Source organism: Phodopus roborovskii, unplaced genomic scaffold (assembly GCF_943737965.1).
Source record: "Phodopus roborovskii unplaced genomic scaffold, PHOROB, whole genome shotgun sequence".
NCBI classification, from domain to species: Eukaryota; Metazoa; Chordata; class Mammalia; order Rodentia; family Cricetidae; genus Phodopus; species Phodopus roborovskii.
Window position 1 is genome coordinate 28,468,749 of NW_026126470.1, and position 63,052 is coordinate 28,531,800.

At 49.0% G+C, this 63,052-nt stretch overlaps 2 protein-coding genes and 1 long non-coding RNA gene across 3 annotated transcripts; 2 read left to right on the plus strand and 1 right to left on the minus strand.

Moving 5' to 3' along the window:
• The first annotated feature begins 37,977 nt into the window (after positions 1 to 37,977).
• Positions 37,978 to 38,499, plus strand: Kcne2 (potassium voltage-gated channel subfamily E regulatory subunit 2). The gene has a single exon (XM_051191909.1). The coding sequence runs from the start codon at positions 37,987 to 37,989 to the stop codon at positions 38,356 to 38,358; it is 372 nt and encodes a 123-aa protein (XP_051047866.1). The 5' UTR covers positions 37,978 to 37,986; the 3' UTR covers positions 38,359 to 38,499.
• A 3,817-nt stretch (positions 38,500 to 42,316) lies between these two features.
• LOC127227532 (uncharacterized) lies at positions 42,317 to 49,585 on the plus strand. Its single transcript, XR_007834992.1, has 3 exons — positions 42,317 to 42,432; positions 45,824 to 45,934; positions 49,457 to 49,585. It is a non-coding gene; the product is annotated as an uncharacterized LOC127227532 (long non-coding RNA).
• Positions 49,586 to 59,505: 9,920 nt separating this feature from the next.
• On the minus strand, positions 59,506 to 60,326 carry CUNH21orf140 (chromosome unknown C21orf140 homolog). Its single transcript, XM_051191904.1, has one exon. The coding sequence runs from the start codon at positions 60,324 to 60,326 to the stop codon at positions 59,571 to 59,573; it is 756 nt and encodes a 251-aa protein (XP_051047861.1). The 3' UTR covers positions 59,506 to 59,570.
• Between the last annotated feature and the right edge of the window lie 2,726 nt (positions 60,327 to 63,052).

Consider the following 63,052-nt stretch of genomic DNA (forward strand, 5'->3'; position numbering starts at 1 on the left):
TTACTTTGAATCTTATTTATGTTACATGTGTGTTTACATGAGTACATGCCATCTATGTGGAGGTGCTCGGGGATCCAGAGAGGTGTCTGATCCCCTGGAGCTGGAATTCCAGGCAGTTGAGAGCTTCCCCACGTGGATGCCAGGAACTGAACTCACAGTCCCTGGAAGAGCAGGAAGTGCTCTTAACTGTTGAGCCATCTCTCCAGGGGCCCCAAAGATTTCTTTCTTCTGAGGTCAGCTCAGCTGCTCTTGAAAGGGGTTGCTGGGGGGGGGATTGTTTGTTTGCTTGTTTTTAATTAAATAACATTGCAATCCATTTTAGTGCTACTTGGGGATGGTCTCCTCCTAACAAAGGGTTAGGCTACTTCCTTGTCTGAATAGAGAAGTTCTCAGAATTAAGATCCAGTTCATTTTCTTTTAAACAAATGGGTCCATGATTTTTCCGTTGTTCTGTCGTTATGCTCCTGTTCAGTGTGGTCCCGTGGAGAACCAGCTGACGACTTGTCCCGGGACTAGCCTGGGTCAACAATAAAGATCTGTGCTTGGGTTGCTTTAGAAAGCTACTGTGCAGAGCTATTCAAAGTCTGAGTGTCCTCATGAGGTCCAGGGGGCCCTCGGTTCACACTCATCGCTGATAGTATCAAGGGAACACAGCATCTGAGTTCCAGTGTGCCTGGCCCGCCACCCACCCATGCCTGGCCTGTCACCAGCCTCTTCATCTCAGTGTGAAGTGTTGATTTCTCTCTCTGTCATAAGGTGGCTCCTTTGAAATTATACGGCAAATGCTTTCCAAATGAGTGAAGAAGAGCTATGAATCAAAAGCACCAGCTTTTGTGAAAGCTGAAAGTGTGGTTAGACTGGTGTGTCAGGAAGACTCGGGAACTGGTAAAAAAAACTTTCCTAGTCTTGAGTTGGGGAATTCTGGAAGAACCAAACGTGTCAACCCAGGAGGACTTCAAGTGTCCACTGTGCATTTCTGCGTATTAATGACAGTGCTGAGGAAATAAAGCCAGGCAGATTCTAAATAATGAGGCTGAACAGTTGGCAGTTTCTTGTGGAACTAAATATATCTTACCTTACAACCTAGTGATTGTGCTCCTAAGCACTTACCGAACCAAGCTGAAAGCTTATGTCCACAAGGAATCCCAGAAAAGAGACTTTATTCATAATTTCAAAATCTCAGAAGCAACCGAGTAGGAAAATACAGTGGTCCATTCAGACCCTGGCATGCACATCATTCACAGGTGAAGGAATGCACCATGATGACATGAAATGTCACACAGGCTTCCTACACGCGCATCACTAAGGGACAGATGCCAATCTGTAAGTCTGCACACTGTGGAACTCTTAAGTGTTGCCTCTTGTGAAGACAGAAGTATGGAAACAGGACAGGAGGAAGATCAGCAGATGACAGTGGTTAGAGACAGGGAGAAAGAACGAGGGTGTGTGTGTGAGTGTGTGTGAGCGTGTGAGTGTGAGTGAGTGTGTGGGTGTGAGTGTGAGTGTGTGTGTGAGAGCGTGTGTGAGCGTTGTGAGCGTGTGAGCATGTGTGAGTGTGTGAGCGCGTGTGAGTGTGTGTGAGCATGTGAGTGTGTGTGAGCGTGTGTGTGTGAGTGTGTGTGAGAGTGTGAGTGTGTATATGAGTGTGAGTGTGTGTGAGTGTGTGTTTGTGTGTTGTGTGTGTGTGTGTGTGTGTGTGTGTGTGTGTGTTCTTCTGCCTCTGCCTGCAGGTGGCTTTCCCACCCACACATGGCCACTGCCTAAGGCAGATTGTAATTCACTCCTGCTGGCCCGTGACACTCACTTCTGTGACAATGAACTTGCCTGCGGCTGCCTGAGAGAGTCAACAACAGAAGCCACCAAATGGTGCGGGACCCTAAAAATGCTGGTGTCCCTTTGTCCGCGCTAGCTTGGCCTTTCAGGCTTGGAACCTGTTTCCCGCTGTTGCAGACACTGCTGAGAAATGGGGATGGGAAGGCCATTTCAGTCATTTGGGACACTTCTGCCTCAAGGCTGCACAGTGGGGGGGGGGGGTCTAAGTGGAAACAGGCCCATTTGCACACTGGGAATTAAATTCAACTGGATGTGGGGAAAAAACTCAACACAGGGCTCAAACCAAGCCAAAAGAATGAACCACAACAACACCTTTAAAGTTTAATAGGGATTTAAAAGGCTACTTTGTAAAAAACTTCTGGTCCTAATAGATGGTGTTTAAGACATTAATTTAGAAGCTCTTTTGTCGAATTAAAAGGCAAGATGTCTTTCAATGCCTCAGCTCTTTCCGAATTCTCTGCCTTTGAACATAACGCAATTAATTTCCTTGAAAATTGTTTTACTGAGTTGTTTTGGCAGCTGCGGGAGGGAGAGCGAGCGAGTCACATCCCTGGAACCGGCAAAGACCTGAGTGACCTCACATGGCCACAGGTACCTTGCAGCACCTGTTCTGCCCAGATCTTTCCTGGATCACCCAGGAAGGCCCCGGGACTCAGCAGAGCCCATGGGATGGGAGAGGAGGAGACCATGGAGGTAGAGGCTGGAGCAACACACTCGGAAGACGGGAAGGCTCACAAGCCAGGCTGTCCTCCAGATGCCAAAGGCATGAAACTGGTTCTCTTCCGGAGTCTCCATAGGGAATAGTGACTGCTCATCACCCTGGCTTTAGAATTTTTCAGGCCCATACCTGCATGAGGGATGTATGATGGCTGAAGCAATTAAGTCTCTGGAGATTTGTTCCTGCAGCCATAGGAGATGGATGCAAGCTGGAGTCCTTGCTCCTGATGGCAGAGCCGTCTCAGAATGATCTGACAGGCTTGGGTGGTGGGAGAGGAGGGGCAAGAGAAATATCAGTGAAACTGGGTCTCTACTTCAATCCACACTCCCTACACCTCGCCTGTCAGCCTGAACAGAAGTAATGCACTTCCAGAACGTTAAACGCGGCAAGGATGGCTCCACCGTGATCCTACAGTGGGGGCGGGGGTGGGGGGGTGGGGGGGTGGGGGACCATTTAAAAGTGCCATGAACTTTAGACAATAAAAGGGAGGATACACTCCGGATGTTTTAAATTGTAACAGCCTTCACAGAAAACATAAATCTTCTTCTAGTTAAAAACAACATTAAAAAATTACAGAATGGGAGACATATTCAATTGACTGGGAATTAGTGTTCTGACACATAAGAAAAATGAAAGGAGAAAAAAGGGAATTAAGTATCAGAGGAGACAATATGAATGACCAATGACAAACAAAAGATGCTTGGAGAGAGAGGAGAGAGAGAGTCCCACATCCTGTGCCATGTTAGTGAAGTTAGGCAGCCATGTTGCCCAAATGCAGAGGGGCCCTGGGGATAGTTTAACTGTTCTGGGAGGTGAATTTGCTTATGACATCTTGGAGAGAAACCTGGGGGAAACTAGGAATCTGAAAACCTCTTTATGTGCTAGGGACTGACCCTTAGACCCAGCCACAGGGTGTGTGGCCAAAGCACAGGGCTGAGAAGCCAGAAGAAAAGACAGTGACAGGGATATCTCCTGATTTAAAAATAATGTACGCACCATTCCCCTGATGGTGAAATACTAAAATGTAAATAAACTTGACATCAGCACTTTTTTTTTTTTTTTTTTTTTTTTTTTTTTTTTTGAGGCAATGCCTTTCCATGCAGCCCAGGGTAGCCTTGAACTCAGTAGCTAGTTCAGGCCTCAAATTCATAATTTCCCTGCATCAGTTGTCATGTTCTGGGATTATAGAGGGTGATGACAGGCTGGCCTGAACACAAATGCATCTCAGAAACACAGGTCAGCTAGATGGTGCAGCAGAAAAAGGTCGGTTGGAATGGCTGCTCACGTCATCTGAGATGTGATATGTCATCGTGGGCAAACAGAAGGGAGAAGGAGAGAAGCCATCCCTTGCGTTCCCAAAGCTATTAGATTAGGGTGTCCGAGCAGGTTTCCTACTCCACCATTCCCTGAAAGACCGCCATGACATCAAAACTACACTAAGGCTGGTGTCAACCACGGTAGGCTTGTGTCTTAACATCCTTTCTCTGCCTGTTGCTATTCTAGCCCCAAACTGAAGGGACAGCGGCCAGCTCAAGCGTGGCAGGCATGGCTCTATCAGCCCTTGCCCTTTCTGCTTTTCCTCCTGCCTTGTTAAACACGGTTAGGTCACATTCCTAAAGCTGGCCACCAAGGTCTATTCCCTTATTTGGACACTTCCTCCCACCTGAGGCTGACGACCAATGTCCCACAATCAAAGTGTTGAAGTCCAGCAATCAGAAGGCCCCTTTGGCTCACCTAACTAACATGCCCAATTAAAATGAAACACCTCATCCTAACATGGGTTTTGACTCGTACCTTTACCACCATTTCCCCAAGGGCCATGTCTGTCTCCTCTCTATCCAGAGGCAGCCCGTTGTCCCCTGGGACAAATACCCCTGCCGCCTTCCCCTCGCCCCGTCTCTTTCTCCCTCATCCTGTGTCCCCTGGCCGCCTCTCATTCCTGCCCTCTGTCCCTCTGGGGTAAATAAACCTCCTTTGTGCTGAGAACGTGGTCTTGGGGATGCTGAGACGATGCTGATCTCTTAGAGAAATCCATTCTAATATGACTCCCACTCTGAAGTTTTCCTTTCCTCTTCATCTACCCCCAGACATGAATCCACCTCCTAAGCCTGCATCTCCCGCGTGGGAAGACGCATCTTCAGACAGCCCTTCCCACATGGCACCAGCAGACTTGAGGGTTTCTCCCCATGGATGATGAAAAACAGTTATTTCAAAACCTTCCTTCCCATTTGCCCGACCCCCAAGGGCCATGTGTTTGTCTAATTTCATTTTTTTTCCACTTTAATGAATTAAAATAAATTTTGTCTGCAGGATTTCACAACACCCCCTGGACATTTGGGGGCATCTGGTGGAAAAAAGATTGAAGGCAGAGCAAAACCCCAGGGCACAGAGAGGTACCCTAGGGCTTCTCCTATCGGTTGTACGAAGTCAACCCAGCGTGTGGCAGGCAGGAGGCTGTGATGCAAAGAAGCATTTTCTCTGTTTGCTAGAGACTAGGAGTGCATGGTTTGAAAAGATCAATTTCTGTACTCGGCACTGTGAAAACTTAGGATGGAAAAGTCTGCTTCCAGCTTGGGTCTCGTCACTTGGGCCCCCTGTAGCCACAGAGCAAACACCCCAGCACGGTCACCGCCACACGATGGGTTAACTCCCTATGAAGGGTTTCCCGTGTCTTGATGCTGTCTGATGATTTAACTAACGGGGGCCCACAGTGTGTCTCTTTTGACCTTGATGGCCGTGCCTTGACCTTGCTTTGTTCTGACTGGGGTAAGTGGGAAAACTCAGGGATGGATTGACGACGACATCATCTCACCCGTTGGCTTCCACTCTGCCCGCAACATTTCAGATACTCTAGGTTGGAGCTCCTCTTTCCAGAACCTCCCTAGCCTGATGCCCACGTGAGAAATTTGTCCTCCAAAACCCAAACCTCGGTAATTATTAAAAATGCATTGGAAGAGTTTTCAATGTTTTTGAAGCTGAAAATATGCCCATATATTTTTAACAACCCCAGAGGGATCAAGAATGAGGAATGGCCAGGCTGTGTAAGAGACAGCCCAGGGCTGAAGGCCCAGCAAGGGAGATTGTGCCAATGTCAAATTACTGGATGGGATTTCTGAGCAAGAATCAAATATTTTAGGCCTCCACATTTGGGGAAATTATTTTTGCAGGGAGGGCTGAGGACGAGGGTAGCCATTTGTTTTCTCAGAACCCAAATTAAGAAATTCTGTGGCTTGATGTTTACTTTCCAATTAAGAATTTAACATTTTTCTAAAAAAACAATTTACATTGGTTATGGGGGGGGAGGTCCATGAGGCAGAGATCTCTATGTTTAAGGTGTGGAAAATCAAGGACCCAAGGAAAGGCCAGTCATCGCTCAGTGGTCCTCAGCTTCAGGTGACTCCCACATCTATGAATTGTAGGCCAGAAGGAGACGTTAAGGGGAAGAAAGCAGGGCTCACTTAGAAAGTTCCGCAAATAATTACAAGTTAGGGGAACAGAGACAAGAATATGATGAGATGATGAGAAACATCGGAGCAAGCTGGAATGGAGTTTTCTCGTACAATAGAGAACTTGTTTTGAATTTGATCCCAACAGATGCATAGCATGGTGAGTGGGGGGGTTGGATGTGGTTACAGGTTCATATTTAAGTTTGGAGATGAAGTTTGGGAAGGTATGCCTCGTTTCACAGAAACTAGACAAGGTCCCGAGTGGTGTTCTTGAGGCATCTCACGGGCACAGGCGGGAAGCCATCCTGTTTTGAGTTTTCATGTGTGCTGAGCTCGGCTTTGTGCATTTATAGATACTGTATAAATATTCTTTACCGTCTTGTAGTCTGGCTCTAACTGTCCATCTTTACAAAACAAACAAAACCGTATTTTCAAGAAAGCCCTGGAAGCAGACCATTGCTTGCCTATGTCAACAGAATAAAGCATGCAGAGCCATTCTTCAAGTCCATCCTAATTAGATCAGATATAAAGGTCATATAAATAACCAATCGCTTCCTTTACGAGAAGAGTCCCTTTGAATCGCCAGTTTTCTACTACGTTCTCAAATCGTGATGTGTCAGCCTGCGATGCTGGGCTCAAGCCCATACTATCTCAGGACAAGATAGAGCCATCCTTTGGCCAGTCAGCGGGGGACGCACATGCTGCTCTGAACTAGCAGGTGGGCTAGTTCAGTCACTCTGCCTCCCTCGAGCATCTGTCTCCACGTGGATTCTACCGAGAGATAGCCATAGACTATATAGATAGACCCCGTAGATATATGATCTATCAGAATGGTTTACTGGCTGTGTGAGACCTAGCTTATCCAACAATGGCTGTCTGCCAACAGAAGATCTGAGGATCTAGTAGTTGTTTAGCCCAAGGGCCGGACGTCTCAGCTGGTCTTCAGTACACACTAGAATCCTAAAGAAGTGGGCTCTAATGCCACTGGAGGAGTGGACTTGCTAGGGAGGGCAAGAGCAGACAGAGAGTAAAGCCTTCCTTCGTCATATTTTATATAAACTGTCTGCAGATGGTGTGGCCAGATTAAAGGTGGATCGTCCCACCTCCGAGATCCAGATTAGGAGTGGGTCTTCCCACTTCAAATTAAGCAAAACTCCCTCACAGGTGTGGCCCTCCGTTTCTGGGCTTTAGTTAATTCCAGATGTAGTCAAGTTGACAGCCAAGAGCAGCCATCATACCCACCCACTGGCTTGCTCGGCTCTAATCACTGGTGTATTTTATTCTTGTATCTGGAGCTGGGGGATGAGACACAGTCACACACTAGAGAAGACTAAATGGTAAAAACACCCCAGACTAAGTGCAGACTCCCTGCTCGGAAGCCTCAGGAAGGCATGGTCAAAAAATTTCACTGCTCCCGGAATCACTCCCTCCCTTGGACAGCCCCCGCCACACGCAGCTAATCTTGTTTGTCAGTCTGAGAAGACTGGAAACCGCTGAGGAGACACACCTCTGTGAGGGTGCTTCCAGGGGCGCTGAGAGCTGGGATGGGTGTGGTATTTTGAATGTAATTGGCCCCATAATCTCATAGGCCATGGCATTATTAGGAGCTGTGGCTTTATTGGAGTGCTTATGGCCTTGTTGGAGGAAATGTGTCACTGTAGGAGCAGGCTCTGAGGTTTCCTATGCTTAGGATACTGCCCAGTGTCTCAGCTGGCTTCCTGTTGCCTGCAGGAAATAGGACTCCCAGATACTACCCCAGCACCACGCCTGCCGCCATGCCGCCATGCTCCCTGTCATGGTGATAATGAACTGGACCTCTGAAACTATAAACAAGCCACCCCAATGCAGTGTTTATAAGAGTTGCCCTGGTCATGGCGTCTCTTCGCAGCAACCGAAACCCTAACTGAGACAATGGCCACAGCCATCGAGGGCCACTAGTTCTCTGGAAGTGCTTCTTTCTGAACTGCCTTACAAAATTTCCTCCCGGGTCTCAAGCATCACACTGAGAAGCCTAAGTTGAACAGAGAGGCCTTGAGTAGGTGTTCTGTTGAGAGTTGAGGCCTCGACTCTGAGCCTGTCTAATACAGGTGTGAAGATGTCCCCCGAGAATTCCAGGCCCCATTTTGAGCCACAGAATCCAGAGCTCAGTGAAATCATCGCTGCTGATGGCTGTGCTTGGGAGATTCCTGTCACTTATCTAAGGCGAACTGGAACACTGTGGCCTCATACTATTCTTAACATTCAGTACAGATCAACGGCAGAGTAGTTACTCGTTATTTTTAATTGCTTGGGTCTTCGAGGATGGGAAGCGCTTCGAGGGTTCGCTGCGTTTAGTTTTCCATAGCGGTCCTGTTTTAGCATCCTGGGATGCACAAGGCTGATTGTCCGCAAGAAGTGAGAGGCGTTTCCATGGCCAGCATGTAGAAATAGCACCCTTACATTCTTGAACTGTCCTTTGAAGGTTTGTTTACAAAGGTATCGCCTGCGACCCTCTTTGTGGCTGGACAGCCAGTTTCTTCTTGCCGAACTGGATGGACGCTCATTGCAACACTGGTAGAGACAGGGGAAGATGGACACATCCCTGCTCCTCTTTCTGCCAGTCAAGAGGAGCTGCCTCTAGTGGTGCTCACCTTTCCCTCCCGACAGCCTGCCAACCATCTAGACAAAAAGGAAGACACGGATCTAAAAAGTTCCCCCAACATCATTAAAATCATGCTCCCAGAGATTCTGAGCCAGGCAGATGAAAGACGCTTTGTTGGTGAAGTGTTTACCGAGTTATTTCTAGAGACTAATTGGCATCAGAATGTGAGGAGGGATTGTGTACCAAATACCCTGTCAAAATCTATATTTAAAATCCCGATGACAAACAGTTCATGTTCGTTATAGAAAACGCAAGAGGCACAAAGGAGGGAATGAAAATGGCCTTTGACCACGGTCCTCGGTGCATAGCATCGTTAAGATTTCGGCCACGTCCTTCCTTGATTCTGTTTGCATAAACGAAACGAAGGATAGCCCAGAGATGAGACCTTATCATCGGCCCTGCTGTTCACTATCCTATCCTGCGCATTTCCCACGCCATTAAATGTCCGCCTATGGTGTAATCCCATACACTGGGTTCTTTCGCGTGAGGATCTCATAATTTATGGGATTATATCCTATTGCTTGAGCCAGAAGATGTTTTCTACCTATGCCTTGGTGTCCATGTCATAGCAGTGAACATCCATCCATGGTGGTCTCTGGGGTGGACATATAGAAGCTGCACTGTTGGGTCAAGGTGTGACATGTTGGAGGCTTTTGGTGCTCACTGGAAAACTGTGCCCCCCCAACATGATCCTACCAGTGAGTGTTCCTTTCAGCAGACACACACCGACTAGAAAACATCCCCTGATGGTCTGACGGTTGGTGGTTGTGGCATCTTGAATCCAGGCTACTAGAAGAAAACTTTGAAGCCCTGAAGATGATGAATGGAGCATAACACATCTAAGATGCTTTATGCCTCACTGACCAGCGAGGTTACTCAGAAAAGCAACTCTTTTGCCCAGTTGTTTCACAGGTAGTGGCTCCTGGGATGGCATTGGTCTGGCCAACCCAGGGACCAATTATAGTCGTAGTATATGATCGGCCCGTTGGGGTCTGCTCTCACCCTACCTGACTTCATCTTGTACCTTCCACTTTAACACATGCATGTGGGCAGCTTCCCAAACTGGTCCTGATGCAGCATGATGACTTGAAGTCCTGTAGGATCATAAAACTCAGACACCTTTTCTTTGTGCTTGCTTAAAATACTTGTCCTGAGTCTGGTTAAGCTTGCTGAGAAGAGGTCTTGTATCCAGCTTAGGAAGAGTCAGTGATCTGTGATCAGTTGTGGCAGGCTTCTACAGGGGAGGCTTATATGCCCTGCGTCTCTTCAAGTTCACAGTACAGGTCATGCCCCAGTGGTTACATAAAAGTAGTGTTGGCTGTTCGTGTGTGTGGTCTCTGCCCCTTCAAAGGTCACACCTTTGTCCCATAGCATGCTCATCAATACTGGACCTTGTCCCTTGTTCTTCAGAGGTTTAGTGTCCCTGCCCAGGGTCTCTTTCCTCCTCTGACTTCTATGACAGGCCTCTCTCTCTCTCCCTCCCTCTCTCTCTCTCTCTCTCTCTCTCTCTGTACTCTGTTTTTTCACAAACATTCTTAGGTCTATTTTCCTTTTAATCTTAAACATGTGGCCCAAATATAATTCAGAAATGTTCACAATTTTAATTGTTAAAAAGTGAATTGTAATAACACATCTTGCATTCCATTCAAGACCTTAGCTTTCCAGATGGTAGATACTCGTGTGTCTGTAAATTCTGGGTCATGTCAGTCTTCCCCATGCCCTGTTCGATGCTTCCTGAGCTTTTGGGCCTTCTGGGGTGGGATGCATTTGATTGACTCGGGGTGATTGTCCGTGAACATTTTCATACTTCCTGTCCCGAAGCCGTTGTGATTCCTGTCCATAACACCCTCCTCAGCACACTGATCAGAGGGAAGCCGCGACAGTTCAGGGTTTTTGGGAACCAGTGAATATTTATGTGGGTTCCTAACAAGGATCTGGGTGAGGGGGGGGGTACCTACACCGAGCAAGCATGAAAAGCAGCGCCACAGAGAAGCCCTTGGTGATCCAGCAATGACTCGAGAGCCCAGGTCCTGATGCTCTCACTCAGCTAAAGGAAGCTCAGGGCATCAAATCTCTCTGCTGCTGCTCAGCCTCTGCTTCCCATCTCCCCGGGTCAGTTTCCTCCCCCAGCAATTGCTTTCCAGTTGCTCTCTGCTTCTGTAATCTTAGAGTGGGAGCCCTCATGACCCTTATACGTTTCCCAAACATTTGAGGTCTGTTTGCTTACATGCCGCCTACTTCCACCTGGAGAGAAAGTTGCTGTTCAGAGAAAACTGTTGTGCAATGCATGGGTCAGGGAGTCAGGATGCCTGCCTCGACCAGCTGCTTGGCTTCCACAGCATCAACGCTGGCATGCGTGCACCTCTCAAGCTCATCAACTTTTAAGAATGCTGTGAGCATCGACTCACCCCATCTGCGGGTTTTATGATATAGATTCAACAAGCGATGTGTGGAAAATGTTTGGTGAAAATCGCATCTGTGTTGAACATTTATAGGCTTTGTTACTGTATTATTATAACCACATAATAACATTATTACATATACTATTGTTATGACTATGTTATAATTAAGGTATTATCAACAGTGAAGATGATTATTTTATGCAGGAGGATATACATGTCACTACGATTACTGTACTATTTCACAGAAAGGATTTCAGCAACCATGAACTCTGGTGTCCACGGGGGTCTGGGAACCAATTCCTTCAGATAGTGAGGGAGAATTTATTCTTTCTAAAGATCTTCCTTTATGGGTTCCCCACATTCCCACATTCTGACAATCCTGTTTACACTCTACAGCTTTCCTCCTTAACTACATCTGACTTAAAAAGGCTTAATTTTGTAATGCCCCAACTATGTCCTAGCAGTAACTAAGGAGCAAAAAAGGCCATAAGGGACAAAGAACACTAATTAATATATTATATTCCTAGTTCCTCTTTGACAGCCAACACTGACTCCTGGACACCAGATGGGAGGTTGGTTGTCCCCTTTAGGGATCTGTCAGCAGTGAATCCCAGCGCGATAGTACCACAGACAGCATACAATACAACCCAAGAACTTACAAATTCCTCTCCCTTCTGTATAAGCAGTGATCGCAAACTTCTCAGAACTCATCTCCCTGATTGTTCAGTCACACTCACAGTCTCAAAATACTGGGTCCTTTCACAGGCTCCAAAGCATGTGAGGGTTGCCACGACAACAGACTTCGTCATAATTACAAAAGAAGCCAATATTAGCTACTTGTCTTGCTGCTGTCGCAAACTACCCGGACAAACGCCATTTAAGGAAGGGTTTATTTCGGCTCAAGGTTTGAGGGCACAGTGCATCCATGAGGGAAGTTATAGCCATGGTGGCAGGAGCTCAGGTGGCTGGTCACACTGTGTCTGCAGTCAGTCAGAGAGAGGTACATGCTTGTGTTCCCATCGTTTTCCTCCTCCTATTACCCTCTGGACTATAGTCTGCAATCTAGCATTGTCCACGGTTAAGGGGCGTCTTCCTACCTCAGATAACTTATTCTCAACCCTCCTCACAGGCTCCAGGCATGTGAGGGGAGTCTAGGTCCCGTTGCGTCAACGTGTTAACCATCAACAGTAAGCTGAAGCCCTCCTTAGGACAAGTTCTAGTGATGGGCACACTCTGTGCCTTTTCCAGTGTTCACGGCCCTGGGGATCTAAGAATTCTGTTTTCTAGGGGTTTGGCTTGGGAGATGCTTGTCCTAGATCAGAATTGGGCAAGGGTCTCTGGAATCAGGCCATCTGTGAGTCGGTGTTGGCTCCTGTGACCTTCCATCCTGAGTTCTGAGACCCTCCTGTCCCTCAGGCCCTGTGGATGGAGTGCTTATAGGCTTCCTGCCCCCTCTCTGTGGTTTATGCACCTCGTCTCATCTTGTGATGGTTTTTCCTGGGGTGTGAGTGTGACTTCCCTGGGCCTGAGGTGCGTGGCCACGGCTGTGAGATAAGGGACAGAAGTTGCTGTTTGGCTGGCACCCATGGCACTGTGGGTCAGCAGAGGGTATGGAGAGATTCTAATTTATCAGATTGGAAGCTGGATTTCAAAGGTGATCAGTGTCCAGTCTTTTCCAAGGCTAAATGTAGCTGAGGGTCCAGGGCTGTTGGGAACGGTGTAAACCAACCTCAACAGATGGCCACAGTGTCCACAGACACCCTGTTTCCTATGAGAGAGAGCTAAGTGTGTGGCCTTGCCCCTCTGATGTGCCTCAAAGAGAAGCTATAAGAGATCAGGGTCATGGACTCTCAAATACAAGTTATTTCTCTGCAGAAGGCAAACAAGGGTAAAGATCATCCCTGAGCACATTGTTAGAGCTCGGCATGGAGGTGGTAGCTCGTGGGCACAATTCACAGACAAAGAAAAGCTTTGTCTTGTCAGTGAGTACTAAGAAATGCTGCCTTCATGTGACAGTGGTCAACTGGTATCTTTATGCCAGTGTGACGAGATGATGGCCTGAATGACTTAAAACTCAGGCTTCTGGTTTCAGAGGGCTCTATGCATCCTGGAGGATAAGAGATAGTACAACAGCTTGGATGAGGGAGTGTGTGACACAGGCTGTTGATGTCACAGCGACCAGGAAGCCGAGAGCAGCAGCCAGGTAGGACTCGCAAGGCCTGGCTCTAGTGACCTCTTTCCACTAGCCAGACTTCTCCTCCCGAGCTGCAGTCCCTCCCCATCAGTACCAGCAGCGGGGAATGCATGCATGCAGGGCATGGGCTGGTGGGGAGCATCTCAGATCCAAACCATAATAGATGGTAAGCAGGTGGCTGCAGGTCCACGGCTGCAAACGGGGGGAGAACATTTGTTTAGGGATAACAAATCCTGTGAACATACTCTGAAAGTCTGGTCACTTAGTGTCCCTGGGGAAAGAAATCTCCAAGGTTGCCTCGAGCGCTAAATTCTTCGGTCCAAAGTCATTCAGTTCATGGATTGCCAGGTGCATACACAGCCTATAAACCAGCTATCGCTAAGAGCTCTGACAGTGATTCTGATCACCACAGTGGCTTAGCCAGCGGCATCTCTGTGTCCCTGTGCCCCATGCCCCATGCTTGGCACCAATGGCTCTTGCAAGAGCCCTGAAGGTAGATATAAATACTCCTTTTTGAGGCATGTTTATGTCCTCAGTGTTTATGCCCTCGCCATTTCTGTCCTCGAAGGTGGTGAAGAATGCCCGGTGGTCTCCCAGAAGAACAGAGCTTGTCTCCCAGTTCCCGTATTGGGCCCCTCACAACACGCCCTGCTAAGTCTAGTCCAAGGGATCTGACACCGTCTTCTGGTGTTGTGGGTTCTGCACTCAAGTGCACACAAGAAAACACACACAACTAAAAATAAATATTGTTTAAAATCCTCCTGTCTACAGGCAGGTCATGGGAAGCGGAAGAGGGGCCTAGAGTCCCGGACCTTCCGATGCTGCCGTCCTGTCCCTACCATATCACCTCCTGGACGGCTTCAGTCCTGAAGACTGAAGGTTCAAGAACAAGGCACGGCAGGGCTGGTTTCTTCTTGCCGTTCCCTTGTGGTTTTCTGTCTCTATGCTTCCATCCCTAGTGTCTCTCTATGTAGCTATCATGGTTAATCTTAGCTATGCTTGACTGAACCAATGACCAAATATATGCCTGGTCAGGGTCTGGGGTGTGGTGTGTGTGTGTGTGTGGTGTATGTGTTATGTGTGTGTATGTGTGTGTGTGTGTGTGTGTGTGTGTGTGGTGTGTGTGTGTATGTGTGTGTGTGTGGTGTGTGTGTGTGTGTGTGTGGTGTGTGTATGGTGTGTGTGGTGTGTGTGTGTGTGTGTGTGTGAGAGAGAGAGAGAGAGAGAGAGAGAGAGTAAAAGGCAAGGACATCTCAAATAAGTTGTAAGAAGAAAAAACCTACCCCTCATTTCCTATATTCCCTTCCTCCACCCCCACACTCCCAAATACTCAGGAACGAGTCTCCTCTGCTCTAAGATCTAAAACGGGAGCCCAAGTCACCATCCACCCCAGGAAAGGCCGAGTGCGGGCCGCCGGGGAACTACTCCAAGCACAACATCATTCCACACTGCATAGTTGAGGTGAGAATGTGGGGAGTGTGGGATGGTGCTGAGGTTACTGGAATTCTTTTTGAGGCTGAGATCGCTGAAACCCTAGGCCCCCCAGAGTCCTCGCTTCTGCATTCAATTTGTAGCAAAATAAATCATTTGCAGCAAGTAGGCAGGGTACCCATTGTGGCCATGTTCTACCGACCCAGCTTCAAAGACATCTTTTGTTAAGTGATATTTGAGGTCTTCATTTGCTATAAAAAGTGACTTAAAAAAAAGCTCACTCTCAGACACTCAAATTCTTCTCACATGAAAGAAAATCCGAATCCGCAAAACTAATGAATAACAAGGAATGGGCATTCGTGGCCTAGACTTCCAGTCTGTCCCACGAGGGCTCCGAAGCACCTTTTGGGTATGGAGTTCTGTGTGAGCTGTAGATGGCAGCTCTACTGTGACAACTAGGGGACCTCAGAGGGGTCAGGGCTTGGCCAGACACTCAAGGAGCTTGGGCAGGGTAATCTGTTTTCCCAGTGGCCTCCTAAAGGCACAAGTTGAGAAGCTCCAACCTGTGAACTACCAAGCTATCAATACAGCTCTACAGTGTTCCCAACAGCTTGAGAGCAGCGTGTTGGCCTTAGGAAGCAGCAGGTCCCTGTTCTTGGGCCCAAAGCATTCTCAAGGGCTTGTAGCCCATGGACTAGTCAAGACAGAAGGTATGACAGAACTATCTTAGCTTTGTCTCACCTTATACAAACAGGGAAGCCGAGACTGACAGACACATGGACGCTAAAACCGAAGCCCCAGGAAGAGGCAGCGGCAGAGCAGGGCCCACCTTCCACATCCTTCTTTTAAGTGTTTTGGGCATAGCACTATGATTCCTGCTTCCCTCTGCTAATTCTTCAGTTTCTGTAGTAAGAATTCTGCCTCTATCATAAACCATGTCCGTGTGTGTATGTGTGTGTGTGTGTGTGTGTGTGTATGTGCGTGTATGAGTGTGTGTGTGTGTGTGTTGGTGCACATGTACACACGGGTGCATGCATATGAGTAGGTGTGGGAGACATACAGACATCCTGGAGCATGGTTCCTCGGGAACTCAGCCCATGTCAGTTTTGAGACAGTCTCTCACTTGGATCTGGGGCTCAGCCTTTAGGCTGGGCTGGCTGACCTGAGGACCCTGGAGGCTGTCCATCACCCTAGCCCTGTGATGAAAAGCACTCACTCCCATGACCTGCTTTCCATATGAGACCTGGCCAAGCACTTGACCAGCCGAGCCATCTCTGCAGCCATGAATAAAGACTGTTAGATTGCAGCATATCTAGCAGAGGAAGATGGGCCCTAAGCAGCTCTTATTGGTGTCGAGTGGACGAGTAGACCGGCAAGAAGGCAGCAAGAGGCAGGAGAGCTGAAATGAGCCATCCACCCGTTTGCACACTGCATATCAAAGCCTCCATCTGGCCTGGCTTGGTTGGTCTGAATGACCTTGATTTATCCAGAGGATTTCAAATGTTGTCCCAAGTCTCCTCCAGATGCTCGAAGTTGTACGTCCAAGCATAATCCTCAGCTCTCTGAGAGCCACAAGTAATTGATGGCAAACACTACCCCCTGCCTTCTCCACATCTCGCTTCTTTCCAGCCCCTGGACAGACAGACTTGCTTGTTTGTAGATGTGTTCATTCCAGGCTCAGCAGAATCCTCAGACTCAACGAGCCCAACTAAGTCACATTCATCTGCCTTCACCTGCTCCTGATTAGGGCCCCTGGAGGGGGCTGGTGTCTGGCTTTTCAATGAGTGGTCCTCTGCCACATAGGCCTGAAGGCTCTGGGCATCCTTCTATTGTTTGTGTGAGGGTTTTAGGGGGATGCTGGCAGCTCAGCTCAGAGTTTTCCACACGACTGATGGCATTCAAAGCTTTTCGATCCCAATAGGCAAGTTTCTCCTCTGGGTTTGTTTCCTGTTGGCTCAGGTGGGATAATAAGGCTGTTTTTGCCAGGGATGTCAATGTGTGGCTGGCAAGTAGGCATTTTCCTAAGAGGAGAGAGATAAACAGATAGTTAGGTGCCCAGATACCCGTGTGCCTAGGTGCCTGGGTACCTGGCATCCTTAACTAGAAAGGATTAGTTTTTTTTCTGTATTTCCCTTTCTCAGTGAGACAGACATGGTGTGCCTCATAACCACAGTGCATTGACACAAGGAGCCTTTCGGGGAGGGGACATAGATGTCTTCTGTTCCCAAGCTGTTGCTGAGTCCTGATTCCTGCATCCTCCCAGGGGGTAAGGGGGTGGGCCAGGGTAGAGAGTGTTCTGGAACTCATCTTTCATTGCCACAGCTGTGAGGAAGGCTTTGTTTCTGCCAAAGCTTTTTGTCCTATTTTTTTCTCTTGCTTCATTGGGACATTTCAAGAACCAAATATATTCAACCAGTCCTCAGCGTCGGGAGGTGACTCAATGTCCAAATGCCACTTCTTTCTGAAGACCAGGACAAGCCAAAACACCAGTTTTGCAGACACCACAAAGCTCTGACCATCTCCTTCACCGATTCTTCCAATTATATCTAGTGTCTTTCCATCCCATCCTCATGGAGGTGCTTACGGCCCATTTGCCTCTGGAGAAATCTTAGACTAGATTCCATTCTTCCACTAGTCATCCCACAAAACTGCGTCCTCTTAGGATGCTTTGTTCTACTGTACTTTGACATGGATTCCAGCCTCCGTGTCTTACCAAAGAGCATTGTGGCCATTATTTTGAAATGGACACACATTGCTGAGCTCTTGAGATTGAGTGGAAAGACAAACACGGGCACTCAGGGGCCTCGAAATCCACACTCGGCCATTTGCCAGTCCTTGCGGGCCTGGAAGGCTGGTGCCAGGCTACACAGAAAGCTGGAGCTTTCCTCCCCAAGTGGGAGCTTCAGGGCTTTGTTAACTGGTCAGGAGTGCAAATCCTTGGGGACACTGTCCACAGGAAGCCTGTGTCTTCATGCCCTTTGGCTCGGATCTTGGCCAGTGCTGGCAAAGTGACCTGAGTCTCCCCAAGGGTGCTTTGACATTCCCTCATTTGGATCTCTGGGGCTCTGGCCCAGCTCCTCCGTATATCTCAGGGGACCAGGAAGGACGGGTGAACCATGCCCTTGTTTCTCAACCTCTGAAGTTAAAGAAAGCGTTAGCAGAGGGAGACGTTCAAACCCAAGGATAGACTGTGCAGACAGGTAGATGGGACTCAAGGAGGTCAGTTATGGAATAACGGGGCAGGAGAGACAGGGAGATGGCGGCCATGGGGGGTTGGTTACCTTGTGCTAAAGATGTGACCAGTGAAGGACCTGGGAAACTGTGGATGGATGTGCTCCTAGAAAGCACCCCCAGATAGGCAAATGCATTAGTTCTCAGCAGCACTGAGCACTAGAAACCTCACTACGTCCAATGAGATGGCCTTGCAGTGTCTGTGAAGAGGCAATAGTAATACTCCTAAGACATCCTGTTCCTTATAGGTTCTAGTACTGTAGGCCGTATCCCAAAGTAGCAGCCTTCCCCTTGTCTAGGGGGAGGCTAAAGCCTCCCTTAGCCACATAACTCCTCTCCTGTCAGAGAAGGGGGAGGAGCTTCCCAATCAGCTTCCCTCCCTCCTCCATCTCTAGCTCACTTTGGTGACACCTCTTGAAGGCGGTCTACCTTTTGGGTCTGCACTAAGCCAACTGGTCAACCCCCTTTCTATGGGGCTGAGCAGTTCCTGAGCAGGGCAGCATCTGTGCTTTGAGCTCATGGTTTAGATTGTGAGGGAGATGAGGGAGTAGGAACTCTGAACAAGAGAGGATAGCAATGCTGAAAGTGGCCCCTCCGCTTTCAAGGGGCCACAGAGCAAAGGCCTTAACACGGTGGCAGGTATCACTTGATGAGAGGCGCAGAGAGAGCTGAACATCAGCAGTGTACCTTCTTTTACTCCTGGAGGGTGGGTAGGGAGGGTCTGTAAGTGTAGGGTCTGTATGTTTATTGTATTGTGAGTAGTAAGTTGTAGAGGTTCACGGTCAGTGATAATGCTGGTGGTACCCTAACCCGTTTTGTGAAGTTATAACAATGCCGTAGACTAGGTAATTTATGATAGACAGAAACTCATTGGCTCACAGTTCTAAAAGGCCGAGAAGTTCAAGCCTGAGGGAAACACAGAGGTGAGGGTCTTCTCGCTGCGCCATGGTGTGGCAATAGGCATTGTAAGAGACGCCAAGAGAGATGACGTTCAGAGTCCCTGACCTTTGCTTAGTCATAGGAATCCATGTAGGGTCATGGGATCCTCATGGCCTACACACCCGCCACCAAGTCCAACTCCTACCACCTACGCCTGGGGAGGAACGTAGACAAACCGTAACAGGTGTCCCTTCGGCGGTTCCTTCTAATTTAAAAAGAAATAGCTACTCAGGCATGACTTCTCAACCCAAGGCACTGACGGTTGACTACTGCTTATCCCTCCTGTGGTGCCTGCTGCTGTAGACATGAAAAAGACTCAGTGTGGAGTCCTAGTTACCACTTCCTGGATCCCCCCACCAGCCTGCCCTTCTGCTTGCTGCCCTCTGGAAGTCTGGGAAGATGGTGCAGTTTCCTGACATGGGGAGGTAGCTCATCCAAGCAGACTGGCTCAGCAGGAAGGCCTTGATGCTTTGGCGTCCCTGAGATCCCCTGAGCTTGCCCGTGGTGAGACTGAGACTCAAGGGAGGGGTCGAAGCCTTAACTGAGCTCGGGTGCATTCTCCATGCGAAGGGTCCAGCGGAGGCCACAGCCTGACCTCTACTAAAAAGCCAGGACCATGGGAGGTGAACAGCCAGGAGAAATTTGGCCACAAAGCCACAGCTTTTGGTGACTATCCTCATGGCAAGGGTTAGCCAGCAGGTGGAGACACGGCCTGAGAGTCCAGATGAGGTAGAAATCACCACAAATTATCATGTCAAGGGTGCCAAGATGTCCCCTAGGCCTTGTGGTTGCAAAGCCGCGGCCGTCACCATGGCACACTTCCAGGGAAGTATGGAAGAGGTTGGGGAGAAGGAAGCTCAGGGATACTTAGACTTGGTGTTTGTTTTGGGTTTCCTAGAAAGACTAAGCATCACCTGGATTGATGTTTAGGTTTGGGGGGGTCTATGTTATAAAGTGTATCAGACAAAATTAACCTTTTCATCCCTAACCAGCAGTCAATACCCAGAAGGAAGGGCATTGCTTATTTCCTGCACATAATAATTTTACTGGACTCCAAATCTGCCACCACGCCTCCCCCCTCCCCACAGGCACATCAAGGCCCCCTGACTCATCCCTGACCCTGAAAGACTTGAGCTGATATTTCCTCAGAGAGATTGAAATGACTAGCAAACTCACATAAAGATCCTCAAAGCCATTAGCAGTTAGCAAATGCAAATCAGAGTCACAATGGTGGGCCAGTGAGGTGACCCAAGGTGGTTGCCACTAAGCCGGGGAAACTGAATTCAGACTTCAGGACCTACAAGGTGAAGGTGGGAATCAACCGTGGCAAGCTGTGCTCTGACCCCCTTACACAAACACACAAAGTAAGTAAATAAACAAATACATGTAATAATGATAATGATATAAAAAACGCAACACGACACTACTTTACATCCATTAAAATGGTCATGCCTAAAAAGAAAGAGGAATGAACATGTTCACATGGATGATTTGGAAACATTAAACCCTTGAGTATGGCCAGTGGGAATATAAAACGGTAAATCCACTGTAGAAAGTCATGGAGATTTCTGGATGCATTCAGCATAGAGTTATCATGTAGCCCTATGGTTCCACGTCTACATATGAATTCCATTCAAGAAAATGCCCCAACCCAGTCCTTCATATTTAGTTCCCTGTGAACTTAATCTGCTGAAAAGTGGTGGTGTTGCATCCTGAAGGCCCCCGTGGAAGGGCCGCTGTCTCTCAGAATTCACTTTTGTAGCAGAAACTGGGCAAAATCCAGCCAAGCCAAACCTGTGCTGGCCAGTGTTTCTGTCAGTCTGGCACATGCAAGAAAGAAGCTAGCCGAGAGAAGGCCTCCACCAGATTGGCCTGTCGGTGTATCCATGGGGATTTTCTTGATTAATGATTGACGTGGGAGGGGTCCAGCCCACTGGGCAGGTGGCCGTTAGTGTGTAAGAAAGGTAGCTGAGCAAGCCGTCGGGAGCAAGCCAGTGTGAGCAGGGTTCCTTCATGATCTCTGCTTCTGCCCCCCGCCTCCGGGTTCCTCCCTTGAATTCCCCGCCCCATCTTCCCTCCATGATGGACTGACTCTAGCATGTGAAATAAAATTAAGTCCTTCATCTGCAGGGCTGTATCACAGCGATAGGAAGCAAATTAGGACACAGACAGAAATCCAACTCGGTCCTCCCACGAGAGCGCAGGCTTCAAGTACAGATGGGCTGGACGGAAACATGTGCTCCTGTCACGGTCCATCCAGGTCCTGGCCACTATGGCTGGGTCTCTCAAGGAGTCCCAGGCAACGGTCCCCTCCCCAGAGGCTATCCTCAGGGGACCAGTCTTTGGAAAGGGACGGTGACCGCCCTGTCGGTGACTGGCCTCCACGCTACAGTCCTGAAGTAGGTCTGGGTTCATTTGTCTCTGCGTTAATTACTCTCAGATGACACTTTAGCTTCCTCCAAATTACTGAAGTGGTGAATCCTCAGCTCTCATATCAACCCCTACCTACTTGTTAGGGCTTCTTGGAGTTCTGTGCGGAGGATTCTTAGCCTCAGTACAAGAGATAACAACACACTGTTGATTAGCGATGCCTGGAATAGGCACAGCTGGGGAGCAGCTGGCATGTGGGCAGCTGAGGCTGTTTAGATTGTGTTTCACCTACAGTGAAGCTGAGCATCGCGGGTACCACGGGTATTCGGGAATGCTGACACAGGCCGCCTGTGGAATCTGGTAGAGCTCATTCTTTTAAACAGAAAGAAAGTATCTGGCAAGACTCCATATCTGCTCTCCCAGAAAGGGTAACAGGCTCAGGCTACTGCTCCTGTCTTCCCCAGAACAAGACCCCACTTCTACCCCCTCTTTCCCCAAGGAGCAAGCTGACCATGGGCCAAAGAGCCTCGAGCTTCTATGCTGGTCTGGGTATCTTGTTTGCCCAGGACAGCCGCCGCCCACAGTTTGTTTCTGGTCATGAGAGGCCAAAGCTTCTCCAAGTCTAAGCTAAATATGAGCTGCGGGGCATCCAAGGTCTTTTTTTTTTTTTTTTTTTTTTTTTTTTCATGAGCCTCTGGTGGGTTGAAAGCCAGAAGCCAGTGACCCACCTGCCAATTATTACAGTTAATTATGTGCAGGCTTGACTCAGGCCCCCCAGACAGAAGGTTCTGTCTTCTGCTGGGGGCACATGGGGTAGGTGGGTGGGTGGAAGGGATTGTGGCCACCGGGCTGAGAATAACTCTCTGTGTGCATGGGCTGATCCTGGCAGCCATAGTGGCCTCTTTTGCACCATGAGTTTGGCGTCTGACTGTGACTTCCACGGGGCCTGTTTGTCCTCGGGGGCTGCAACTGAGATCACAGGTTTTGAGTGTTAAGAACTTCCCCCTCCTTGTATCCACGCCCATGCCTGTGTTTGCTTCTCCAAAGCAAAGAGAAGATGGCACCTGGCTATAAATGGCCCTGTTTTATCTGTGGCCTCTCTCCCTCTTAAAGTCCCCAGAGGCAGTTAGCGATGGTTACTAGCTGTCACCTGGACGCTCCTGGTATGGTGGGTCCTGGTGGAGTTCAAGCTTGGTGTGCTAGCGAGGTGACATGTGCTCCAGCTGCTGCCCTGAGTTCTGCCAAGCCCCTGCTCGTGTGTTCACGAACCCACTCATTAGTATAGTGTGGTCGGACACTGGGAAGATGGTGGAGGCAGACATGCTTCTTTCCTCCAGGAGTCAGAGCAGTCACACTGTAGGAACTGCACAGGTGATGCGGGGCACACGGCACCTGGAATCAAACCCTTGAGTTGCCGTCAGCAGGGCATGTGAGCACCCACAAGGCGTCAGGGTGATGTTGCACCTACCCACGTGTAAGAAGCTCAGGGTGGCAGGAGCCACCTCGCGGAGACAGCGTCTAAGTGGAGACCCAGCTGTGAAGTAGGACCACGCAAAGTGTAGACACAGAGGGTCAGGTTGCAGGTTCAAGAGAAGAGAAGGTTACCTGGGTCCCCAAGGTGCATAGCTCTTAAAGACGAGAGGACCAGATGTGCACAGAGCTGCAGATGCGCCCAATTGGCCGGGAGGTATCTGAGGATGCAAGGAGCTAGGGGCATGATTTGGGCCATGTTGTGATGCGGGTCCCACGAGGGTTCCTATGGAAGAGGCTTGGTCCTCAGCCTGACCGAGTAGAGTAGGGGGGCCCAGTTGGAGGTCATTGCTGACTCCTCTCCATATCTCTCTGGATTTCTGCCTGGTGATACACTCTCTGTTTACCACTGTGAGGAGAGAGAGTTGCTTCTGGCACCATGCCCTTGAACTTCCAACTGCATAAACCTATTTGCTTTTTAAAGTTATCCAGCCTTAGGAGTTTCATCGTAGTGATAGGAAAGTGGATAATACAGGCATCCCCAATTGGGGACACAGAATCTCCCTTTACTTCTAGCCTTGTCTTTTGATCCGCCACCCCCCCCCCTTAATAACTTGGCTTCCTGTATTGGGCACAGTGTCTGGGCTAAAGCTTGTGCAAAGATGAAGCCCATCTCTGATTTCAAAGTCACAGGTGACCCTGGCTGGAGGGCACAGATCTAGAGACGGGTGATCACTGTGTCCAGAGAAAGGAGGGACTCTTTTTGGGTGGGGACAACTGGAAATTTCTTAAAGAGGGTAGGTACTTAATGTCTGTCTTGAGAGACGTCCCGACCAGGGCTCGCAGGGTATGTTTGATCAGCTGACACACCTCCTGATTCTAGAATACCCAGACCTCCTTACTGACCAGGCAATGGGTGGCCCATGAGGACCATGTGATGGGCTGAGCCTTCTCCAGGTGGAGCCCTGGGTAGAAGAAGCCTCATCCTGAACACTGGCTGACTTGGAGTCTTCGATGCATCCTGCTGGGAGGGGACAATGCTGTGACTTGCAGGTCGTGTTCCTTTTGGATGAAGAACCGACTCTATCCTTTGTGACTGAGGATAGTGAGAAGAGGCTAGGGCGGAGTTTCAACTCTCCCAGGCATCTTTAGCATGCCTGTCCTGTGAGAGACCTCGACCAGAAGCCTGGTCTGAAAACTCATCATACCTGCCCAGGAACGCCGGGGAATCTGTCCCCTGCTGTCCCCTCTGACCTCAGCTGCAGCAGATGTCTCCTCACGGGAGACCCAACTCCCAGTAACCACCTTAGTCACGCGACGCTGGGGTCTATTTCTGTCACATAAACACTGATGTCTACATCTGGATCCCAGGGCTGGCTGCAGGAATTTGTAAACAGTGCGGTGTCCGTGTTTCACGGAGAGTTGCCAACACCGGCTCCCTTCCTTTCCCACCGCCCGTTGTCCAGTTTTCCCTTTTATAGCGAGTCTGGCTGGGACAGAGAGACAGAACTTATTTGGGAATGGAGTACAAATTCTCTCTCCCCACCCCACTCACCACAACTTCATCTTCTCCAAGCCAGAGGGTCTGGTACAAGCATGGCACTGTCCCTGAGTGAAGGCTTCCTGTAAACAGAACTAGAAATCCCAGGAAAACAACTTAGGGGCGGATTTGATTCCCAGAAGGGTAGCAAGAAAGTTTGGAGGTTGAGGCAGCTTCCAAAAACTGTTGGACACTGACCTCCCTATCTGAGCCAAGACTGGGTGAATCGTGACATCTTTTCTACCCTCTCTATGGTGGTTTCTTGACCTTCAAGGCCGGGTCCGCAAGCTCTTGCACAATGATATTGGTGGCCTCGAGGGGGAATTCGTTTAATAGCCACGAGGAAATGGCTCTTCCAATGAGATGCTCTGCTCACATCTGCGGGCCCTGGAAGACACGAGACACATTGTGTTGGTGTCTGGACACTGTGGTGAGGCGTGGCTGTGTTCAGGGTCACTTGGATGGGTTGCAGAGGGGGTGAGCTTTACTGTAGCTTTGCAGAACCTGACTGGCAAGGCTGAAACTGAGACCCGTCTCAACTCTAAGCCTGCTGCAGTATTGGAGCTGCATCTTAACCTCTTAACCTTCAGTCCACATGGGTACTCTGCTCAGGCTTAAAGGTAAAATTACAAACTTTCCTGCTGGGACCAGGATCCTGCATCAAAAAGTTCCCAGGCAAACAGCCTGTATCCATCACACATCTGAAATCTAACGAACAAAGACTATGAACAAAGTTCCTGTATAGCAAGCCTCCAAATCGGGAAAAATAATCACGAGACATTGCCCACCAGGAACCCACAAACCATTGTTTTCTCCTCCTGGGTTATGATCCCGGAGAAGGAAGAGTAGATAATCTCTACCCACATGGAAGGAACTCAGGAGATCAGTGAACTGTGTGGAATTGTGCATGGACACTCAGAACAAAAGCCCTTTAAAGAGCATCCAACAAAGCTAGCATTAAATAAAGCTACTGCGTGCCTTAACGAATCTGCTCAAAGTGAGCACAACTTTGGGACACGATCTGTCTCTCTGCAGTCAGCAAGGCTGAGACGCTATTGTTAGTGTGCTAAATAGCTGGAAAAGATCCTGCTTTGTACCTAAATCTTGCCTGTATATTTTTGGTGCAAAATTTGTCCCTCTCAGAGAGATGTCAGACAGCATTGGTGATCCTTAGTAAAGCAAGGACTTCTGTTATTTTGATAAAGAGTTCTGTGTGTGTGTGTGTGTGTGTGTGTGTGTGTGTGTGTGTGTGTACCAGAAATGCTAGAATTTAACCCAGAACTTGGACGCAGAGCGCACCATCAGTGTCCCTGTGACTAAATCGCTTCTCTGGCACCCCCTGGTGGCAAATACTCAAATTTCAGGTACAAACCCAGTTAAGGGAATCAAGTCGCACATTTAAACTTAGAAATGAAAGGATGGCTATTTGAATCACAAAACTCGCATGTCACAGATTCTGTGCTCCGGGGGATGTATGAAGCCTAGACCAAATTACCCCCCAAGACTTTGATCAGAAATTCTGATTTTCATAGCTATTTCTTTCTCATCTGTGGGGTGGTGGTCTCTAACCCTAAGTGCAGAGACAGCACAGACCAGAGCCTTCTAAAATGCCTGGTATTCTGGACAGCCAGAGATTTGGAGGAGCTGAACAGCAGCAAGAAACTTTGGCATCACTGACAGGCAGGGCACGAGGTAATCCCGAGACAGTGGACTGCAGGCTGTAACCCTGATTGAATTCGAACCCCGGGCCATTATTAATTTCCCGAGAGGAGGCAATGTGTGGCTTTAAGGGCAGAGCCTGATGGGATCCAAATATGCAACTGCAGCCTGGCCCCTGTAATGGCTGCAAAGCACGAGGTCAGATTTCCTGGGCAAGACTCCTTTGGGCAGAGAGAAAGGGGAACGAGATAAGAGAAGATTGAAATGCCGGAAAATGATGGCCAGCCCCTTTTCGCATCTTGGTGACTTCCTCTGCTACCGCAGGGCTCGACTGGATGATCCCGGAGGCCCTGCAGAGTTCTAATATTCGAGTCCCAGCAGCTTGTACCTGAGAGCAAATCCAAGCTGGGGGGGGGGGAGGAGGGGACTGGGAGCAACTGGAATTTGTGTTCACAGCTAATTAGACAGTCAGATGGCATAGTAACGCTGGCTATTCCCTGATCTCTGGCCTCATAATGCCTTGTAAGCCTGAACATGCACCTACTGGCATCTTGTGAAGTTATTACACTCATAAACATTCAGCCCAGAGAAGTGAACATTTCTGTGCATACCCACACTCACAAGGGAGTCACGGGACCTATAATTGTGTGACATGTCCACACAGCAGAATGCAGGTGAAAGCTAATCTTAGAACACTAGATTGTGTGGGTAAAGCTGGCTCCAAAAGTGACCTACTGTGTGCTCTGCGTCCCATAATGCTCTCATAGTGACCAATTTGTAGAGGGTTTTCTGATTGGTGGTTGCCTGGGGCTAATGGGAGACAGGGCTCAAGTACAACAGAATGGTATCAAGTGGCTCCTTAGAGCTTGGGGGAGTTCTGTACTATTGTGTATGGTGGTGGCCGGCGAATCTGTCCCTCAAACACACATACACACATGTGCGTGTGCATGTGAGCGCGCACACGCACGCATACACACACTCACACACACAGGTAAGAACAGTGATATTTGACTGTTGCCTATGGTTTTTTTTTTTTTTTTTTTTTTTTTTTGCAATCACCACTTATCAAAACTACTCACCTGCTTCTCATACTCTGCATAGTTATGACAGACGTGAGTACCAAGGGAAGCTGGGTGAATGGGACTCAAGATTTTTATGACTCTAAAATTATCTCAGTGAGTTTTTATAGAACTACAAAGAAATTAAAGATTCCCCTTGAGAACTAGAGAGATGACTCATCAGGGACAAGCTCTCACTCGCTGCTCAGCCAGAGGATCCAGGTTCTGTTCCCAGCACCTACAGGAGGTGGCTCACACCCACCTGTAACTCCAGCTCCAAAGGATCTGACCCCCTCTTCTGGCCTCTGTGGGCAACAGCATTTGTGTGTGTGCTTACACACACACACACACACACACACACACACACACACACGTTTAATTGCCTTTTTTATTGCATATATGTACAGTATACAGAATGACATTTTGATATACCTACACAGTAAAAAATGACTATGGTTAATTCGTCGTATCCGTCACTTTTTAGGGGTGGCCCTCTAAGCTGTTGCTAGAGGCTGTCAGCAGTTAGATTGGACAGTATGAGGCCAGCGTGGTTCACTGGGGTGGGGGGTGGGGGGGGTGGCCGTTTCTACATAGAAACAGAAACCTGACTCCAACTGCTCTTACACGACACACACTTGGCGGTACTGTGGGGACACCGTGTGTCCATTTTGAATACTGCAGCCTGTGAGTTTAGAATTACCCCTTGCCTGACCTCACACAGGGCAACCTATTACAAACAGGCGGATTAACCAGACTAGAGAGACAGTATACTTGAATCCGACAGCTGGAAACTTCCTACTTGTGGACAGCAGGATCCCGAGGGCCCCTTGCTTGGAGAGGAGGGCTTCTTGTTTGTTTGTTTTTGGAAATCTTCAAATCAGAAGTGTGTGTGTGTGTGTGTGTGTGTGTGTGTGTGTGTACGTGTGATGTATAGATTTTTTTTTTGAGATGGGGCCACATTAAATAGCTCAGGTTGGCTTTGAACACTCCCCCACCTCTGCCTCCTAACTCCTGCATGTCCACTGATGTCTTCCACTCCCAGGCTTGGAGAGGAGTTCCCTGTAGGAAAAGGCAAGGACCAGTGTGCTTGCCCGAGAATTTCAAAGGATTTCTCCAGGTGGCACTGGTCATCTGTGGAGCTCGTGCTTCAGGAGATTGGAAGGGTGGGACCCATGGTGACCCCGGGGAGAGGCTGGGAAACTGTCCCTGCCCTGGAGCACCCCACCCTGAGCCTCTGTCGGCATCGGAGACAACAGCTTCAAAGCCCAGAAAATTCTGCCCAGAGAAAAGGCTGAGGATGAGGGTGGGTGTTGAGAGAGGTGTGTGCCCCAAACGGTCACCCGTTCAGGGAGCCCGGATGAAAACCAATAAATATGATTACTTCAAAACAAGGAAAATGTTTTAGCCTCATACAAAACTGTGTACTGAGTAAGTGTTCAAAGGGCATTTCAATCGTCTGTAAAATAAAGACATGCTGGTTTGTTTAATTAATTTTTTTCGTGTGTAGGTAGCTCAGTGGTAGGGCATTTGCAAGACTCTGTGTAACCTCTCCCCAACACACACATGCAACATACATATATTTGTAGGTTTTTGTTTGGTTGGTTTGTTTTATTTATTATTCTTTGGGGCCGGCCACCCAGCTCTCAAATAAATACACAGAGACTTATTCTTTCTTACGAATGTCCAGCCTTAGCTTGACTTGTTTCTAGCTAGATTTTCTAACTTAAATGATCCCATCTCTCTTTAACTATGTTTTACCCATAGGCTTTTTACCCTCCTTTATTTTATGTATCTCTCTTTCCTTATTCCATGGCTGTCTGTGTGTCTGTGTGTCTTTGTGTACATGCGTGTGTCTGTGACTATGTGTGTGAGTGTGCCTGACTGTGTGTCTTGTGTGTCTGTGTCTATGTGTCTGGATGACTGTGTGTGTGTATCTGTGTGTCTGCGTGAGTGTATCTGTGTGTCTGGGTGACTGTGTGTCTGTGTGTCTGGATGGCTGTGTGTGTGTGTGTGTGTGTCTAACTGTGTGTCTGTGTGTCTGACTGTGTGTCTGTGTGTCTGTGTGTCTGGATGGCTCTGTGTGTCTGTGTCTGTGTGACTGTGTGTCTGTGTGTCTGGATGGCTGTGTGTGTGTGTGTGTGTGTGTGTCTGTGTGTCTGTGTGTCTGACTGTGTGACTGTGTGTGTGTGTGTGTGTCTGGATGGCTGTGTGTGTGTGTCTGACTGTGTGTGTGTGTCTGTGTGTGTGTGTGTGTGTCTGTGTGACTGTGTCTGTGTGTCTGGATGGCTGTGTGTGTGTGTGTGTGTCTGCGTGAGTGTATCTGTGTGTCTGACTGTGTGTGTGTGTCTGTGTGTCTGTGTCTGTGTGTCTGTGTGTGTGTGTCTGTGTCTGTGTGACTGTGTGTGTGTCTGTGTGTCTGGATGGCTGTGTGTGTGTCTGTGTGTGTGTGTCTGTGTGTGTGTGTCTGTGTGTGTGTGTCTGTGTGTGTGTGTCTGTGTGTGTGTGTGTCTGTGTGTCTGGATGGCTCTGTGTGTGTGTCTGACTGTGTGTCTGTGTGTCTGTGTATCTGACTGTGTGTGTGTGTCTGTGTGTCTGGATGGCTCTGTGTGTGTGTGTGTGTCTGTATGAGTGTGTGTGTGTCTGTGTGTCTGTGTGTCTGACTGTGTGTGTGTGTCTGTGTGTGTGTGTCTGTGTGTCTGACTGTGTGTGTGTCTGTGTGTGTGTGTCTGTGTGTCTGTGTCTGTGTGTCTGACTCTGTGTGTGTGTCTGTGTCTGTGTGTCTGTGTGTCTGTGTGTGTGTGTCTGTGTGTCTGGATGGCTCTGTGTGTGTGTGTCTGGCTGTGTGTGTGTGTGTCTGTGTGTCTGACTGTGTGTGTGTCTGTGTGACTGTGTCTGTGTGTCTGTGTGTCTGTGTGTCTGGATGGCTCTGTGTGTGTGTGTGTGTGTCTGACTCTGTGCGTGTGTCTGTGTGACTGTGTCTGTGTGTCTGGATGGCTCTGTGTGTGTGTGTGTGTGTGTGTGTGTGTGTGTCTGACTGTGTGTCTGTGTGTCTGGCCCCCTGGTGTCCTCTCCTTCTCCTCTCCTCTTTCCTTACTTCCTGCCGAGCCTTTTTTCTCCCTGTTTATTCTTCCCGTGTGCAGCTCCACCTATCTCTCTCTCCTGCCTGGCTATGGGCTGTCCAGCTCTTTATCAGACCAATCAGGTGTTTTAGGCAGGCAAAGTCACACAGCTTCACAGAGTTGAACAAATGCAACATAAAAGACTGCAACACACCTTTTCATCGTTAAACAAATATTCCACAGCATAAATGAATTTCACAATATATATTATATTGAGTTTTGTTACTCTTCACAGTCCTGCTACCCATCCCCAATCACTCTCTGTTCTTCTGATAACCAGTTTCCTCTTCCTGAAATAGCCCCCTTCTTCACTCACACACACATACACACATGAATGCACGCATCACACACAAATACGTAAATAAATAATGAAAATAACACTGTCTGGGAAATATGTCCACTGGCCAAGTGGGAGTCAATAGCACCAAAGGGTAGACAAGCAAAAGCCTGGAGGGCAGCAGTGCAGGTAACAGTCATTGCAAAGACGCTGGCTTGAGCTGAGCACAAGCCCCTGGAAGACGCCTGCACCCCAACCCCAAGCCTGCACGATGATGGCTTACGTGGGAAATGACCTCGTGGGTATGACGGCTAAGAATCTTGAGGTGGAACGATTGCTCCGCATGGTCCAGATGAGCCGGATGCAACCGGAAAGGGTTTTAGACAGTGAGATGGGAGGGTCGAGTCGAGACCATGAACCAAGACACGTCGGTGACCCCCCCCCCAATGGATCACAGGAGCTTTGGAGACATCTCCATTTTACTCCACTGAGACTCAGTTTGATCTCTGACCTCAGAACATTAGGATAAAGTTGGTGTAAGTCGGTGATTTTGTGGTGATTTGCCAGCAGGAGCTAGTATGGATGCTATGGCAGAAAGAGTCAGGGAAGCAGGGGCACTTGAGGCGTGGCAGGCCGCATGGACGGCCCTGCGTCTGGTTCTGAACGGATAGAAACCAAGGGAGGGTTCTAAGACACAGACTAGCATGTGCTAACCGATCAAGCTGGTTGCTCTGAGAAACACATAAACGAGGGCAAATGCAGAAAGCAACCTTCACAGGCACCCAGGAGCGAACGTGGTTGTCAAAGGGGAGGACAAGCCCGAAAGGGGGCTTCCCGAAATGGAAAGGGGTTTAGGGTAAAAAGTAGAAAGTACGACAGGAACGGCAAGACCTGAGCGGAGGAGGCTTTTCTCCCGACGGCTGCTCCTCTTTATGGCTGGCTATCAAAGCCCAGACAGCCTTAGATGCACTGACCTGGGCCGCCAAGGTCCCGCTGAGGTCCTGCCGTGTTCGGTGTCACCCAGTGGGCACGTTTATACTGTGTGCTCAAGCACACGTTTTCTTGCTGGGAGGCAGAGTCAGCAGTACTAGTAAGAGGTATCAAAGGGTTTGTGAGGGCTAAGAAAAGAGCTACAGCCGACGTCTGAAGAGTATGATTAAGAGGGTTCCAGAGCTGCTTTAAAGAGCTGTTTAAAAACCTGCGGCGGAATTATTGTAAAATATGTCCCATTTCAGTATTCACACAGAGCCATCCAGACACACAGACACAGCTGAAGGCTGATGACAAGGAGAAAAACCTGAAAGCAGTTAGAGGGGATAAAGACGTGTGTGCATGCATGTGTGTGCGTGTGCATGTGCATGTGTGCATTCATGTGTATGCATGTATGTGTGCATTCATGTGCATGCATGCATGTGTGTGTATGCATGTGTGCATTCATGTGTATGTGCATGCATGTGTGTGTGCATGTGTGCATTCATGTGTATGTGCATGCATGTGTGCATGTATGTGTGCATGCATGTGTGTGTATGCATGTGTGTGTATGCATGTGTGCATTCATGTGTATGTGCATGCATGGGTGTGTGCATGTATGTGTATGTATGTGTGTGTGCATCCGTGTGTGTGCATGCGTGTGTGTGTGTGTGTGTGTGTGTGTGTATATGTATGTGTCCTTGAGTTCTAGGTCAACCTGAGAATCGGTCTTGAAAAAACATTTTCTTAATGTTGTCACCATACTGTCTTTTGTGTACAAATGTCATTTAATGACAACCCTGCTAGTGACTCTTGCCACCTCCATCTTACAGTTGAAGACAAACGGGGTGCAGAGTAATTTGCTTACCTAAGTTGTCAGCCTCCAGGGCCCCTTGACCTCCATGACAGAACTCTTTCCAGATTTGAGTCTTCTGGGTCTCCTCTCTGTGACAATGGAATCCAGACCTTCAAAGCTGATTTAGGAGGAAGAACCACTCTTTCCACCAACCGGAAGCACAACCACCCGGTGAACCCTTATTTGACCACCGGCTTCCATTGCTGTGATGGGGCCCATAGATCGACAACTGGTCTACCCTTTGTGCTTGGGTTTGCCTTGTCTTGTGCAGTGAAGGAAATTATCACTAATGGTATCCTTGGAATCTGGTGCAGAATTACAGAGATGCACCTTACACCTAGTACATATGAAATGTTACCGTCTTGTCACACCCAGTAGGCTTCAAACCATGTCCTCTGGAGAACCATCTAACTGGACAATCCATCTGTAAAACTAAGTTAGCCTTTTGTATTTATTTATTTTATTTTATTTTATTTTTACCTAGCCACACGTGCGTCACACAATCACAGCTCTATAGCCCTGAAAGTGGTTTTTGGCTGGCCCTTTACAAATTAGATTCAAATCTAGGCACACATTTGGCTCATCCTGCTCTTTCCTCGGCTCTGTGACTGGGTTCCTTAGCTGTCACTGGGTTGTGACACTGACAATGTGAAGTTAATACAATAAACTCTTGGGGACGCCCCGGGCACCCGGTGATACATATGGTAGGCTTCAGGAATACTCTTGAGGACTCCCCTCCCCAACCCTGGTCCGATTTGATTACCAACTTGGCACAACCTAGACTTATGTGGGCAAAGAGTCTCACTGAAGGAATTGCCCAGATCAAATTGTCTGTGAGGGACAGTCTTTATCGTTAATTGATGCAGGGGAATATCCTGGGTCCCTGTTGTGGAATGCTCCAAGAACACTGGCTGATACCCTCTAAATCAGAATACATGTGATGACTGTATGTGATTGCCTTTGAGAGACCCTCAACAAGAGCTGTTGGCACTTGCCCTTATAGGAATCGGGGTGAGTAGACCTCGCCTGAGATTTTATCCACTCTCTCTGCTCTGTGTCCCTCCCCTCCTGGCTGTGTGTGACTGAGATGTCGGGAGGGAGGTACTAAAGTTTATAGAGTGTGCAGCCATGGGCGGGGGTCGGTACCAACACTGCGTAAGCAGCCTCCCTTCCATAACCCTGTGAGTGAGTAACTAACAAACTTACTGGTCACCAGGATGGATTTGGATGACATCATTACTTTTGTCTGTCTCTGGTGCCTTAACTGGGGTGAGCAGGTGTCCGAATTCCCCCAGGAAAAGCTCACAGTCATCACAGAGAGGAACTTGAGCCACTTCAGCCACAGCCAGGCTCCACACAGGCAACTCCATGCCCCACCCCTATCAAGGCATCAGGGTTAATTCCCAGCTGCCAGCCAGTATTTAACTTTCCACATAAGATTAAACATTTGGATTTGTAAAAGGGCAGGATTGCAGACTCTAGTCATCGAGGGCTTGCTGGGACTCAAGCAGAGAGTGCCCAGCCTGCCGAGGTTTATTTGCGGTCCTGAAGAGCTAAGGCCAGCAAGAGAGGCAGAGCCTGGCTTTCTGGAGACGTCTTGCATTGCTCACACACTGTGGGTAAGTTTATTATACATTCTTTTTTAAAAGAGAATTACAGAACTTTTTTCCTCTACAGAAAACTGAATATCACACACACACACACACACACTCTCTCTCTCTCTCTCACACACACACACACACACACACATTCACTCACACTCTCTCACACACATACTCACACACACACTCACACACATACACACACTCACATTCTCACATATGCACACTCACACACTCTCACACACACTTACACTCACACTCTCACACACACTCTCTTACACACACACACACACACATACACACACACTGGGCATGTCTCCTTCATGCCTGCCTTCCTTCCCTCTAGCCCTTCTCCCTCCCTAACCTTTCCTTGATCCTTTCTTCACTGATTGCCTTCACCTGAAAATGTTGACAGGTATTTTCAAATGTAGGTAGTCATATCTATTTCCACAAAAACACAAGACTCTGCTGTCTGTTGTAGGCTCCGATAATGGGAGTGATCCATCATACTTTGAGCAAAGAAAGCTTTGGTCATCCGGGTCAAATGCATGTGACTTTCCTTGTAGTGTCCAGATTGCCCTTGGCAGGTCACCTCATATGTTTGTGGAACCAGGAGATCATTCAGTGGCCCGGAGGCAGAGCCCTGGTCTCAGCCTTTTGTCCTTTATGCAGCTGCATCCACCAAACACAGGAGGTGAGGACACGGGCTATGTCAGGCTGAGTACTGGGCTCTGGCCCGGGTCACGAGGGTTCTACTAGCCCAGGCACGGAGGCCAAGTCGAGAGCCCTGATTTTAGACAGTCCTAAGCGCTAGGCTGCAGATGTACCCCGACCAAAGAACAAGCTGGTCTCTGATCTCCGGGGACCCATCCTGTTCCGAGGCTCAGTGAGAACCATTTAGTGGAGATACTCTTCCCACTAGGTGGAACCACGTGACGCTGACCTACACAGACCTAAGGCAATTTCATACAGTTCAAATGATTGTGCGTTACTGAAGTACAGTGCCTGCCTTGGGATTTGTAAGGGTGCATGTGTGTGTCAAATACGGTGGCTGTCTGTCAAGTCAGTGGTTAGTCTAGGAGTCAAAATTTACATTAACCCCTTTATCATTTTTAATGTTAACTTGTTATTTATCCTTTGCAATTTGCATATTTTAAAATTTTTTTATTTGTTTTACATTTGTGTGTGTGTGTGTTTGTTTATGTGTGCATGTGTGTGTGCATATGCGTGTGTGATACAGTACCCATGTGCGAGTCGGAGGACAACCGCAGTGTGCAGCCAGCCTTCACCTTTGAAACAAGGTCTCCTGTTTGCTGCTGTGGTCTCCCGGCCAACTGGACCGTTTGTTAGCTTCCCAAGATCCTCTGTATCCACCCTCCCATCTCACCCCAGGAGTGTGGGGATCCTATTTGCAGGCAAGTGCTGCTGTGTGCAGCTTTGCATGCCTTCTGGGGGGATACAGACTCGGGATCTCAGGCTTGCTAGTCAGCATTTTACCCAGGGAACCTCTCCCTGCCTCTGCCTTTACTATTGAAGATTAGCGCACCAAGTGTTCCTTCTCCCTTGCCGCTCCCCCCATCCCCCCGCTGACCCCGTCTCATGCTGTGTCTTTCTGCCCCCAATATTCTCTCCTCCACTTCCATCGTGCCTCAGCCGGGTACGTTCTAACATGATCTCTGTCAATGAACTCGCTTTCACACAGTGCGTCTTTCCATGGTCATGAAACACCGGCCTTGCCAGCTGAGCCGCGCCCCATTGCCTCAGTATGGAAAACCGCGAACCCTCTCGGTCCCTGCTTGCTGAGGCTGGGCAGAGGTCAGCTCCCAGGCATTTGTTTAATCCTCACAGGCCCTTTCAAGCCTGTGATTAAGTCTGAACAAAAAGCACCCGTGACCTGTTTAGCAGCGAAGAGCCGAGCAAATAGTGGGTGGCGCAGGCCACTGGACTCTCAGGGCTGGCAGCGGTGCCCGCACCGGGGAAGCAGGCTTCAGTGGAAGAGATTCTTAGGCTGTGGGGAGCCCAGGAGCCCCGAAACTGAACTTAGCGCTTCCTATGTGCACTCATAAACCTTATGGGGAAGAGTAATCGTGGCGGCACTCCTTCCCAGCTAATATCTCTGCCATGTCTCCTGGAAAGTGTTCTTGTACACCGGGGAGCAATCTCTTGTGTTTGCTGACTTTCCCTTTAAGCTACCAGGCTTTGAGCGGTGGGGAGAAGGAGAGAGAGGGCATAGGATCTTAGAGACATTTGAAGAACAGAAGTTAAAATGTCAGGTGAGGGGCGGAGCTATGGCGTAGCAGTTAGGAGGACTTGTTCTTGGAGAAGACTGGAATTCAGTTCCCAGCATACACATGATGGCTCACACAGTGTCTGTAACTCCAGGTCCAAGGGACCCAACATCTTCTTCTGGCTTTCTTAGGCACCAAGCATGAACATAGTGCATATCCATACATGTAGGCAACACACACACACATATAAAATTAAATATATCCTTTTTTTTTTCCAGTCAGATAAAGAACATGTATTAGGAACAGGATTCTCAGTGAGGGCAATTTGGGAAGATGTGTTCCATGGGAGATGTCTGGAAGTCTGGGGTGATCTTCTGATAAGGAGTTGTAACACGGAGAGTACTGACACACGTTCAAGGCAGCTCCCACGCGGGGACATAAGGCGTCAGTGGGTTAGTGCAGACTCAGGCCAGGCCAGGTAAGTTGTGTTAAGGGATTCGGAAGTTATTTTTAGGTCCCACATCCTGTGATGTAAGGTGATGGCATTACCCTAGTTCCTTCTTATAAGGCGAGCACCCTTGTGCAGAGAGAGAGAAGGGTACAGGCAGCCTAAAGATGTTTCCCGAAGGATCGCACAGTGTTTCAGAGAGATGACAGAGGCTGGGCAGAGGCAGTGGGGAGGAAGAGGAGATGGATTTGAGAACTGAAGAATGCTCAGTTTATGTCTTGGCATCGCTATCTGAAACACTTTTCTATTTTGCACACATGTGCGTGTGTGTGAGCACGTGTGCGCATGCGCATGCGCGTGTGTAAAACCTGTCTACTAGTCACATCCAACCTCTTGACATTGTGACAAATGTCATCAACTAAGTTCACACACTGGAACTGTGAAATCAAGTAGTTACAAAGAAAAAAATCTCATAAATTGCAACACACATATTTTACACATACACACCTTAACACACACAACACACACTATGCTACATACAACACACATATATACCACACACAACACATACATACACCATACATAAACACACATAACACACACACATACACTACACACATATACCACACACATTACACACACACACTTCATAATGTCATATTTTTTTCAGTATCTTTATGCATTAAGACTGCATTCATAGCTCCTGTGTCCTTGTAGCCCATGGGCCACAGGTTGGGCACACCTAATAAGCCTAGGACATAGGACATATTTTAAAAAAAATCTATCTTTGCAAACTTTTACCTCAGTGCTGTGTCTAAATCCCCACAATTTGTCAAAGTAAAATGCCCGCTGTTTCATTCAATAGCAAGCATGCTGGATGAAATATATATATATATATATATATATATATATATATATATATATATGATGCATTTTGCATTGGCTGACAGGTTGCTGGAGTTTTTCCACACCAAAAAAAGGTGCAAGATTATTGATGAGAATTCAACATTCAAGAAAAATACCAAGAAAAGCAAAAAATATCAGGATATATATATATATATATATATATATATATATACACACACACACACACACACACACACACACACATTTTGATCTACTTCCTTTTAGTCTTTCAACATTTTAATGTGTGCATATATAATTACGTATAAGCACCTTTATATAGATTTATGTCTTCTATTACATCTATTGTAATAGTGCGTTCACACAAAGAATAAAAACGAGTGTTTAAAGACTACCCAATTTTGAATTCCGTCTATCACTATCGAGGTTAAGAATGGCTCGGAGGTTAAAGAGATCAATTCCTAGCAACCACATGGTGGTTCACAACCATCTATAATGAGATCTGGTGCCCTTTCCTGGTGTGCAGGCAGACCACTTTATACATAGTAAATAAATAAATCTCCAAAAAGAAAGAAGGAAGGAAGGGACTCTCCACTGGCATCTGCCTTCCTACCTCCCTGAAGGCAGCCAAATGGAGGAGGGGCCTTAACCTCACTAATCTCTATTGTCCTTTAGTTATAGCCGGGGGAAACATGGCTACATTAGCCAACTTCACACAGACACTGGAGGACATCTTCACAAAGATCTTTGTCACTTACATGGACAACTGGAGGCAGAACACAACAGCAGAGGAGCAGGCGCTTCAGGCCAAAGTCGACGCCGAGAACTTCTACTACGTCATCCTGTACCTCATGGTGATGATCGGCATGTTCTCCTTCATCGTGGTGGCCATCCTGGTGAGCACGGTGAAGTCAAAGCGGCAAGAGCATTCCCAGGACCCCTACCACCAGTACATCGTGGAGGATTGGCAGGAAAAGTACAAAAGTCAGATCTTGCATTTGGAAGAATCCAAGGCCACCATCCATGAGAACATGGGGGCCACAGGGTTCACAGCGTCACCCTGATAAATGACGGGCATACATCCGGCTATGAAAGGGTTGCCCCTGCCACCTAGCAAGTCAGTTCCTCTCTGAGCTGAAACCTTTCTCAGTGATGGCCTGGCTGACCAGTTGACACGTGACATCTCTATCTCAATGATTTTTACATGAGCCCATCGGGTGATACTTTGTGTTGAAGATCTCCTTTTTACTTGCTGTGCAATGTAAATGCATTTTAAATCAGTTTCATTTATGAGAATAGATCCAAACCTGTAGCACAGGGCCTGGGCAGGGGCAGTGGGAATAGAAAGCTGAGATTTGCAAATCCTTTCACCTTCTCTCTCATGTGAAATATTAGTGTGAACGTAGCAAATTCAATTTATGAATAAGTCAAACGTGTCATTCAGAAGCCAAGGTTTAAATCTATCACGGGCTTGCCGAGCTGACAGGTTAGCATTTACTTACTGACTCCATGGTGATAAATGGACAGAGGCATGGGGTTATTTTTCACACCCATAGTCCCAACCCTCAGGAAACTGGAAGAAGCCAGCTCAGGTTCAAAGCCATTCCAGATCCATTGTATTGGAAGGTCAGTAACAATGCTTCTTGTTCTTAAAAACTGCTAAGTAGAAAGCATGGTGGCCCACACCTTTATCCCATCACTCAGAAGGCAGAGGCAGGCAGATCTCTGTGAGTTCAAGGCCAGCCTGGTCTATAGAGAGTTCCAGAACATTCAGAACTACAAAGAGAAACCCTGTCTTGAAACAACAAACAAACAAAAATTGATGAGTGGATGTCAAGTGTCCTTACCTACAGGAGATGTTGTATGTTAACCATTGCACAATGTGTATATGCTTCCAAATACCATGCCATGTGTGTGCATACAATGTAACCTATCATTAAAAAAATAAAATGGATATTTTGTACATGGGGTACAGCCTGCCAGAGGTGAAGGTCACCTTGGGGTTTCACCTGTACCCTTCACCTACAGATAAGAAAGCTGCAATCTATCAAGATTAGACTTTTTTCTTCATCAATTCAACCATGTGACATTTGTCTTCTTGGGTTAGCAGCCTGGGACCCGGGGCTGAAAGGAGGGTGAGCTCCCTGGAGCTGCAGCAGCTCACACGCCGGGGAAGCAGTCAGCTGGGCTCTAGACTGTGAGGAATCTTAACACAGGTCGGCAGGAAGTGGATACGGCCAGAGCAGAGCAATGGGAATCCCGACATAATTCTTGAAAGTGGAATGTACTTCACACCCCCATCTTTCTGCTGCCATGGCCAGGGCACAGCAATTGTGAGGTTTCGTGCCTCGGAGCATTGAGACATGACTCAAGGACACCCATTTCTGTTGCCCCAAGAGATGACCTGACTGGATAATTGGTAGAGGTTTACTTGAGTTCATGGTTCTAGAGGCTGGGAAGCCTATCGGCATGGACACTGGCATCTGCTACATTCCTAGTGAAGCCTCACACTGCTTTGATCTGTGGCAGGAAGAGGAAGGCCCCGATGGCGTGTGCATAGGAGACGCCAGATACGACCTCTTTGCAACAGTTCATACCCTGGTGTTGATCAGTCCAGTGAGTAAAACTCTCTCCACCAAAGGCCATGCATTCTTTCAGGGGATCCTTCTCAGATGCCCCCACACCACAACATATTGGGGACCAAGTTTTAACATGAGTTTGGGTGACCACAAACCATAAAACCAACTACAATGTCTCTTTAGAGTCGCAGAAGGAGATATACACAAAGTATCTGCTTCCTACATCATTTTGCATTTAGCAACCCGAGGAACTAAACAGTGTTACAGAGAGGCATTCATAGTCCAAGACAAGACTTGTCAGGAGTGGCCTCCTCCCTCAGACTAGAAGCCATAACTCGGATGCACACTAACACCATCATGGTAGATGGCCTTGACCCAGAGATCCCGGCCTGGGGCTATATCTAGCCAGGGTTTCTATCCTGGCAACAGGCTTTTCATTTTTATCAGACTCTCGTCAAGGCCCTCTGAACCCTTCTTCCTAACTAGGCCCCAGCCGTGGCCAGTAAAAGCTGAGTACTCTTGGTACAAATTATTTCATCGACTTCATCGCCTAAAAAGCTTGATCAAACATTTTTTTTTTTTTTCTGTCAGCTCAAAGCTGAGTCCTTGGAGTTATCCCAGCCCCTTAAAGAACCTGCCTGAGAAAAATACACCAACAACCAGGTGACCGGACTACACAATCCAGTCACAGTAGGCAGAGAGGCTACTGGCTTCTCCTGGCAACTACAGATCCTCTCTTTTCCTGTTCTTCTACCATCTTAGAAATGCAAACACCGAGACACTGCAAGAATAATCCTTCTAGCATCTAGAAATATCTCTTTGAAATGCAAACATTAAGGCTCCACTGGATATGAGCTTTGCAGGTCTGTCTGAGTCACATATGGAGAATTTTTTTTTCTCCTTCAGAGCACAGATCACATGGACTCTCCCGTTCGTACCGTCTGTAAATTTCCACTTGGTTTATCTGCCACCCAGGAAAATGTATCGGTGACTAAATTGAATATTTCATCATTAAGCATATTTTATCAACAACGCTGGAAAGTATAGTTATAACTTGGATTGTAGTCAGTGGATAATATTTGGTGGGAACAGGAGAAATGCTACGTCTTTATGTAGTAGTTAATATGGTCAACTCGACAGGGTCGAGACAAGCCTCTGGGTTTGTCTGTGGTAATTGTCTAGATAGGGTTAAATGACAGGGAGAGACATACTCTAAATCCCTGGGCTGGGTTGCCGGATGGACTAAAAAGGAGAAGACCAAATGTGCACAAAACTCCATCACTCTGTGCTTCCCCGCTGTGCACTCTCTGGCCAGCCTAGACAACCCTCCCCCTTCCCTAAGTGGCTTTTGTAACAGTGCAGGCAACTAACACATTGGACATGCATGCTGGGTGTCCGGTTGTCCATTCATTTATTCCAGCCTCCAAAGCGAGGCTTTTCAAATGAAAATACCCATTCAAACAGCTGGGGTTTTTGTTTGTTTGTTTATAAATCCATCCCTTTTAGAGTTCTTTCTGCTTAGCCTGCAGGTTCAGCACAGCAGATTCGAAGCTCTCTCAAACGGAGCTAGGCTGACCTGACTCTGGCCGCACCACCTACGGTGAGCCCTAATTCTGCCACAGGCTAGCTTACCTCTGAACAAAGTATTCTCTGTGCTTCCGTTTCGTCCTTGTGAAATGGTTATAATCATAGTGTGTCCTTTATAGGCCTCATAGATTTAAATTATACAACAGTCTCGAAACGCTTACAACAAAGGTTTATTTGTTACTTTCTCTGAAAACAAAACGAAACAAAAAGCTTCCTTTGTTGGCACAACCAAGTGTGCTTTTGCACGCTAGCACGGTCTACTCGTCTCCACAAAGAAACATAATGAGATCTGAAGCTAGATTTCTTGGGTTCAAATATCCACCCTGCCGCTGCAATTTGTGGGACGCCTACTGCCAGCGCAGGCATCGGCTTTCCCCTCCACGAGAGAGGAGTTGAGGAGTGAGCACTTCCCCTCTCCACAGCCTTGTCCAGCCAGGGCTGTTCTGTGTGAGCCTCCCCACCCAGCACGGGTTAACCCAGGAACCCGGGTTAAAAAATAAATTGGGAACCTAAAGCAGAGACATCCTTCAGTTATCCCAGAGGACGATGCATCCATGTTGTCCCCATGGAGGAATGCTAAGTCTGGAGAAAAGAACACTCTGGGAACCTTCCACTGTCCTCAGCTGTGGAGACCAGCGAGTCGACATCCAGAGAATGCAGCCAGCATCAGAGCTGTGGCGCACCCTTAGGGGTCCGGTTTGCATTTCTGCAATAGCCTCATTACCCTGGACATTTTGCCCGATGCCCTGGCGCCTGCGCTAGGAGATACAGGTGCTTTGACCCGGCTAAGGGGATCAACCTGCGCAGCTGACTGCAGCCTACATCCACTGCGCCTGCGCATCAAGCGGTGACCTTCACGACGGCGCTTGCGTAGGGAGGAGCGGTGCGTTTCGGGACTTGTAGTTTTCCCGACGGGATTGTGGGAGTCGTGGTTTGTCAGCACCCGGCCGGGAGGCTCCGCCGCCTTGAGTTGTAAGTGTGTGATTGACGCTTGGGGCGCTGGGGAACCCTCGCCACCCCGTGTGTGTGCTTCTCCCGCATGACACTTTGCTGGCCGCGGCCACGCAGCGCACGGGGACATTCTGGTCGCCTTGCTCTGGGGACGAAGGGAGGGAGAGGAGGCGGTAACTCCGGGCCCTGGAGCGAGGGCTGCAGCTCGAGTGTGTTGGGGTTGGGGGCCCGGCTGGAGAGCAAAGCCCCGCTTGATCCTGCGGTGCATAGGGTCCCTAGGAGCGCGGGCGCCAAAGTCGTCCAAATGGGGCGTGTAGTTCCAGCGAGTGGCTCTGGTTTCTCGGAGGATCCCCAAAGTACTGAGCGTTATGGTTTGGGCTGCACGGACGGGTGGGTCTGGATTTCGTGAAAACCGAGCCCTGCGTGCGCTTAGCGGGCTAAGTGGGGCCCAAGCGTCACCGCAACCGGAACCCACCCGCACTGTAACTATAAAGTTGGGTGAGGAGTTACAGAGAGAGGAGTCGAGACTGGCAGTGAGACCAGCTCCAGAGAGTGCCCGCGGCTGCTCGGGCGGGCTGTACGCTCAGAGAGGTGCACCCTTGACTTCCTGCGGCCTGCCAAGAAGCCAGGGGAGCTCGGAGCCATATATTGCCCGTGTTGTTTTAACTGGCCTGACCATAATGAGCGCATGCATTTTTTTTTGTTCCTGAAGAGGGAAACAAAACTGGCAAAGGAGATAAGAGAGATTTTCGATAAAGAGTAAAACTACTAGCAGTTTTCTCCAGACCACGTTGTTATTGTCGAGGTTAAGCGTGGGTACCCGTGTTTCATTTATTTTAATGCCCCCAGCTGTCCCCACCGCGGGGGGGGGGGGGTTCGTTTCATCCCTCCCAGGCCAGCTGCCTCTTGTTTCTGGGCGGGATCAGGAGTACGGGATATCAGAGCGGACTGCTCACTGTTGCATTTCCCGAGGGCCTGCAAGCTGCCCTGAAAGCGTCTGCTTTGGCGCGTGTAATCTAAAGAAGCAGTGGGTGGAAACCAGCAGGGCCCATCTGGGGTCGTTTGCCTTCTTCTATTCACCCAACCCACTCTGAGCATTGCATAGTTCCTTTTTCTTTTACTTCTCCCTCTTTTATTCCTCCTCCCCCTCTTCCCCCTTCTTGGGCAGCACCCCTGTATCTGAGACTGCGAGAGTTGCATCCACTTCCCAAATGCTAGGACTAGAGGGGCATGCACTGTGCCTGGGTTATGAGTTACTTGGGGTTGAAGCTAGAGCTGTGTGCACACCAGGTCAGCACACCTGACCTGAGGGAGGGAGGGAGGGGCCAGGAGAGAGAGGAAGAGAAAGGGAGGAGGGGGAAGACAGGCTGAGTCTTACCAACCCTGTTTCCTTCTCGGAGGCCTTGACTTTTAACCCTATGGTTGCCTGTGACATACATTCCTGAGTGGGAGACTCACTCTTTGGACCCTAGGGTATTACAAATAAGAGGCGCAGGAGGTTAATAGCTTTCCCAGATCGAATGCCCAGCCATTAGTGCCACCTGGAGTAGAGTCCCGACCTCCTCCTTTATTACCCTACCCTGGCTGTCCTGTGCTGACTACCGCCCGCCCTGGCGTGGCTTGTTATCTGGTTAGCAGAGGAGGGAGATTATTGAAGCAGCAATGCTTGACATTGATGTAGTAGTGATTTCTGTGTGCTGTACGTGGTTCCTAGTGATGGCTGGCCAACTTCTGAAGGAGAATTTGAGGTGAAGAAGGGTTTGAGAGGTCAACTACCTGACCAAGGTCACATTGCTCCTAAATGTAATATGTTTGCCAGACTTCAGGACCCCCGGGGATTATTTTCACTTACTTGCTATTATAAGCTTCTTGGGCCTATTTGTTTCCCTTGACCTAAGCCTGTGTATATCAATTCACACAGGCAATTTGTGGGAAACAGTTAAATCACTGGCTATATATGTATACAACTCAGTTAAGACAGTTATAAAACTAAAATGGAAAAGAACTTCAATATCTTGTCTTAATATGCAGCATGGCTAACCCCTGAAATGACTAGAGATTCAAAGTATAGATTCTGGCAGCAGGTTGTAACATGCAGAGGGCCCATGCTTTCATTGTAGGTCAGACTCTGCTGCTGCTTAGCGGTGAATGCATGGAGGCAGTGGACGCCTTTAGACACTGCAATCACATTTGAACAGAGCTCTGAATTAAGCTCTTATTGGTTTATCTGACTTTGCACAAGCCAAGGGAAAAACTTGGTTATCTGGTGCCAATAGCCAGCTGGTTTTCAAGTTCTATAACCTTGAATAGATTGAGCTCTGAATTTTATATGTTAGATACTTTTGTAATTGAAAAAAATTTTTTTTCTAACCCATCTCCCATGATGTTTACCCTAAGGAAGCCTGTTGGAAAGGCCTGTGAAATTTTCCCGTTGCTTTTCTAATTCTGATTGTACGTTCATGTGAATACAAGTACCCCTGCCCCATGATTTTGAAGCTTTCTGCCTGTGTCTAGGTGGCTTGGTGAGGCTAGAGCCCCGGACTGGTTCAGATTCCAGTCACAGCCTGAAGAGCCTGCGTGCATTACTTAAACCTCATTTCCTCCCCCTTTGAAGTAAAGGTTGTAACGTGGAGACCAGTTGACATTAGCCCAGGCTGGCGCAGCAGAGCTTTGCTATAGAGTCAAGTTCAGAATAGTAGGGGCCATCTGGCTGACACAGTGCTCGGGCTCTTGGTCAGATCTCAAGGGCTGTGGGGCAGTTGTCATGTCCTAAGATGACAGACACACAGCCGAGAATGGCTGTTCTCTGGCTCTCTGCGATGTCTTTTGCTCTAGGCCTCTTCCCTTTTAGAAGGGTTTTCATGTGTAAATTAGCTGCTCTTTAGGACAGATCTTTACTCTTTGTTTATTAGCTTCCCTACAGATAATCCTTTTCATTTCTTTTTGGTTCTTCTGAGACAGGGTTTCTCTGTGTAGCTTTGGAGCCTGTCTTGAACCAGGCTGGCCTCGGACTCACAGAGATCCTCCTGCCTCTGCCTTACTAGTGCTGGAATTAAAGGTGTGTGACGCCACTACCCGGCTTTTTTTTTTTTTTTTTTTTTTTAAGCCAGGATGAGCACAGACAACTCAAAAGGACCTTCATCCCTAAACTGGCTTGACTTTGAGTCAGGAGGTGGGAGGGGACATTTGTGAGTGTGGGTGTTGGGTGCACAGAGGAATGGGAAGGGGACAGATGTCTCAGGAGCAGCTTTGTGTAAGGAGCTGTGCATGGAGAGCCACCAGAGAGAGCCGGGTCACCTCCGCAGCCCTTGCTTTCTGCTCACACCCGTCTCTGTCAGAGACATGGCTCCCTGATGTGGTTGCTTCTGGAAGCTCCACACTCACCTGTTCCTTTCTCCCTCTCCTTTCCCAGATCAGAACGCCCAGCTCGTTGGACCTGGCCTTCTAGCTGCCTCTCAGACTTGTGCCTACAGGTTGCCCTGGTCAGAAGTGAACTCACAGCTGGGTGGACATGAACTGGAAGGTGAGGCTAGCTTTAACATTTATAGTTTGTGTTTTGTTTTTGTCTTTCTTTCTGCGGATGTCAGGCACATCAGTGGGACACCTGGGTTGATTAGCTGGGGTCCTTTTTATAGTTCATGGGGTCTGGAAGTTCCAGCCTTGCCGTGGACCATGGTGGGGATGACAGGTGGCTCGGGCAGAGAATAGACGTGGGTAAGATTTATCGCTCCTGGAACCGGTAAGCAAGGTGGAGGAAGAGACCAGAGCCACGCAGCAGACATACTTCAGTGACCTGGAGACCTCCCCTAAGGCCTCTCCCCTGAGGAAGGCTCACTACACTTCACCGTAGCACAGGGAACACGCCTTTAACATATGATACAAACCACAGCGTTCATGATTGTCAAAAGATTAACAGTGCTGTATCAGATCTAATGTTAATTAGCTCCGTCCTTCAGTAATTTCATGTGCGTGCATAATGCACACACTCTGTCATCTCTTCCCAATCCCGTGGCTTCCCTTCTTCCCAGGCCCGTTTGTCATACCCATGTCTGTTTCTTGTTTTGTGGCTGAGTTCAAACCAGGGCTGTCTGTCACCATGGGTTTGGAGCCTGAGTTTCTCTAATGTAGATGTGATGGGTAATGTTCGTGCCTCTCAAATGTATGTTGCCTTTCTGAGGTCCTGTGATGGTATTTAGAGGTGGAGCCTGTGGGGTTGATTATGTTGGAAGAGTGAAACTCTCATGAATTCAACGGGTGCCTGTGGTGGCTGACCTCAGTTGTCAGCTTGGGAGACAGGCTGCTAGCTTGCCTGTGGGGATTATCTTGAGTAGTTGTGGTGGGAAGACCCGCTCGATCCCTGCCATTCCCTGCTCCGGGTCCTGGACTGGAGCTGACTACAAGCGTTCTTTGGTTCCTTGTTTTCTGCTTCCTGATTATGGACACAGTGTGAGCGACCAGGCAACTCAGGCCCCTGCTGTCATGACTCCGTCACCATAGGCACTCTACCCTGGCACAGTGAACCACAATAAGCCCTACCTTCTTTAATGTGCTCTTGTTAGGGTGTTTTGTCACAGCAACAGACAAGTAGCTAAAACAGTGACCCCTCTTTCTGCTGTGTGAGGATACTAGAAGTCTGTAGCACATCCCGGAAGAGCCCCCCCCCCCATTAGCACATGACCAGACTATACTTAATGTCAGACTGCAGCTTCCAGATATCCATTTATAACTGTGCTACACAAGCCTGAGATGGTGAAGACAGTGGATTGAGATCTTACTAAACAATCTGTACAAAACTCTGAATTTTCATTGGGTGTTGATGACACAGGCCTTTAGTCCCAGCACTCAGGAGGCAGAGGCAGGCAGATCTCTGTGAGTTCGAGGTCAGCCTGGTCTACAAAGCAAGTTCCAGGGCAGCCAGTGCCATACAGGAAAATCCTGTCTCAGAAAGCAAAACAAATAAACAAAAACTTCAGAGTTCATGGTTCTCTTCCATAATCTCTTACAGTAGTTTTGCCAAGGACATTGTTTTTAGTTTTTTTTCCCCCCTAGCCACATGTGAGTCTCTCAAAGCTTTCAACTTAGTGTTCATGGAAATCACTTTTGAAGTCATAAACCACCCATTGGGGCACCAGGCATACGTTGAACTGATTGGAGACGAATGGAGAAGATTCCTATAAAGTGTTGGATTCAGCTGTGGGGGCAGAGGTTGAGGGCAGGCAGAGCACAGCATGCTGGCTGGCAGCATTGGGCTGGCTGTGGGCAGTGGCATCCTCAGGGAAAGGACAAGATTCATTTAAATGCTTGAAACCCTAGAGGTTGGCATTGCCCTCCCTCCCTCTCAGCCTGGAAAGTCTTGTCTCTTTAGTGCCTATGAAAATGCAAATACACAATGAGGCCACTTAGCCTGCGCCTGTTAGTTGGATTTCCTTCTCAGTTTATTTTCTAACTTCCTGTAGAGATAACATGTTCCTGCCCTTGCTTGTGTCTTAGAGAACCATGGGCTGTGATGTGGGCTCCATCTTAGCAGGACTGCCAGGTATATCCATAGAGATAAGACAATCTTGTTCAGATCGAGCCGGTGTCAGCTAGCCCAGAGCAGCCTGGTGAACTGAGGGAGGTTTATGTGGCAATGCCGTACATTCACAGCCACCCTTGGAATGGGAACCTTCAGAAACGACACCTAACAGGTTTGGAAGTGAGGGAAGTTAGCCAGTAGGGCTCAGGAGGAACCACGTGACAGGCACATCAACAGCCTAAGCCCTTCCTGTTATCAGGGTCAGTGTCCATCACTGTCCTTTGTACTGTCATCTTCATGATGCTTCATTGCACCTAAGCTGTTTGACTCTACTCTTAGGTGGCTTAATGGTTAGAAGTGGAAATAGTTATTCACATACTTAGCACTTTCAATATTTAGCTTCACCCTGCCCATGGGATTCATATAGTATTCTATCACAAGACAACTCTCCTCAAAGATCGTTAGATAGCCATGCCGAATGATTAAATAGCTTCCAGGGTATTGAATCCGGTTGAGTTGTCCCTGACTTGCGTGACTTAATTGTAAAATTGATTTTGGTAGGGGGGTGTGGTATGTGTTACCAGGAAATAAGGGGTGATGGATAGTAGGGCCTGGGTTGAGGTCCCCTTACCTGTTAGTGGCCTCCTCATAGTTTATTTCTTATCTATTCAGTCAGAGCTGTCTGTCCCCTCATAGGGCTGGAGTGTGGGCAAAAGGAGAAGCACAGAAGATTCTTAGGGTACAGGAACTTTCCCAAATACAGCAACCGAAGCTGTATCTGCTAAATGTAAAATCCACAACCACGGGTGAATCACAAAGAAATCTAGACGCAATTGGGTAGACATAAATTGGATAAATTGGAATCAGGAGTGGGAGACTGGTTCAGTCTAACCCTGGCCCTCTCTCTGGCCCCTTAGAACTAGGTCTGCCTACCAAGGGCTGGTGTCACCCATAGTGAGCTGAGCCCTCCAATGTCAATTAGTAATCAGACAATCCCCCCCAGACATGCCCACAGGCAAGTCTGGTCCAGGCAACTCCTCCAATCTAGGCTTTCCTCTCAGATGACTCTAAGTTATATCAAATTGTAAGTTAAGCTAACTAGGACACCAGTGTGGCCCAAGCTCTAGCCTCTGTTTGAAACATTGTATAAGCTAAGGCACCTGTGTGACCCAAGCACCTGGCCTCTGAAACACTGTAGCTAAGACGCCAATGTGACCCAAACACCTAGCCTCTGTTTGAAACATTGTAGCTAAGCTAAACCACCAGTGTGACCCAAGCACCTGGCCTCTGTTTGAAACATTGTAGCTACGCAAACTAAGATACCAGTGTAGCCGTGTCTAGCCTCTGTTTGAAACATTGTAGCTAAGCTAAAACACCTGGCCTCTGTTCGAAACATTGTAGTTTCTCAGTAACATTTGAGGAATGAAGGAGTCTGATTGAGACTCACCAGTGACTGCGGGAGCAATCAGCATGTGTCTTTCTCCCTTGAGGTTCTTGAACACGTGCCCCTGCTGCTGTATATCTTGGCAGCAAAAACCCTGATCCTTTGCCTGGCCTTTGCGGGAGTGAAAATGTACCAAAGGAAAAGCCTGGAAGCCAAACTGCAAGCCGAAAAGAAGCAGCCATCAGAGAAGAAAGAGACCTGAAGGGACATCAGAGGTACTGGCCTTTGTAAACGAGACCATCCAGAGGGCTGTCGTGCCCAACAAGGGTGTGGTACCCTGAGATCTCTGCATCGTTGATCTGAGTGGCTTCGAGAGGACGCATGGGCCCCAGAGCCAGGGTTCAAAGCCCAACCTTCTGCCCCACTCCTGACCACTAATTCACAGAGCATCAGTCCTCAGTTGTGCTTAATGGCTGTGTGTGTAAGAGTCTTATCAGTTGCAGACTTGTGCTCTGAGAAGCCCAGTACTAAAAGCTGCAAACAGTGATGCATGAGTCTGTTAACATGCCTGGTGGAGGAACAGATGGAGATGCTCAGGTCCTAGGACTCCTGTTAACTTTCAGGATGAGGTCTGACTCTCTTGTGGCAAATAATTCCTTCCCCGTCCATCCACAATCTAGCCAAACCTCATTTACCCCCTCTCTAGTTCACTTCCACAGTGGAGACCCAGTGCTCCTAACAGCTCCTCCCCAGGCTTGGGGCCTGTGCATTGCTCTAGCTGGTGTCTCTCAGTGTGCTTGGGATGGGGTGGGAGGGCTCCAGAGCATGCTAAGGTGTCTCGGGACTCAAGGCTCCTGGGGGGCTGTTCTTAAAGCCTTGTCAGAGAGATACCATGATGGTTGTCTCTCCTGCATGAATCTGTTTCATCACTGACAAAGCTGGAACCTGGGCCTCTCAGAATTCAGATATGGTGAGCAGGGATTCTGGATTCTAGATTCCAGTTCCAGAATCCAGCTGCAGAGCAGAATTTCCTGCACGGCTGAGCATTTCCTACACCCCTGCACGTACGTACACAGCTGCATGGATGCTGTGTTGCTTGTTGAGAAAACAGCGTCCCAGACTTCCACCACAGGAGGCCACGATGTCCCTGTTCCATCTGGGCAGTCCTTCTCTGGGAAACCCACCGGGGGACTCTTAGTGTGCTCAGCTCCAGGTCGCTGTGGGAACCGGCTGCACAGCACTGCCCACCCGACACCATGCTTCTGAAAGCAGGCGTTCCCCGGGTGGTTGGGAGTAAAGCAGGCAAGACGGGGGGCACCGAGGAGTAACTTGGGGCTAGGCAATTTTACTATGCATTTCCTGAAAACTCTCTGAGGTAACATCAGACGGAAAGAACAGTGGAGAGGAGAGCTGGGAATTGAACTTACTTACCCACAATCTGTGTCATCCCCCAGCTGTACGAAAATGAGACCAGGGGAGCATTACAGTCCTGCCACTAAGGCTGTCACCACTCGAGGGTGCTCAGGGAGTGCAGACTTGCAGGCAGAAGAAGCCACTGCATGGAACCTTGCCATTCAGAAACTGTCCTAATGACAGGAACGCAAAAATAACCAGGAGGTGCTTGGCTTCAACACTAGTTGGAGGAGAGGGAGTGGCCAGCATTTTAAAACACCGAGGGACGATAGCGTTAGGTGAAGTGTTGGTTGGATTTGTGTTGCAGACGGAGCCATGGTTCTGGTTAGCTCTCAGATGGGAAGATAGGCTGTGACGTCGGTACCCACTTTTAAAGTCCCACTTTTCCAGCGCCGGAGCATGGTGTGCACACATAGAACTGACCCGTAGATGGCCTCTCTCAGGCTAGCAGCTTGTCACAGGGAAATGGCCTTTCTCTCAGTCCAGTGGCTTGTCCAGAGCCTGCTTTAAAGACAAGAATCTGATTAGCAGGTCAGGCAGAGTGGCCTCCACCGGAGCTGGGATGCTTGGGCATTGAGGCTGGCCATGCAAAGCGTCGCTGCTGTATCCAGCGCCTCCTTCATTGCTGTGGTCTCCCTTCCTTTCTAGATTTTTCTATTTAAATGTCAGCTTGGGTGGACTCCAGCAGAGAAGAGAGAAGAGAGGCTATCGATTACCCGATGTCAGCGAGTACACTTCCAGCTGAGACCTTTAATTTAAATGATTAACGGCGTGACTTTTTTATGTGTTTGGAAGAACTAGTATTTTGTTACTGAAATAAAATACATTTCCTAAAAAGGCTGTCTGCATTCTCTCCCCCCTCCATCCCCCCTTTACTTCCTCTTTCTGTCCTCCCACTACACGTTATGAGAGGACTCCACCCCCTTCCCCCTGGCACATGCTGGTTGTGGAGTTGTGATAGCAAATCTTGGGTGTATGTGCACGCATGCCCAGGTCGAGGGCAGCATTGCTGAGGGTCCTCAGCAACAGCAGCCTCAGTCAGCTTGTCCCCACTCACCACCATGCTCCTTCCGGTGCAGCTTATTCCCATGGTGACTGTGTGTACCATCAGAGAAGCTGTGTGCTTGTGTATGACAGAACCATGAGAGGGGACCCTTGTGCTGGTCTGAGAGGGTCCCTATGGTCGGGGATAGCAGGGTGAGAGCCACGTAATGTCACAGCAGCTCACAGTCTAGAAAGAGCTACTTCATGGAGGCATACTGACCTGCACCTGTAAGCCTAGAATTGGGAGGCGGGAGTAGGAGGATTGCAAACAGAGGCTAGCCTGTGCTACATAGTGACTTCTTGACGGATTTGATGCTTTCCCATCTGAGAAGACAATGGTGAGCTCCTTCACTCAGCGCCTAACAGACTAGGGTCTCAAGGGTTAGTTCTCTCACCTCAAGGCACCCAAGTGGGTGGAGGGAAGGGGAACAGGAACCAGCCCTGGTGTGCAGGGAAGTGCTGGCTGCCCGTATAGAAAGTTTATAGGAGCGCGTGACATTCTGCCACTCTGCCCACCAAGATAGAACATGGGCAGTAAGGGAATTGCATATTCTTTTAATTTTTTACTAAGCTTGCTGAATTGTCCTAGCCACCGCAGAAACCAGGAAAGAATTATCAGCACCAGGGATCCAAGTACAGGATGACCCTCAGTTCACAGGGGTAGATGTCAAAACGGGCAACAGGGTTTGTTCCCTGAGAGTGCGGGAGGGTGCCCCAGCCGCCACCTCTTCTCTGACCGACCCAGTCTGGCCTGGGCTATCCCGGGGCATAGATGAGCAGAGTCACAAAGTTTTAGGTTCTGTGGCCATGCCTAGATGGAGCTTACATCCTGATCCACAGCCAACTTCATGCCTTGGTCATGCTTCCCTGTAGCTGCCAGGTGGACCCACTCCATTTCAAACCTCTCACTCTGTAGAGTAAGGGCATAGCCAGCTCCCAGCATGCCTGGCTTGACTCAGGGCCCTGAGGACCACCTCCCACGCACACCCATCCACATACCTCCTACATTCAGGAGAGAGGTCCCCACTTCAACCAGAGAGCCCAAGTCTGCCTGACCAGGAGGTTATTTATTTGTAACTCACCTTCCTGGGTGTTGGGATTTAAAGTTTACCCTTTGACTTTGCAGAACCCATGGCTGTCTTCTTGGAACATTCCACAGACGATGACCTAGGGTTGGGCTTAACCACTGACCATACCCATTACTTTTCTGTGAACAATATAGTTTATGCTGTCCCCCCCTCTGTACTCTTCTGCCACTAGGGGGCAGATAATCAATCACTCACTACCCACGTTGATCCTATTGCATTTGTAAATGAAGCCTGGGGGTCCTTAGCTGTACTTTAAATAGTTGGTTCGGAAGCAATGTCTGGAAGTTGGTGGGCAGGCAGGATGGTGCAGCCTACGGCCAGCTGGGCCATAACTGAGAAGGCACAGTTAGAAAATAGCTGACGTGACAAAGAACTTGCTCTCCCTGTGAGACATCCTGTGTGTTCCCTGGGCGGATCTCTGTTAACCTCGCATGCATCCCTGATCTGCCTTCTCGGCTAAGCTGACAAAGAGGCGCAAAAAAAGAGGAGAGAGGCTGTCAGAGGGAACAGCAAGGGAGACAAACCAACCAGGCCAGAGAACCCTGCTCTCCACATGTCCCACAGTGTGGTCGGTGGCCAGCAGCTCCAATCATGCACCCACATGAGGACATTTGTCCCTTACTGCGACCTTAGGAAAAAAATGGTTAAGTAGCTTCACACACCCTGGTTTAGGAAGCAGAGATGGTTGCAATGCGTTTCAGAGGGCACGGGACCCTGGTCTGCGCAAGTTCCATGGAAGGAAACAGATACTCAATGACTGGTTCCTAAGGGTTTGCGCGTGCCTAGCCCTCATGGTTTCGTTCTGTGGGTGTTCCAGAGTTTTCTCAGCACAGGATCAGTGCCAAGCTTCAGGATACCGTGATGGGAGGTCTTGAGACATGAGTGTGGGGGAGAGCCCTCTCTCTGCTTCCAGACTTGCTGCCTGCCATTTTAGCTCTAGTTTCAGTGAAAGACCCTGCCTCAGAGGAGCAGGCAGAGAGTGATAGAGCAAGTCATCCGGTGCCCTCCTTCCTCTATGCATGTGCAGGCATGTAAATCCGCACATACACACGTGCACACACACCACATTCACACACATACTCACACAAGGGTGGATGAGATGGGCTGCGGAGGCTCAACTGCAGAGTACTGGCTTAAGGCTCTGGGTCCCAACCCTAGCACTGCAAATAGTAAATTTCAGAGAGAGAAAAGCTCTGCATCTGCCCTTTCTCCTTTGCCTGCTGGAATGCTAATGCAGTGGCTCGCTCCTCGGCCATTTTGAACGACGACGACGAGGTAACTTTGAGGCTCAAACCAGGTCTAAGATAATGGAGATGTGACAGAGTCCATGCGGGTGTCATGGCAGCCAGGGGAAAAGTCTGCAAAGAAGTAAGAACGAAAACACCGTTCAGCCTGACTTAACCTGGACCAAACTTCAGGAGTCGGATGCCAGGCAGTTTATTGCCAGCACATTTAAACAATAGAATTTGGGGAAAGGTTTCCAGGCAACAAGCATTCCCATTCCAGGGTTCCAGAAAATAACCATTACAATCCCAGGTGCACAATTAAGTTTACGGTGTGAACACCAGGGTCTATAGTGTAAGGGCCCAGGGTGTCATCCCTGACAGGAATAGCATAGAGGTCGGCAGGTTATAACGTGTCTGTGATGTCCCCCCCAGGAGCTAACGATAAAAGTCTGGGGAGGGAAGAGTCTGGGGGTAAACACCCTGGGAGATTTGGATGAGGTCTGCCTCTACAAATAGCGAAGGTCACCAGGCTATTAGTGGCCTCCACTCCCAGCTCTCTGGGCAGAATGCAGATATGCTATCTCCTCCATTGAAGAGACTACCCTGTGTATTTAGCATCCCTGTTTCCCTTGATCTGTGGGTAAAAAGACCTTTGTGTTTCCAACACAGCTAGGATGCTGGGTCCTGGTGCCTGAGGGCCATTGTGTCCCCTGGACAGCCAGGCCCCCCTTGGCACTTCTTACTTTGAGCAGGGAAGGGACTGCACCTGGCAGTCTGGTGACATCTCTGTGGATTCCTGGCCCAACCTAATGCCAGCTGGTGTGCAGGGCCATGGAGAGATGGGCACAGGGGCATCCCGGCAGCAAACCCGGATTCTGGTTTCTCATCTTCCCATCAGCCGCGGTGTGTGTCTAGCTGTCAGTCACCAATCCAGCCATGTCTGTGTTTATAAATGGGCCTAACAGTCATTGTCCTGGGCACAAAGGTTGTCTGAACCCAGCAAAACTGAATATGGAAAGAAAAGCTTCCATTTGCCGAAAGAAAATCTCACACATGGATGAAGTATACACTGCTTGTGGGACTGTCAACCTGGGTTAGGCCTCTAGAGCCAATAGGTAAAGATTCTATTTGTGGATTATGTTACTTACTTTTCTTACATGGGGGCGGAATGGGACTCTAAAGGAGGAAGGATGTACTTAGACTCAGGTATAGCCCAGGTAGGACGTGGTCCTGGTAGGGCATGGTAGGGCAGCTGCCATTTGGTGGCAGGAGCTTGCAGAAATGGCTGCATCAGCAAGGAAGAAAAGAAGGAAGGGAGGGAGGGAGGGAAGGAGGAAGAGAGGGATGGAGGAAGAGAGGGAGGGAGGTAAGGAGGGGGGATTGGATGCAGAACAGGGGAAGGATGTAGCCCTTAAAGTTTTTCCTCCAATGACCCCCTTTTCTTGTTAGACCCATTTAGTAACCCATGCTTCGGGCATCATCGGTCGGGTCCAGCTGGCCTGTTCGGTTCATACCTGAGAGGGGGGTGGATTGAGGAAGGAAATGGGCAAGAGACAAGAGAGAGAGCCGGAAGGGCTCCTGGTGAGTACTAGGATCAGCCCCAAGTTTATTATTCAAAGTTCGTATATACCCCAATCAAGGGGGGAGGGCAAAAGACTTCCTTAGCATGCTACAAAGAACAAACAAGCATAATTACCTTCTCAATACCCAAGACATTAAATAACCACACCCTGAACCAAATGTCCTGTTGTCAAGGTGAGACATCCATTAGCTACACTTTAGGGCAGACATCCTGTTGTCAAGGCAAGACACACAATAGTCACACCATAGGCCAAACATTCTGTGGATTTAGCCTTGGAGGAGCAATAATGGGCTCCGGTGGGGCCAATAGCCACGGCAGCAGGAAGGCCAGGGAGAGTGGGGTTGTCTGTCTGTCCGTCACCCCTCAGAAGAGACTACACTGCCAACACCACTCCACCAGGACTTGTGCCTGCAGTGATGTCCCTCAGCCCAGTGCTGTGTGTGCTGGCGTGTGCACTGGTGTGTGGGCCGATGTCTGATGTGTGCTCTGGTGTGTGTGTTGGTGTGTGTGCTGTTTGGCATGTGTGCTGCCATGTGGACTGGTATCCGGTGTGTGTGTTGGTGGGTGTGTGCTCTGGCGGTGTGCTGGTGTGTGTAATGGTGTGTGTGTTGGTGTGTGCTCTGGCGCATACGCTGATGTGTGGACTGGTATCCGGTGTGTGTGTTGGTGGGTGTGTGCTCTGGCGCGTGTGCTGGTGTGTGGCGCTGTCCACTATTACCTTCCCTGGGCTCTTCCCAAGGACTCTGGGCTGTGTTCTCCAGCTTCACTGTCCCATCTCTGCACCTGTGATTCCCATAGCCATAACTGCCAGGGAACAGAGTTTGCTCCTCAAATAACAGAAAGGTCGTGAAGATGGAGACATTAGTTTAACTGCGATCACTTGCTTTGACCTCAGCCATGACACCAGCTTCATTCCGAGCTCTCAGTAAGGGCTAGGCATATGTGATGGTTTTGGCATGTGTGACTCCATTTTAAGGCCCTCAACCCATTCTCCTGATGACTGATTGGGCCTCTGGGAAGTAAAGCAGCTTACAAAAAGTCTCAAGATTCTCCCAGGGGCCCTGGTTCCCAAGGCTCTGACTCTCTACTTTAGTTCCTGTGTGTACCTTAAAAACACATTTCACAGTTGTGAATCTGGTGTTGCATAACCACAGTGCACACTAAGGTGCCCCGTTGAGGGCGCTGGTTATGCTGAACTCTCTCCTGCTTGCTCTTTGAATCACTAAGCAGAGCTCAAAGCAAGGGCCAAGCCCGCCGTATCGAATGGTTTCACTTCCAGATGAGAAACACTCCCACTCACTAAGCTTGGTCATCGAATGCCCAAAGGATATGCGATTGCTTATTCACTGTTTGTATTTGCTTTGTCCTGCAAACTCATGAGGTGTCTGCCTCCCCCTCAACTTTGTGTGGGAATACGTTTTTGTTGTGTGTGGTGTGTAGCTGATCCTGGGTGGTGCCGCGTTGACTTTCTTACAGGATGTAAGTGAGGGAAGTAACCAAGTGAAGCATGTAGATTGTGAGTACACGGCTGTCCGTGTGGCCTGACTGTGTTAGGAACTTTGCTCACCTCTCAGCTTCCTTATCCGTCAAAGGGAAGAGTAACAGCAGCTGCCTGGCAGGTCAGCTCAGTCATTAAGTGTGACGTGGTAAAAAAGAGGCATCGTGGGTAGTGACGTGGCAAATATGGCAGCGTGTGTAGGATGTGGTAAATGAGGCAGTGTACCAGTGCCTTGACTGTGAGCCGCATCTTAATCTTAGCTCTGTGCACAGCAGCAGCTCAAACAGCTGCTCTGGGCTGCAGGTTTCCACATGGGTGAAATGTAGACAGTTATTCCTACATTGAAGCTGTTGTGGTGCCGATGAGTAACCGGCTCCTTTAGACACACACAATGCCTGGCAGGAGGGTTGGCACCAGAGCCCAAGGTTCTTACCCTGAAGCTGTCACCCACCTCCTGCTGTTTCCAGCACTTTCTCGCCTTATGACTCTGGGTGGTGTGAAGTCAATATAACCAAAGGGCGACCCCACACGCGGCCCCAAACTCAGGTGTGCTAGACTTGCCTCTGCACAGTGACAGCTGAAGAGACCGGGAGGCCTAAGTACTGGTCACACTAGCTGCTCTCAAGGAATTTAACCCTCAAAGCACTAGAGGAATGGCCACACAAGCGTGCTACACAGAGTTGGCTCCGCAGCTTGATTGCCGGAGAGAGATGCTGTATTTTAAGGAGCAGAATAAGGTACCAGTGGTTGCCGGGAGCTGCCTTCAGGTCCTGCTTCCTGGAGCCTGTGCTGCCTTATATGCAAGAGAGTCCTTGCATGTGTTAAGGGCGTTAGGCTGTGAGGAGAAGGTCAAATGGACTCTATAAGTATGAAGATGGGAGGTGTGACCCTGAGGAGAAGAAAGTGATGAGGCAGCTAGTCAAAGGTCGGGAGAGCCACCGGGAACTGCCAGGGGTTTGTGGCAGTCTTCCCTGGAGCCCCGAGCAGTGGGCCATGCTATTTATAGTTCGATTCCGACCAGGGGACCTGATGTCTGCCCTCCCTGTGCCCAGGGAAGAATAAATTGTTCCTTGCAGCCACCAACTTTGCAGGCATTTGTTAGAGCAGTCACCGGAAGCTCGTCCGGCACGCTGTAGAAGTTGGATCTGCAACAAGTGGAACTTTGTAGGTCCCAAGTGTTAGCAGTTTGGGGTGTGACACCACCTAGATAAGATTCATGTATGTCAGGGTCCCCTTTTCCTCCGACTTGAAAAGATTGCTGAACCCACCACTTATGACGGAAGAACACCGGGCACCTCTTTCCATTCGACAACCTCCCTGATGGCACAGGGAAGGCCCTAGGAAGAAGAAAAGCCAAGCCAAGCTAAGAATATGATAGGAGCCTGGATTCACAGCTTCGTCTGCTGGGAGACGGTGGAAATTCTCATAAGCTTTTTTTTTTTTTTTTTTTTTTTTTTTTAAACAGACTGTCTCTAGAGCATTTTTTTTTTGGGCAGGGGGGGACTAGGCAAAACTGAACACAAAGAGCAGAGTTCTCAAGCCCCCTTGGCTCCTGCCTCGTGGCTTTCCGTATTCTTCCACACTGGTCATTATGCTCCTCAGAGTAATTACTTGTTGTAAAGTCATTGCTTGCGCGTACGCAGGGAAGAGTGGACTTTTGGGCAGGTGTCAGAGGGGACAGGCTCTTTCGGTAACAGACGCGCACCCACCCATCGCTCTGGCCCACAGCAGGCACCCTGAGTTTGAATAGGGTGTGGCACCAACCGCAGATGCTGAGCTCAGAGTCCTCAGATAAACCGTGGCAGCCTTGGACCCTCCTGACGGGTCTTTGCAGGTTGGGTATGTGTGTCCCATAGTGTCCCCAGTCATGCCACCATTAGACTGTGTGTGTCTCCCTGGCTTCCTTCCGAGGACCACCCACTTGCAGCACCGCCACCACCTCACAGAGGAATGGCGTCTACCAAAGATCATGTCTCCTGCTCATGGCAAGCTGGATCCTCCTAGATTATTTTGGCTGAAGATTATTGGCTTAGTACTTAATTTTGAGTGTTTTTATTTCTTAAGTAACTCTACACTTGTCTCTCTCTCTCTTTTTTCCTTAGACCTAACTTTTGACCATGCATCCTTTAACCCTGCTCCCTAACTGCTACAGTCCACTGGCTTTGAGTCTTCACTCCTGTCAACACGGTCCTTTAGGGTAGCCATCATAAGATGAGAGCCAAGACCCCCCGTAATTCTCAACAAGCTTTAATGGAACCTCTTAACAGCTGCAGGGCTTTGGCAGCCCCCCAGGAACCTCTCAGTCCAGGCAGCGTTCCTGTGAGTCACCCCTGCAGTGTGGGCCAGAATCCAACTCCACAGTTAGCCATGAAGGCCACAGGGCCCGCTGCTTCGTGGAGGGGACACCCCCTAAGAAAATTTCCCAAGATAATAGTTTTCCCACCTCCGCACTTTGTTGGTTAGGGCCTTCCACTTGCTCAGGCTGACCTTTTCAATCCCTTTGCTGATTAAGTCACTGAAAAGTATATACTGGTAAGTGTAGACGTTGTCCACAGACTGTAGACAGAACTCTTTCCTGTTGTTGATGATAAACCATTTCATAGACGACCAGGCCGAGTCTAAGGGGTTCAGGTAGTTATACGGGGAGGGCAGAGAGATTAGTTCATGGCCATAGGACTTGGCCACTCCCGGGGAACACACGATGCTTGTTAAGTTAATGCTTGTCGGGACATAGCCCTGGGCCTCTCCGTCCTTGTCTACTTTTGGCTTCATCTCCTCTTGCTGCCTTCGCCCTTTGACCACGATGACACACTTCCCATAGGCCTTCTTTACGACGTCACAGAACTCAAAGAAGAGGCTGTCTTCCTGTTTGATACACAGGTCGTCCTTTAAGAACATCCGGTATTTCCAAGGCACCCACCCCTGGCTGCCTCCGGCATGCAGGATACACCAGGTGGGGGCGTGCACGTGATAGTTGTCACTGAAGTCTTCTCCGGTGACCAGAGTTTCCGGGATCTCGGTTTCCCCAAAATACACAGTCTTATACCCATCGTACTGCAGCATCCTCAGAGTGTTCAGATACTGCAGGCACTGCTGCTTCCTGATGCTGTCAAACTGAGCTCTGATAACGATGCTCTTCAGGAGGGAGTTTGTTAAGCGAGCCATGGGGACTCCCCAAGTGGCTCACATCTCCGCATCTGGGGAGGTCTGGAAGGAGGAGGACAATGACCTCATAAAGGGTCTTCCCACTGCCGTAGCTACACTTCACACGCAGAGCATCCTGGGTCTCATGCTCAGAACACTAACCACAGACGCTGCTGCCCTGCATCACTTTGGGGCAGGCGTTTTATGGTGGTCAAGTTTCTGGCTCCCCTCCGTTTGGATTATCATGTGCATCCATCCATTCCAAAGGTATTTATTGTGCCGTGTGCCAGGGGATAGCCATGATGTGTCCAGGGAGGCCGGGGATGTGAGTGCTGTGTGCCCGTGGGCACATGCCACCTGCCTGTCTACCTTTACAGCTCTTTTCCCAGGTGACAAACAAGCTGCCTACCTGTCTCTCTGCCAAAACTGAGCTGACTCACTATTTTATTTGAAAAGCATTTGATGTGATATAGCTTTTTGAAGCAAGGTCTTGCTATGTAACCCTAAGTGGCCCTGTATTTGGCCCAGGCTGGGCCAAATACTTTTAGCAATCCTCCTGACCCATCCGTTTAAATTCTGCGATCACAGATCGACAGGGACCCTTGGGAATAGACAGCTACGGTTCCTGACGCCCAGGTTAGTTTGGAGAGAAACACGGTTTTTCCTCACTCAAATGGATATGTTGGCATTCAGGTACAGAGGTGGTTTGGTTTCTTGTAAATAAAAAGGTAAAGAATGTGATTTAGTTTCCCCCAGTGCTCACAGTAGCCCCACGGAGCCTCTATGGAATGTGGGCTGAGAAACTCTAGTCTGGTTCAAGCTTGTTGTAGCTACCAGTACTGTTTCCTGTTAGGTCACTGGGCGGGTGGAAAGTTGTGATATCTTGAGGTGATGACCCCTTCCTTCCAGGCTATAGTATGTAGTGGTCCAGGCTGTGGGGATCATCCTCCAACACAGTGTTTGACCAGCCTGCTCCAGTAGGCCTGAGCTCGGCCCCCAGCCCCCCAGCCCCCAGCCCCCAGCCCCCAGCTCCCTGCTGTGTTCCAATGAATGATACCACAAAGGAGTGACCTGAGCTATGGTCAGCCATCTCTATAGGCAAAGTCTGCTGGGCTCTGCATGAGTAGGAGCACCTCTCTCCTAATAGTGAGTGTCCGTTTCCTAGAAACAAATAGAGAAGGAGTCTGTTGGCTTCTCCTGGCCATACAGTTACTAACGGACGGGCGTGAAGTGCCACAGTCATTCCTTGGCCTTCCAGGTGAGGGTCCAGATAGACAGGGGTCACAGAGTGGGACAGACATTGCTCTTCTAACCCCAACCCCCGCCCTGAGCTGTGGAAGACCACCCCCACTGGCGTCAGGCTCCTCGCTCGCTCTCTGTCTGGAAGGAGAGCAGTTTGGGGACAGGAGCATGTCCTAATTAGCTTTAGCTTTCAAGGACAGGCCTAGGACAGAGTCCTCTGAGGGAGTGTCCAGGGCTGTGACGGGTCATCTTGATTGACAGTTGATGTGGCCAGTGAGCCTCTGAAGGTGGGGCTGTGTAAGAAAGCTAGATGAGTGTGAGCCAGGGAGCCAGCTAGTCAGCAGTGTGCATCCCTGGCCTCCGCTTCCAGCCCCCCTTGAGCTCTTCAGTGACGGACGGTGACCTGGAAGTGTAAGCTGAATAGACCCTTTCCTCCCCCAAGTTACATCTGTCCTGGTGTTTGTCATACTAACAAAAAGCAAACTAGGATTGGAGTGGAGACATTGCAGGGCTTCAAAATCTGATAGACGTAGCCCCGAGACTTCCGCTGGCTGTGTGACAACGTACAGATCTCTTAGCTTCTCTGGCCTCGGCTTCCTGGAACCACCGTCTGTGAGAGGGTGGTCAAGGCTGGCGTGTGTAAATGCATCAGCACTTCGGAAGGTCCTTCAAACCCAGATCCCTCCCTTGAAGGTTTAATGGTTGCCGGCACAGACAAAGTGTGGGTACAGACAAAGTGTGGGCACAGACAAAGTGTGGGCACAGACAAAGTGTGGGTCCTGTTTGTCCCCCACTTGCTCTTCATCCCCCTGGGAGCATCCGCTGGCAACTCTGGGCTTAGACCAACAGCATACTCCATCACAGCCCGCTTTGGTTGGGGTCCAAGGTGTCTGTGTTGTGGCTTGTATGTAAAGTATCCCCCCCACACAGGCTCATAGTTTGTGAATTTTGTCCCTAAATGATGGCATATATTTGAACGTGGTGTAAAAATGGGGGTTGAGTGTGAGTAGAGGAAGTGGTCCCCAGGCCCCCCCCCCCCGTCTGCATCCTACAGCCATGACGGGAAGATGCGCCCTCACCGGCGCCTGCCACCCCAATGTTCTGTTCAAGTGCCTAGAAGCAAGAGACTCTGGCCAAACCCTCAGCAACTGGACCCCAAGTTAATCTTTCCTCCCGGAAGTGACTCCTTCCTTCCAGGGGTTTTTGTCACAGCTGTGCAGAACTAAGCAAGATGGCCTGTGTCCTCCAAGCCCTCATAATCCTTGGGGTTCTTTCTTTCACCACTGGGGACTCTGGTTCTGGAGGAGCCAGCCCTTGTCCTGCCTCTCTGGGTGCAGATTGGTTTCACCCTTGACAGAAATCTTGTCTGGCCCTTGTAAGGCAGAGTGTGGGATCAAGCTGGCCTCTGCTTTCTCTCTCTGTGTGTGTGTGTGTGTGTGTGTTTTGCTAATTAAGATTTTCAGTGTGCTCCAAGTGATGTGTGTTTGTAAGTAGGGGCTGTAGGA

Excerpts from the sequence above, each read along its gene's own strand:
- CUNH21orf140 (XM_051191904.1), bottom strand. The coding sequence starts at position 60,326 with ATGGCTCGCTTAACAAACTCCCTCCTGAAGAGCATCGTTATCAGAGCT.
- Kcne2 (XM_051191909.1), top strand. The coding sequence starts at position 37,987 with ATGGCTACATTAGCCAACTTCACACAGACACTGGAGGACATCTTCACA.